This window comes from Carcharodon carcharias, chromosome 6 (genome assembly GCF_017639515.1).
Source record: "Carcharodon carcharias isolate sCarCar2 chromosome 6, sCarCar2.pri, whole genome shotgun sequence".
NCBI classification, from domain to species: Eukaryota; Metazoa; Chordata; class Chondrichthyes; order Lamniformes; family Lamnidae; genus Carcharodon; species Carcharodon carcharias.
Genome location: NC_054472.1, coordinates 30596177 through 30668265, shown reverse-complemented (window position 1 = coordinate 30668265; position 72089 = coordinate 30596177).

The following is a 72089-nucleotide window of genomic DNA, read 5'->3' as shown; positions in this document are numbered from 1 at the left end:
GGTAGGACTTTATTCAAAACTGTTTCACGTTAATGAGTGTTCATGGAATGCAAATGTGTTACAAGTATGAATGTGCCACAGGCCAGCGTAATGCTCATCACATCACAAACGCACCACTGACTTTATCCCTGCATCTCAACCCACCATTGGGAAATTGAAATTTCGCATTCTGCCTAATTAATCACCCTGCATGACACATTTCCCTAAAATGCCCCCTCCAGTGTCAGTAACCCTCAACCTTCCATTTGTCATCTTAGAGCCTCTCCAATCATCCTCTATCTGCCTACTGGCATTCTGGGGCCTCCTTTGATCATCTTTGACCTGCCCTCGGTATCCTCTGACTCTCCCCCAGAGACACGACCTTCTCTCCCTCAAGCTGAAACTGCCCTCTATCAAGCTAGGTCTCCGCTCCTTGACCGTTGATCTGTTAGGCGTGGTACAGCTACCTCATTTGGACACACAGGGTAAGAACCCGGAAACAATGGACCCCATCCGATAGGCCAGAGCCTGGCTCCATTTGGGCACCTCCTCCCACTCTGGTCCCAAACATGCCAGTGCCTTGCAGCACTGTCATGTGAGGCCCCGACCACAATGACCCTCTCAGCAGCCCACTAGCTGCGCAGTTTGAGGCCCCGACCACCAGTACTCATCTCACCTCCCTCCCTCGATGTTACCACTACCGGACCTTCCAGCTTCTCTTGCTCCCCTCCCCTGTGTCATTCAGTTAGAAAAAGACAAAACTTCAGCTCAGATTCTATGACTGAACAACCTCGCCTGGTGCACATCACCTTTAAGCTGTCACAGTCCAGGATGGCACAAGTTTCCTGCATGCCACTGGCTTAATCTTGAAGGTAGCTCTCAATTTGAAAAAGTTTCCCTTTAATAAATATTCATGGCATGCAGAGGCAAGGAAAATAGGTTCCTGCCACTGGAAGACATAATGCCTGCTCTGCCATTGAAACGCCACTGGCTTAATTTCAAAAAATGCAACCCACTGTCGGGAAACCAAAATTAAATCAACCCACCCACCTCCCCCTCCCATAGGCTCCATTAGAGTGATAGAGCACAGAAGGAAGATGTTCAACCCATTGGGTCTGTGTCAACTCTGAAAAAATTAACAATTCCAATTCCCTGCTCTTTCCCCGGAGGCCTTCATATTTTTAACCTTCAAATGTTAATCCAATTTCCTTTTGAAGTTTATTTTGAATGACTTTCGCCAACATTGCAGACAGCGCATTTCAGATCATAACAAGTTACGGTGCTCAAAAAAAAGAAATCACATCTCGCCTTTGGTTATTTTGCTAATCACTTTAAATCTGTGTCCTCTGCTTCCCAATCCTTCTGCTACAGCAGAAAGTTGCTCCACAACACTGTCCACACCATAGATGAAAACAATTAGCATGGCAAATTTCCATTGTTGCACCCATTTGCCACCACTCGAGGAGATTCTAACAATTAAGCTCATTTTCATGCACCTAGGCACCAGTAGACATATTTTAAAAGTTGCTAAACATTAAAAAAATTAACTTACAAATAACTATAAGAGTGCTACAATGAAACCAGAAAAAATGATCAGTTTACTTTTACGTAATTCATTTCAGTGACATGCCCAATAAAGACATGACATGTTCATAACTTTAAACATGAATTGTATTCGGTGTAGAATTTTCTGGAACTGCTTTCTCTTTTTAAAAATAGACATTAAAAGCTGTTTAGATGGCTGCCGAGGGTCGAGTGATGTTTGCAATTTTTGCAATATATCAATGATAATTTTGTAATGCAAAGAAAATAAAAGTTGCTTGCTATTGTAATGCCTGATTGTCCTGGTTCATGGGAGATTTTACATAAGTGCTGATGCAACTTGTTTGGGCAGGAATTTGAACCGTAACTTCAATTTGGAAAATGAAGGTGATCACAAGTGCAATTTCTGAACATATGAACATACAAAACAGGAGCAGAAGTAGGCCATTCAGCCTCTCGAGTCTGCTCCACCATTCATTAAGATCATGGCTGATCTTCTTGTGTTTTGATTTCCACATTCCCATCTACTTCCGATAACCTTTGATTCCTTTGCCTAACTAGAATCTATCTACCTCTGCCCTAAAAACATTCAATGAACCCGCCTCCATGACCTTCTGAGGCAGAGAGTTCCAAAGTTGCACAGCCCTCTGAGAGAAAACAATTCTCCTCATCTCTGTCCTAAAACAGCGAACCTTAATTTTAAAACAGTGCCCTCTAGTTCAGGATTCATCCACAAAAGGAAACATCCTTTCCAATGTTGTTCTTTTTTTAAATTCATTCATGGGATGTGAGTTTTGCTGTCTGGGCCAGCATTTATTGCCCATCCTTAGTTACCCATGACAAGGTTGTGGTGAGTTGCCTTCTTGAACTATTGCAGTTCATGTGGTGTAGGTACACCCACAGTGCTTTTAGGGAGGGAGTTCCAGGACTTTGACCCAGTGACAGCCAAGAAGCTGTGATATATTTCCAAGTCAGGATGGTGAGTGACTTGGAGGGGAACTTCCAGGTGGTGGTGCTCCCATCTATCTGCTACCCTTGCCCTTCTAGATGGTTGTGGGCATGCGTTTGGAAGGCGCTGTCTAAGGAGCCTTGGTGAATTCCTGCAGTGAACCTTGTAGATGGTACATGCTGCTGCTACTGTGCGGTGGTGGTGGAGAGAGTGACTGTTTGTGGATGTGGTGCCAAACAAGTGGGCTGTTTTGTCCTGGATGGTGTCAAGCTTCTTGAGCGTTGTGGGAGCTGCACTCATCCAGGCAAATGGGGAGTATTCCATCACACTCCTTACTTAGGCCTTGTAGATGATGAACAGGCTTTGGAGAGTCAGGAGGTGAGTTATTGCTGCCGGATTCTGAGCCTATGACCAGCCCTTGTAGCCACAGTATTTATGTGGTTAGTCCAGTTCAGTTTCTGTTCAATGGTGTTGATAGTGGGGGATTCAGTGACAGTAATGCCATTGAACATCAGAAGACGATGGTTAGAGGCTCTCTTGTTGGAGATGGTCATTGTCTGGCACTTGTGTTGTGTGCATGTTACTTGCCACTTGTGAGCCCAAGCCTGGATATTGTCCAGGTCTTGCTGCATTTGGACATGGACTGTTTCAGTATCTGAGGAGTCGCGAATGATGCTCAACTTTATGCAAACATCAGTGAACATCCCCACTTCTGACTTTATGATGGAAGGAAAGTCACTGATGAAGCAGCTGAAGGTGGTTGGGCTGAGGACACTTCCCTGAGGAACTCCTGCAGTGATATCCTGGAGCTGAGATGACTGACCCCCAACAGCCACAACCATCTTCCTTTCTCCTAGGTATGACTCCAACCTGTGTAGAACTTTGACTCCCATTGACTCCAGTTTTGCTAGGGTTACTTGATGCCTCACTTGGTCAAATGCGGCTGTGATGTCAAGGGCAGTCACTCTCACCTCACCTTGGGTGTTTAGCTCTTTTGTCCATGTTTGAACCAAGGATGTAATGAGGTCAGGAGCTGAGTGGTTCTGGCAGAACCCAAACTGGGCATCAGCAAGCAAGCTATTGCTAAGCAAGTGCTGCTTGATAGCACCATTGATGACCCCTTCCATTACTTAACTGATGATGGAGCAGAGGCTGATGGGGCGGTAATTGGCTGGGTTGGATTTGTCCTGCTTTTTGTGTACGGGACATACCTGGGCAATTTTTTACATAGCTGGGTAGATGCCAGTGTTGTAGCTGTACTGGAACAGCCTTGCTAGGGGTGCGGCAAGTTCTGGAGCACAAGTCTTCAGTGCTATTGCCGGAATATGTCACGGCCGATAGCCTTCGCAGTATCCAGTGCCTTCAGCCGTTCCTTGATATCATGGGGAATAAATTGCATTGACTGAAGACTTGCGTCTGTAATGCCGGAGGAGGCTGAGATGGATCATCCACTTGGCACTTCTGGCTGAAGATTGTAGCAAATGCTTCAGTCTTATCTTTTGCACTGATGTGCTGGGCTCCCGCACCATTGTAAATGGGGGTATTTGTGGAGCCACTTCCTCCAGTGAGTTGTTTAATTGTCCACCACCATTCATGACTGGATATGGCAGGACTGCAGAGCTTAGATCTGATCCGTTGGTTTTGGGATCACTTGCTCTGTCTATCATTTGCTGCTTATGCTGTTTCGCACTTAAGGTAGTCCTGTGTTATAGCTTCACCAGGTTGACACCTCATTTTTTTAAGTATGCCTGGTGCTGCTCCTGGCCTGTCCTCCTGCCCTGGCTTGATGGTAATGGTAGAGTGGGGGATATGATGGGCCATGAGGATATGCCTCATGGATGCCCAGTCTTGAGTTGCTAGATCTGTTCAAAATCTCTCCTATTTAGCACAGTGGTTGTGCCACACAACACGATGGAGGGTCTCTTCAATGTGAAGGCATGACTTCATCTCCGCAACGATAGTGCATTGATCACTCCTAGTGATACTGTCATGGACAGATGCATCTGCGGCAGGCAGGTTGGTGAAGATGAGGTTAAGTATGTTTTTCCCTCTTGTTGATTCCCTCACCACCTGCCACAAACCCAGTCTAGCAGTTATGTCCTTTAGGACTCAGCAAGCTCGGTCAGTAGTGGTGCTACCAAGACACTCTTGGTGATGAACATTGAAGTCCCCCACCATTCTGTGCCCTTGCCACCCTCATTGCTTCCTCCAAGTGGCATTCAACATTGAGGAGCACTGATTCATGAGATGAGGGAGGGCAGTAGATATCAAGTCACCCCTCACTCTTCTAAACACCAGTGGAAACAAGCCCCGTCTGTCTAATATTCCTTCCTAAGACAACCCACTCATTCCAGTTATCAATCTAGTAATCTTCCTCTGAACCCCCTCCAAAGCATTTACACCCTTCCTTAAAGAAGACCAAAACTACACACAATATTTTAGATGTATTCTCAACAATGGCCTGAATAACTGAAGCATAACATCTTTACTTATATGTTCATTTCCTCTCATGATAAAGGATAGCAGCCCATTAGCATTCTTAATTACTTGCTGTACCTGCATACTACCTTTTTGTAACTCATACTAAAACACCTATGTCCCTCTGCACCTCAGAATTCTGCAGCCATTCTCCATTTAAGTAATACTCTGCTTTTTTATTCTTCCTGCCATAATGAACAACTACACATTTTCCCACATTATGCTCCATCTTCTATGTTTTCCCGCTCACTCAACCTCTCTATTTCCATCTGCAAATTCCTTATGCCCTCCTCAGTACATACTTTCCTGCCTATCTTTGTGTCATCAGCAAATTTAGCTATCCTGCCTTCACTACCCTCATCTAAGTCATTGATATAAATTGTAAAAAGTTGAGGACCCAGCACAGACTCCTTTGGGACTCTACTCATCACATCCTGCCAATCAGAAAAATACCCATTCATGCATACTCTCTTTTCTGCTAGCCACGCTAAAATGTGACCCCCTACACCACGGGCTTTTATATTGTGCAATAATCTTCGATGTGGTAACTAGTCAAATGCCTTCTGAAAATACAAGTACAGTACGTCTACAGGCTCCCCTTTACCCACAGCACATGTTACTACTTCAAAGAACTCCAATAAATTGATTAAACATGATTTCCCTTTCATACAACCATGCTGACTCTACCTGATTACCTTGATTTCTCTCAGTGCCCAGCTATATTAATGATCAATTCTAATACCTTCCCCACAACAGATATCAAGCTAACTGCCTCCCTTCTTGAATAGAGGGATTATATTTGCTACTCTCCAGTCTGATGGAACCTTTCCAGAATTTAGAGAATTTTGGAAAATAAACACCAACACACCTACTACCTCATTAGTCACCTCTTTTAAGACCCAAGAGTGAAATCCATTAAGATCCAGAGACTTACCAACCCGCAGCTCCATCAGTTTGCCCAGTACCGCTTCCCTAGTGATTATAATTTCACCAAGTTCCCCTCTCCCTTCCACCTCCTGATTTACAGCTATTATTAACTCTCCATTGTCATTCTCTAGAGGACCAACACTCACTTAACTTATTTATTCCTTTTGAAACAACACTTGCTATCCATTTTTACATTTCTAGCTAGCTTCCTCTCATACTCTAATTTCTTTCTCCCAGTTAACCTTTTAGCCATTTTCTGCCATTCTTTATACTCTGACCAATCATCTGACCTGCCACTTATCTTTGCGCATTTATATGCTTTTTCCTTAAGCTTGTTGCTTTCCCTAACTTCTTTAGTTAATCGTGGATGTTGGGTCCTCCCATTAGAAATTTTCTTTATCGTAGAAATATACTTATTCTGAGTATTCTGAAATATTCCCTTAAATGCCTCCCACTGCTACTCTACTGATCTATCATCTAGCCTAGTATCCCAGTTCATTTCAGCTAGCTCAGCTCTCATGCCCACATAGATCCCCTTATTTAAGTTAAAAATGCTCATCTTAGACCCACTCTGCTCCCTTTCAAACTGGGTGTAAAATTCAATCATATTGTGGCCACTGTTACCTGGGGTGCCTTCACTCTGAGGTCATTAATTAATACCGTCACATTACACAATATCAAGCCTAATATAACCTGCTCTCTGGTTGGTTCCAAAATGTGCTGCTCTAAGAAACTATCTCAAAAATATTCTATGAAATCCTCGTCCAGGTTATTACTGCCAATCTGATTTTTCCAGTTTATATGCCGATTAAAATCACCCATAATTATTGCTGTCCTTTTATCACAAGCACTCAATTTTTCTTCTTGTATACTTTGCCCTAAATTGTGGTTATTGTTATGGGACCTGTAGTGATTTCCCACTAGTGATTTCTTTCTCTGACTATTTCTTATCTCGACACAAGCAGATTTTATATCCTGATCTCCTGAACCAAGGTCATCTCTAACTATTGCACAAATGGCATCCTTGATCAACAGTGCTACCCCTCCACCTTTATCTAGCTTCCTATTCTTCTTGATGGTCATATACCCCTCAACAGTTAGGACTCAATCTTTGTCATCCTGCAGCCATGTCTCCGTAATGGCTTTCAGATCATATTTATTGACTTCAATTTGCGCTATCAATTCATTTACTTTGTTATGAATGCCACACACATTCAGATACAGAGCCTTTAGTTTTATCTTTTTGTTAACTTTTTAACATCTAGTCTTGATTACTGGTGCAATCTTAGGTTTTATCTCTCTGCCCCTTCCTGCCATTCTATGACCCTCAATTCCCATACTACTATTATGGTTTCCTGCCTTGAATCTACCTCTTGATTTGCCACATCCTCCCAAGTTTGATTGCTCAACTCCGTTTTTTAGTTTAAAGCCCTCTTGATTTCCCTAGTTATGTGATTCACAAGAACATTCAACCCAGCATGTTTCAGGTATAGACTGTCCCAATGGTATAGCCCCCACTTTCCCCAGTTCTGGTGCTTGTGCCCACAAACTAAAACCCACTTCTCCTACACCAGCCTTTGAGCCACGCATTCATCTCTCTAATCTTATTTGTCTTATGCCAATTTGCCTGTGGCTCAGGTAATAATCCAAAGATAATTATCATTGAGGTTCTACTCCTTAATTTGGCACGTAGCCTCTCACACTGACTATGGAGAACCTCCTTCCTTGGTCCTGCCTTTGTCATTGGCACCTACAGGGACCACAACAACTGAAAGCTACTCCTCCCACTGCAAGTTCCTCTCCAGCCCTGGGCAGAATTCTCAAACCCAGGCACGCAGCAGGCAATACAGTGTTCTGGACTCTTGCTCTTTGCTGCAGAGAACAGTGTCAATCTCCCTCAATCTCCCCTACTACCACTACATTCCTGTTTGTTCCCCCTGCTTGAACGGCTTTCTGTTTACACTTTTTGGAAATATTTGTCCTTGATTGCCTTGGTATCCAAAAGCTCCCACATTCCACAGCTGCAACAGAACAGCTGTCCTGCCATTGTTACTTATGTTATTTAGTTAACCTGGGGTAGAATTGTCCTAGATTTGCACTAAGTGCGGTAACGGGAGAAAAAAAGGACATTCTACCTGCCAGCCGCAATGGAGGCTTTTCACGCTATATCATCCCAATCCCACCTCATTAATTATGCATTCCCAGGAAACACGCTGTTTCAATAGTGGGCGAGTGTTCATTTACCCACCATGCCTTCATCTCGCTGCTTCATCACACCGGACGTTGTACGTAAAGTGCAACCGCGCACACAAACTCTCAGTTCTTCCAGCCCACAACTGATACGTGGAAGACATGGCCCTGAAAGACAAGAAGACTGCAGCCTCCTATTCAATGACATGTCCTTCGAGTGCATTTTGGATGCAGTGGAGGCCTGCCGTGATATCTTCTACTCCTGCTCTGGGTGAAGATCAACAAGCAAGGTCACCAATCCAGCATGGGAGGTGGTGGCAGTTGTGGTCAGCGCCAATGTCCTTCAAAAGAGGACAGCCACCCAGTGCTACAAAAGGATGAATGACCTCATCCATTCTGACGGGGTGAGTCACTCTTCTCATCACTCTCAACTCACACACTCACAAACCCATCACATCCACAGGGATTTCACACCTCAAAAGACAACACCACTAACTCTCACAAACACACTCTCACATCTCCATCAGGCTCATATTCTCTGGTGCTGGCTTCCTCATCACGTCCATGTCTCCGCCCACCACACAAACATTCTATGCAGTGCCATGTGTCCTGCTCATAGTCTTTCCATCTGTTTTCATGCAGGAGAAACCTGCTCACAAGGGTAGGGAGAGGCTCCAGACTGGAGTGAGGCCCCTCACTCACTTTGAGGACTGTGCCATCGCGCTGACTGATGAGGACATGAACTGTGCCTGTGGCGGTGGTGAAGACTGTCATGAGGATCCTGCACTGCATCATCCCTCTCTCAATGCAAATGTGAGTGCTCTCTCTCCTGCCTTTGACTATACTGCCATGCACTAATTATCTCTACTTTGGTTCACAGGAAGCTCTGCCAAGCAAGCGACACACTCAGTGAGTCAGTCGCTCAGCTCCATCCACATCCCCACCTCCATCCAAGAGGACTCCTCCTCCATTGAAGAGCTGGAAATAGGCAGCCTGGAAGACCTGTCACAGCAAATACCTATACCCTCTACCAGTGCAGAGATGCAAACCTCATTGGGACCTAGATCTAGAGCAGGCTCGGTTCACAACATAGTGTTCACCTCATGGATATGTGTCTGCCGGAGGAGGAGGCAGGTTCAACCGAGCTCCCCGGCACTCAGAGGACTGCTGGGGAAGAGGCATCTGTGGGGTCTAAGTCAGAAGATGAGACTCTGGATTCAGCCTTCCAACTCATCCTGGAGAGTCAGCAGAACATAAGAACTTAAGAACATAAGGACTAGGAACAGGAGTAGGCAATTCAGCCCTTCGAGCCTGCCCCGTCATTCATTACGATCATGGTTAATCTCATTTCTATCTCAACTCCAATTTCCCAACCTCTCCCCATAACCTTTCAACCCATTACTAATTACAAATCTATCTCCTCCTTAAATTTATTCAGCGTCCCAGCATCCACTGCACTCTGAGGTAGTGAATTCCACAGATTTACGACCCTTTGAGAAAACTAATTCCTGCTTCCTGCTGCAGTAAATAACACAATTTGAACCAACTGCTTTCAGGTGATTGACAGATAGTTGCCCCTTCAGGCAGTTCTCCACTTAATAAACTAACCTAACTTACCTGAAGGTTAGTGCTATGTTAGATCTTGATTCTTAATCTATAGTTAAAACTTGAAAAGGAATTACCAGAACATACCATGTGAGACTAATTCACTATTCAATCAGTCTCTGTCTCACTCCAGCATAGTCACCTGTCTCCTCATGCACCCAAATTTTTGATTGCAGCCAAAGTGAAAACTTTACCCCACATATCTTTAGTTTTCAAAATGTGCACTTGATTTCCCCCTCATGGAAATCTGTGCACCGTCTTTGATTCAATTTCCCCTGTGCCAAACTCCCTTTTAAATTGCTGAAATGAGGCCTACTCCCGTTGTGTAATTTCTAATTAAATTGTTCCTGTCCTTTTCCATTACTGCTATAAACCTATTGATATTATGATCAGTTTCTCAAAGGCTCCTCCATGTGCTTCACTTTCCCCACTTCATTCCTGAGAATCAGACCCAGCACTGCTTCCTTCCTTATTGAACTGAAAACATACTAAACAAAGAAATTCTAATGTAAGTATTTAAGTAATTTCTCACCCAAAAACACTACTATTTTCCAAGTGTATATTAGGATATTTGAAGTCCCCTATTATTACTTTATTATTTTATTACTTCAACAACAGCCCTTGTGTACTTCGTAGCTGAGTACTGTGCATTGGTATGGGCCAGAAGTAGCCACACTAGGCTGATCGATGCTCAACTGAACGCTACACTGAGATGCATCACTGGAACCCCAACACCCTGTCTGCCTTGCTAGCACATATCGCCACCTCCCTCCACCACCCATCTGCCATGATGCAGTGACCTCCGTGAAGCTCAGCCAATCAAGGAAAACAAATGCAATCCCTTCCATCGGGACCTCACCAACATCCCTCACCTCCGCTTGAAGTCATGTAAGCCCTTTTGGACCCATCAACACAACCTCAGGCAATGCGATTTCAATCCTGAGGGAGCTTAGGAAAATGAATGCTCCTCACAAGAAGTTGCGAACAAACATCTCGTGAAAGACCCAACACAGAGGGTCCCTGGTTTTGACATCCCACGAAGCTCATGAGCTAAACCGCATCTGTACAAATGATGTCAGATGCGGAAACCTGATGCGCAAATGGTAAATGAAAGATTCTCCGGGTCACCCAGAACAGACCATGGAACGCATAATGACTCAATGCCCGACTCATAAATACAAGGAAGTACTACAGTGAATACATACTGCCACTGCTGACATAATATCCTAGCTTGACCACCTTGATGTAAAATTATAGTTGTACAAAAGTAGAAGACTCCCTTATAATCCTTTCTTTTCTTGAAATTTGAGTCCAAATTTTCTCCTCTATCTCATTCCCTCTATTTGGGGGCCTTTGATGTGCATCCAGCATCTTAATCGGCTTTGCCTATTCCTTAATTCTAACCAAATGGATGACGTCTTTGAACTCTTAAATATATGACCCCTTTCCAGGGCTGTCATTTTTCTCCTCCGTTCTTTCCTTCCCTATCTTTCCTGAACACTTTCTAGCAAGGACTATTAGTTTTCAATTCCCCCTTGTTTGAGCCAGTTCTACATTACTGCGGGTCTATCATAATCTGAAATAGCAATTTGTGCCTGCAGCGTACAAATCTTATTGAACACACTCCATGCATTTATGTACATGCATTCTATATCCAGCCTAATCTTGTTTACATTTCCCCACTGTCTGATCCCTCATATTTCTGAAACACTCCTTAATTCTCATATTGTTTTCTCCCTTACTCCCTTGTCTGCTTTATTTCTCCTCTTTAACGCCTCATTGTTGCCTCTTGCCCCTGCCAAATTAGTTTAATCCCAGCTCCCTCAGGGCTGTAGTTGATGTGCAAACTGTTCATTTTGGATATGTCCCAGCTGCCCCAGAACTGCACCCCGCCCCCCACCCCAAGGACACTGAAGTGCTCTTTCTTTCACCATCTCTCCAGCTATACATTAACCTGTTTTGTCTTACTGCTCCATTGTTCACTAGCATGTGGCACTGGGAATGGTCCAATGAGGCCCTGATCTTTTCTTTCCCCTTAACTCCCAAAACTCTGACTGCTGGACTTCAAACTTTTCCTTTTCTATGTTGTTGATTTCAACAGAGACCACAAATCCTGGCCATACCCTTTACTTCAAAGAATGTTCTTCCCCTGTTCCATGATGCTCCTTACGTTGGCACCAGAGAGGAAACACACAATGTGAAATTCACGTCAGTGGTTGCAGGAATGCCTGTTGATCCACCTGAATATCGAATCCCCTGTGACCTTTGCATTTCCACAATTTTCAGTGACTGCCTGCGCAGTTCTTAATTCCACGGTGCTCTGGACATGCACCAGTCCTTTGAGGTCTTTTCAACTTCATTGGAATTCAACACTAAAATCAAATGTCTTGTGTGTGTCACAACTGGAGAAATTCTGCTCTGCCTGCTTCTTCTTTCTACCCTGCCGGATGGCTACTCACTTATTATGCTCCTTAACTCATTAGGCCGAGAGGGTGACCACTTCCTGGAATGTGTGCACCAGGAAATTCTTAGCCTCTGGCTTGCCCTGCAGTCACTCCAGCTGCTACGCTGATCTTAAGCTGGACCAGCCATAGGCACTTCCTACGTGCTTTTCTTTTTATTTGTTCATGGGGTATGAGTGTCGCTGGCAAGGCCAGTATTTAGTGCTCATCTCCAACTGGCCTTGGGAAAAGATAGTAATGAACTGAACTGCTGCAGTCCATGTGGTGTAGGTACCCCTACAGTGCTGTTATGGACCCCATAACAGTGAAGGAATAGTTGAGGAACAGTACTCATCCAGGACAAGGAACAGTATTCTAAGCAGGCAGCTGGGTAGTCAGCATGATTGAATTTGACTACTCCAAATGAGCTCCAAAACAACTTTAAGTGAGGTTGCCCCCGCACTAAATTGCCTTCGCCAACCCCCGTACTGCGACATGCAGCCAATCAGCAGCACACTCAGCACTGGGCTACACATCACAATCATGCAAATCAGCACACAGCATGAACTTTCCTTGCTGCCTCAATCACATTGAACAAGCACGGGGGTAATCCACTTAGCCAACCATTGAAAAATATCAATATTAATTAGTGTGAATTAATGTGTGAATATTGACTATATAGAGCTCAATATGTGATTATTGATTATATACAACTCAGTGTATTCACAGATCACTGTGTAAGTATTGATTATGTGCAGTTCAATGTGTGAATGTTGACTGTTCACAACTCACTACAAAATGTTGCTGCTGACTACATGCAACTCAATGTACTCAATGTATGAATGTTGATTACCTACAGCTCAATGGAAGATTGTTGACCATATGCAGTTTAATATATGAATGTTATGTGCTCCATCTGATATCGGGCAAGCGTATAACAAACATATAACATGTACTTTTGCCCAAGACAAATTTCTATCCCTCGAAATGTCATTGTACTGGTGAAAAATCATTCATCTTCTGTACCACAGTTGTATTTCATTTTCACTGAACCCTCCCTATACATCATTCAATCTTTAGTGCCAAGTTAATTTCCCAGGTTATTGCCACTGTGCTTAAGGGACTGTAAAAATTCATTATCTTCCTTTCAACACTTTAGCAACAGCAAGAGTTATAGTGAGAAACAGGAACTCCAAAATCTGTATTTTGATGATATTATGACAATCAGATACATGGCCTAAGATCATAAGACAAAGGAGCAGGAGTAGGCCATTCAGCCTACTCCTCAATAAGATCATGGCTGATCAGATTGTGGCCTAAACTCCACTTTCCCTGCTTGCCCTGACCACCCCAACCCATAATGCTTGTATTAGGTTTTTTTCTGTCGGGTCGCTTTGCTCGTGAACACGGTTGTACGTCTATCTACTGGTGGATGAGTTGGCAAACAATGTACTGCAGATGCAGAGACCAGTATAAGATGGAGCACATGCTGTTTATTAATAACAGAGCATTAACGCAATGTGTGCTTCTCAAACCAGACCCTATTCTAAACTACTGATTAACATTGTAGCCTGTGCTACACAACAATTGGATAATAGTCACGTGGTCAATCTGCTCACATTCTCTTAAAGGTGTATTGCACCTCAGATTACCCCAGCTTGACTCCTTTGTAGATCAAAAATCCATCCAGCTCACCTCTGTTAGAATCATCCCTCAATACTGAATTTTTATTTAACAAAATGGAAGGACGTGGCATGATCTGGACATTTGGATGTTAACCTGTTTTTTTTTAAAGAAGGTCATAAGTTCATCTTGGAACTGTCAGCAAGCAGGCCTCTTCCAAAAAAATCACCTGACTATATGGTACTTGAGAAGGAGTTGTTTTGTTTGTATTGAGCTGCAAAGACCTTTTATTAATAAAGCTGGGAGACAAAAAAGTCAATCACATGGGAGAGAGAAAAAAAATTAAACCGTGAACCTGCTTTTTTTGAGGAGTCTTGTTGGAGAACAAGCTGAGAAAGGAAGGCTCCCTCTCTCCACCTTGTCTAAAATTATGTGTGGCTATCAGCCTGTAGCCAGAAAACCCTCATCTGATGTAACCAGAATGCACCTGGACCTGCAAAAATAGACTCGTTGGTGAGAACTTCCAGGCATTTACCAGGTCTGCACACGCGAGAACTCCAGTCGACAGCGTCGAGACCCTGCGGAGTTTATGTTTTATTTTATAACATCATTCTCCAAAGCCCATCTCTGCAGAGATTCTATCTGTTTGTCTTTTGTTTGTCTGTGTGTGAGCTGGGGGAATTATTTAGGAAGAGGGAGGTAGTTATACTTACCGATTACAATTGTGTGTTTCAACACTAGCAACTTGTTAAAAGAAGTTTTGTTTTAAAAATAAATTATTCATTCTGTGTTTTTGAAAGAAGCCTTGTCAGAGTCTCTTTTTTTCTGAATACTAGAAGTATAGGTACCCAACTGGCCATTTTGGTGAGAAAATTAAATATTTAAAAAATGGTATGGCCTGTGGAGTAGTGGGGCTTGATAATTTGTGCACTCCTCCCATCCTGGTCGAAGCATCTTGAATATATTCAATGACCCAGTCTCCACTGCCCTCTGGGGAAGAGAATTCCAAAGACTAATGACCTCTAAGAGAAGAAATTCCTCCTCATCTCTGTCTTAAATGGGAGAAATCTTTTTCTGAAACTGTACTCCCTAGTTCTAGAGTGCCCCACAAGGGGCAGCATCCTCTCCACCCTGTCAAGTCCCCTCAGGATTGTATATGTTTCAGTAGACTACCTCTCATTCTTCTAAGCGCCAATGAGTATAGGTCCAACCTGCTCAAACTTTCTTCATAATACAACCCTTCATCTCAGGAATCAGTCGAGCTAACCTTCTCTGAACTGCTTCCAATGCAAATATATCCTTCCTTAAGTAAGAAGAGCAAAATTGTACACAATACCGTGGGTGAGGTCTCAGCAATGCCGAATACAGTTGAAGCAAGATTTCTTTACTTTTATACCTCAGCTCCCTTACAACAAAAACATTCCATTTGCCATTCTATAACTTGCTATACCTGCTTGCTAACGTTTTGCGATTCAAGTTCATCTGCGCCATGGCATCCTGCAGTCTCGCGCCATTTAAATAATATTCTGCATTCCCATTCTTCCTGCCAAAGGACAAACTTGCGTTTTACCACATTATACACCATCTGCCAAATTTTTTCCCACTTACTTAACCTATCAATATTTGCAAAATCTTTTGGCAGAATATTGTGGAGGCAACAGGGGTATCAGCCTCTGGCTGGGGAGCTGGCAAGAGCCTCACATTGCCTTTTTTTTAAGGAAAACCTGCTAGATCTTGTGCCACAAAGAAACTTGGCAGGCCAGTAGCAGGCCTTACCCCGAAATCAAGGACCCCGGGCACAGAAGTCCCATCCACTGAAAGTTGCTGAGCAATCAGAGGCCAGCAGCTCCATTGAATGCCCACACCTCCGTAGAGGCAATGATTGCTGCCACAGAACACCCACCCAAGGCCCAGTATCTTTGCTGGATCCCAGGCCATAGGTGAGATGGCAGGAGGCAGATGTGAGGTGGCAGTCGCTGGGGAGGGTGGGGGAGGGATTTTTTGGTAGCAAGCCAGGGGTTGGCTCTCAGCTCTTCTCACCCCTTCTTATTGCTGGGGCCCTCAACCAGGCGCTGAGTGCCTTTGAACGAGGGCGCACCTCGGGAGGTCACGAGCAACGCACGGGTTTTATTGCCGTGGTCTCTAGGTGACAAACTCTCCACCCGCTGCTAGGTAAATGCCAGCTGCCATGGTCTTCATGGGGGTGGAGGCAGGTGGGTGCCAGTGTCCACCCCCACCACTTTCCTATCTGATTAAATGTCCCCATGTCATCAAAATCACCACAGGGGATGGAACAAGATTCGGTCCTTTGTATCCTCTCAACAATTTGTTCCTGTATATTTTTGTGATGTCGGCAAATTTGGTTGCAATAGTGTCAGTCCCATCTTCCAAATCATTAATATAGATCATAAATTGTTGAAGCTTCAGCACTGATCCCTGTGGCATTCCAATAGCCACAGCTTGCCAGCCCAATAATGATCCATTTACCCTGACTCTCGGTTTCCTGATAGTTATCCAATCCTCTCCCAGACTATCATATCAACTCCAACACCATGATCTCTCATCTTGTATATTAACTTTTTGTGTGGCACCTTATAAATGCCTTTTGGAAATCCATTGGTTCCCCTTTATCTACCCTGCTTGTTACATCCTCAAAAAACTCTAATGAATTTGTCAAACAAAATTTCCCTTTCACAAAACCATTTTGACTCTACCCAATTGTGTTATGATTTTCTGAATGTCCTGTTACTCCTTCCTTAATCATGGATTCTAGCTTTTTCCCAGGGCAGAATTTTTCTCTCATCAGGCGGGCGCATGCCCGACCTGAATGAGAGTAAAATAGTGCGCGATGACATTGGGCGAGCGTCCCAACGTCATCGCGCATTCTCGCAATATTTCACTTGGCAGGCATGCGGGAGAGGTGGCAGTGCGCCCACCAATAATTAGGAGATCTATTAAGGCCCTTAATCGATTAATTAAATCAGACTTTTCATTGCCCTGTCCAACTGTTCGGTTGGCATTCGGGCGAAAAGGCCAAGCGGCCTTTGGATATTTTATGAAACCTCATCCAAGGGTGGGATGAAGTTTCCAACAGGAATTAAAAATAAAATAAAAACATTGAAATCTCACGTTTAATGTGTCCCTGCTCATAAGGCAGAGTCACATGAGGGGACATATTTTTACCATTTTTAAATTCTTTATTTATGTTTTTAAAAATCTTCAGCTCCCTGAGGCAGCTCTGTGCCTTCAGGGAGCATTCAATGTGCACACCCACGCTCGCCCTGCTCCTACGCCCACCCTGGCAGCGCTCAGCGTTGCAGCACGCAATTCACACTGACTGGCCGTTAATCGCGGGCGGCAGTCAGTTTTGTGACCACTCCGGGGCCAAACGGTCGTGCCTGCCTGACATGGTAAAAATCCTGACCCCAATGACAGATGTTAGGCTAACTGACCAATAGTTTCCTGTTTTCTGTCCCCCTCCTTTGCTGAGTAGCACTTGGACATCCAATTAATGAATTACAAAAGTACAATATAAATTTACATTTACCTCTCTGCTTAGATATTCTATTCTTCTAGAAATTACCCCAATATATTTTTGCACTCTTTATGGTCTTACCAGATTGTATAGCTGCTCTTAACAATTTACGTATCTGTATTCCCAGAACTCTTTGCTCTGCTACTCCATTTAATTTCTTACTCTACAATAAATGAGTGGCCTCTTTATTCTTACTCCCAAAAGGAAGCACCTCACTATCATCTCACTTCACCTTTAGCATATTGAATTTAATTTCTCATTTACCACTCACAACCAACAAGCCTGTATATGTCTTCCTGTATTTTGGTGTGGTCCTCCACATTTTTAACTAAACTCCTCACTTTGATGTCATCTGCCAAGTTGGACACCAGGGACATGATTTTTCAAGGAATAGCCAATTGATGGCCAGAGGGCATGCTCAAAATCCAATTAAGGATGGTGGGCAGGCTCCCAGTGCTGCAGGGCAAAGAGAAGGCCCTCCAGCATGAAGATAATGGCAGCCTGCCGATGCAAGGAAGAGAAAGATGGAGCTGCTTCTTGGCGCTATCAAAGGTTTAGGAAATAAAAATGGCCACGCCAGACCACCATGGTGGAGGGAAGTTGTAACCAATCTTCCTTCCCAGGCAGGCATGGTGGGGAGCATGGAGCGGGGACTTTAAATCTTTAAATTACTCTGGAGCACTGCCCCATTCCCCCAGTCTGCTGCCTTTCAATTGTGGTGCTTTGACCATCACGGTGGGTCCGCTTGCTGACTGGAAAATTCCGGTTCTGGTATGTGAGAGGGACCTTAACAGGCTGAAATAGGCCCCATAATTGCTTCAATTAGCTAACCATTACTTTTGGGCAGGGAGCCATTGTGCTTCGACCTGGCCTCATTGAAAAAAGCCAGGAGGCAGAAGATGCTGGCAAAATAATGCAATGCCCCCCCCCCCCCCCCCCCGGAGGGATTTTTCTATTTGGACACTTCTGGTTCCACTTCTGCAGCAATTGGAAAACATGGACCTGCATGTTCAATTTCGAGCTCAAATTATTCATATGTATGGCGACCAACAATGGTCCCGGCAGAGATCTCTGCAGGACACCACTTCCTACTTTCTGCAAAACCTCCCCTAATTCTTTCCCTTTGTTTTCAGTGTTTTTTTAGCTATCTTTCAATCCATTTTGTTTCTTGACACCTGACTGCACAGGCAACAAACTTTGCCTATGAAGCCCTTACTTGACACCTTCTAGGAGGTCTACTCTTTTGGTTACTTGTACAAATAATTTGAAAACACAAGTGAAACATAGGGAGGAATTTTATGGCCCCATCACAGTAGGGGCAGGGTCATAAAATGTGGCAAGATGTTCAAAAGCCCATTGATTTTGGCGGGACTGTAAAATCCTGCTGGCGTAAATCTCATCCAGGACCTTTCCTCCAGAAATTCATCACCAGTCTTCAGATAATTTGTTACCTTTGATTATAATGAAGTTTCCCATGCATTTCCTAACACTAATATTAAGCTGATTGGTCTTTACTTTCCTGAATTTCTTCTAGCTCCCTTTTAGAAGAGAGGGATTACATGTGCTGTTTGCCAGTATTTTGGCACTGTTCCTTTTCTGTTAATTGCTATACGAACACCTCAGCTTTCTTCTTGCTAGTTTCTTTAAATATCTGCAGGTGCAATACATCTGAATCCAGGGTATTATCATCCTTAAGTATAGGTGGTTAGCCTATTAGTTCCTTCCTAACCATTTTAACTGCTGTAGTATCCCTTCGGAATTCTTGAAGTAATCTACTGATAATTATGTCATTAGCGCTTCTAATTATCAAATTAAATTACAAATGTAGCATTAACAAGTGGGAATAATTGCATGCAAATGTGGTAAATAACAAGGATACAAAGAGGGAAGGCCAATATAGTAAAAGGATTACATGCTTGTGCTAGATCATAACGTACCAGTGATATCACTGAGAAAATACAATCTCAGTGTGCTTGGCCTAAATAGCCAAGTGGTCATGGTACTGGGCTTATAACTCCAAGATCAAGAATTCAAATCTCACAATGGCAAACTATGAAACAATGTAACTTCATCTGAAACAGATGGAAATGTGTTTGTACTTGAAAGAGTTACAAACTCAGTGAACTTTGCATTAATCTGCACAAAGAAAATTTAATGAAGAAATTTATTTTTTTGTAAGATACTTTTTAAAGACCCCGGACTGTGTAAAAATGTAGCGAAAGCAGCTTCAAAAAAGCTGACACAGCTCTTCAAAAACTTTGAGGTCAAATTTTTTTCTGACTTAAATCTATGACACATGAAGATAAGTACCTATTATATAAGCTCATTAGAGGGATTATTCCAATATAGATTAGAGTGCAATGAATATAGAACCATGGCTGGGATTTACAGCTCCGGACCTATGACCTATAGCGGGGGCAGGAATTCAGAGGGACTTCCGCCGCAGAGCCTAGTGGGAAAATGTGCCAAATCGCATGATGTTGGGCTGATTAATCATGCAGCTGGTGGTTTCTCAGGGAACCATGCGGTGGATCGGGCAGGAAGTTGACAGCCCCATCGTCATATCCGGGCGCCATATTTAAAAGGCATTCAGGCAGCTACTCACATTGCGCAATGGAGTTCGGAGCTGGAAGTGGCAGGCAGGTGTGCACAGACATCGGCCCCAAGATTCGGCCATGCTGGACACACTTCCTCAAGCATTGGAGGACAGGAGCGAGGTCCTTTATCCAAGGCATGGGAGGAGGAGGCTCAACCGTCTCACCACGCCTGCAACTCACCAACCAAGATGGCGAGGGCCATTTCAACTCATAGGAGTGCTGCCCTACAGTGCAGGAAAAGAATAAGTGACCTCATCTGCACTGCCAGGGTAAGTGACCCCTCCACACTCCAGACTCACCTCGCTAATTGGGAACTTGGACCTGGACCTCAATGGCAAGGCCACCATCTGTGCTGCCCATGCATAGAAGCCCTTTGCAAGGTGCTGGGGCGCTGCCTCATAATCCCACGGCAGTCCATGTGGTCTGCTGGTAGGGAGGCAACTGCGGGTCACTGACCCAGCAACACTGAAGGCACAAATTTGGAGCAGGAGGTTGCTGGTTAGCATAGAGGGCAGACACTGCTACTGCTGCCACGTCTCTGTTGTCCTGTCCTACTAGCTGCTGGGGCTTGTGGGTCTGGAGGGTGCTGCTGAAGTACCGATGCAACAGCACATCTTTCATATGGCACACAATTGCCAATGGGTTGGTGGTGGAGACTGGCAGCATGCCTACCCCATAACCCTGCAGCCCATCACTGTGATTGTTCACATGCTCTCCCTCCCCAATGAGCCCACCTCAGTCACAGTCCTCTTGCCCAGCCTTATCGTCCCCACCGCTAGGATTCATGTCCACCTCTGAGTCCCCTCCAAAAACCTTACCTGACCCTTCACCCGCCCAAAACAGACACTCATCCTCCCACCCTACCTCATCTCACAGACCTCTTTAGCTGTAACTGTTCCCTCCCACCTCTAGTACCTTTGGTTTGCTCTCAGGATTCAGCAATTGACACCACCAACCCCTCTCTCTTCCCCTGGATCTTTTTGCCCCTCAGGGTCCCCTGCTGTTTCTCCCCAAATCATGATCCCCTGCTGTCCAGTGGCCTTTACAATGCTCCCCGGTTCCTTCCCACCGCCCCTAACCAACCCCTTCCGCAAGACAGCTCGCTTACACCCCACCCCCCATTCTGACATCTTTCCCTGCCCTCTCCTCCCCTCCCCATGCTCCATCAAACCCACTGCTCATCCTGGTTGCCGCACACCTTCCACCTGCCCCAGCCATCCACCTGTCCCAGCCATCCTCTGCTCCAACCGTCCAACTACTCCAGCTATTCGCTTGCTCCAGCCTGCAATCCTGGTAAGTCTCGACACGTGCATGTTGGTCCAGTTGTGTTTCGGACTGGCATGCACTCTGCTGGTGGGGTGGATGATCGGGCGGTTCGGGGTGGTGGGGGGAAAATTCTGGTTGGTAATTTGAATCCCGCTAATGATATGTTAAACGGCTTCCCGATGGCCTTTGTTGGGATTAGCGACTAACCATTATCCTGCCACGACTGTCAGGCCCGCAAGTCCAACCCTGCCTGACAAGAATCCTACTGCTGGCTGCAGGGGTCAATTCCAGCCCATTATTCAAAAAAGGAGAGAAGTTAAAACTGGGCAGTTATAACTTAGGCTGAGGAGGGTGAAGAGAGATCATGCACTATCATCTCAGTCACAGGTATGGTCATTTGCAACTTTCATTAGGGCTGTTTCAGTGCCTGAGTGAAATTCAGATGAGGTAGTTTCAAACATGAAGCTGTGGGAAAGATGGACAATGGTTTTGCAGACAACAACTGTAGTTTTAAAGGGACAGATTGATCATGTGTGTGTTTTTTTTTCCCAGAGGTGGGTGCAGGCAACAGTTTTGAATAACAGGGGACAGTATCTGGGAACAGGGGACAATATCTGGGAACAGGGGACAGTATCTGGGGAACAGGGGACAGTATCTTGGAACAGGGGACAGTATCTGGGAACAGGGGACAGTATCTGGGAACAGGGCACTGTATCTGGGAACAGGGCACTGTATCTGGGAACAGGGGACTGTATCTGGGAACAGGGCACTGTATCTGGGAACAGGGCACTGTATCTGGGAACAGGGCAGTGTTTGCAGTTTCAGCTAGCATAGGAGCCAAGAAAAATGAAGTTGGAAGGTCAGAATTTTAATGGGAATAGGGTTGAGAGTGCAGGAGGTGAGTCTCATGGGCTGGAGCTCAGAAAGAGCATGAGGTGAGATAGGAGATAAAGTGTGAGGGGGGTTCAGAGCTCGGGCATGGGGAAACCTCAGGTGAAGCTTGACTTGGTGGTCTCGGGGAAGGGGAATGTGGCAGACACAGATGAATGGTTGTTCTCAATCTTAATGTCGAAGAAGTTTATGAGTTTACTTAAAAGCAAAATACTGCAGTTGCTGGAATCTGAAATAAAATAGAAAATGCTGGAAAAACTCAGCCGGTCTGGCAGCATCTTTGAAGAGAAAAGCAGGATTGATGCTTTGAGTCCAATATGAAGCTTCTATATATGAGTTTTTGCACTTGTTATTGGAGGTGAAGGTAGGAGGACAGGGCTGAGAAGTGTAAGGGAATGATTGGCAGTAGAGAAAATAAACCCAGGATTAGCCATTTAGGTGTCTGTCCATCCAACAATCTGGCCAGAGTTTGCAGGCTCCCCCAGACCATTCCTACACTCTTGTTAATAATAGATGGAATTTAATGCAGAAAGTGTGAGGTGGTGCATTTTGGTAGAAAGAATGAGAAAAGTCAATGAAAACTAAGTGGTATATTTTTAATGAGAGTACACAGAGACCTGGGGAAAAATTTTACCCCCGTTTGGGGGGTTGTGCGGGGGTGGGCGCGAACCCGATCGGCGCCTTCGATCGGGGACGTGCAGCCATTTTATGCAGGTGGGCCAATTAAGGCCCGCCCATTGTGATGTGCACCCAGAAGTGCTGTGCGCTCCCTGTGCGGTTGGCGGGGGTTGGTGGTGGGGGGGGGGCGATTCCCTGAGTGGTTCCCTGCGCTCTTTTGCGCATACGCGCGAATGAGTGCAGAGACCTCCCCGAGGCACGGAGATCAGGATGGCAGCTCATTTAATTGAGTTAATGGCTATTTAAATGGCCTTAATAGGCCTTTGACAGTCCGACGAGACAATCTAACTGACACGCGGTGACATTGGGATGCATGCCTGACATCACCATGCGTCATTTTCCACGTCGGTCCCCGCTCACCGACAGGAGAATTCTGCCCCTGGTGTTGTATGCACACAAATTTTGAAGGTGCAAGGACAAGTGAGAAGGCTATTAAAAAGGAATACAGGATCCTTGGCTTTATAAATCGAGGTTGAAATTGCCAAAGCCAGAGAGTTATGCAAAATGTATATAAAACACTGGTTAGGACCCAGCTGGAGCACCACACTTTAGGAAGGATCTCAAGGGCTTGGAGAGAGAAGAATTGTCACTGCGAAGAATTCCTAGAATGGTCATATTTATGCAGGCCTTCAGTTTTGTAGAGAAACTAGAAAAGTTAGGATTGTTTGGAAGGCTAAGGGAACATCTGAAAGAAGTCTTGAAAATCTAAAACATTTTAATAGAGTAAATAAGAAGAAACTATTTTCAGCGACAAGAGGGTCAGCAACCAAGGAATATGGATGCACTGCAGGAACTCACCACTTAGACAGCACCTTCCAAACTCATGGTCACTACCATTTAGAAGGACAAGGGCAGCAAATACATGGGGGTGCCACCACCTGGATGTTCCCCTCCAAGCCACTCACCATCTTGACTTGGAAATATATTCTTCACTGTCTCCGGGTCAAAATCCTGGAACTTCCTCCCTAACAACACTGTGGGTGTATCTAGACCACATAGACTGCAGCGGTTCAAGGAGGCAGCTCACTACCTCCTTTTCAAGAGCCACTAGGGATGGGAAATAAATAATGGCCTAGCCAGTGATGTTCACAGCCCTTAATTAAAAAAAAACTAAAGTAATTGGCAAAAGAACCAGAGGCAAAATGAAGAACAAAATATTTATGTATCAAATTGTGATCTGGAATACAACCTGAAAGGTTCAATAGTAACATTCAAAAGGAAATTGGATAAGCACTTGAAGGGGTAAAATATTACAAAGCTATGTGGAAATAGAAGGCGAGGGACATGAACTGGATAGTCCTTTCAAAGAACTTGTACAGGGACAATGGGCTGAATGGCCTCCTTTTTTGTTGTATCATTCTATGATTCTAAGAAGTGGGAATTTGTAAAAGTGGGTTCCATGTTAAACCTTAACCAATTAGCTTTTCCCTTCACATACAATGCTGTTCTGTATTTTCAGTTTTTCCTCATTTTTATTTCAGGTTTCCTATTTGTGATGATGTTTATTTGCTTATTAAAGGAGCTGTAAAGTGACCTCTACAATACTAATGTGCATTTCACCTCAGGGAGCAATGGAACTTCTAAATACAAGCTACTGAGTTCAGTAATGTTTGACAAGTCAATGTTAACTTAATACTGGGACTTGCTTGGCGAGCACCCCAATCTCAGTATTTCATGATGTAATTGGTACAAGATGAAAGAGGACATTGCTGCGACCTTTGAAATTCTTCAGTAAAAGTGGTAATAGAGTAAATCCAATTTATTTCCCTGCAAGTGCTCTGTGAATGTGTGCTCAGTGTTTTTACCTGGTGATTTGTATTGGTAACAGTGTGTGTCGCGTGTGCTGTACATCCTAATATTGAACTTCACCCAGCTACTTCTTCAGGAGTGAGATGGCTGGCTGTTGGGTGTTTTGTGGAAGTACTCATGATTGTAGTGACCCTCTGCCTCTTTGTTCATCAACCATCCCTACAACTGCTTGCACCAAGCCCAATGCCGTGGAAAGGGTTTGGATAGGAATTGTGTGACAGGGTCTTGAGAGATTATAGCATCTTCAATGCCATCTCCGGCCATTCTAATGGAGCTTAATGGCACCTAAGGAGGCCTCTTGCCTCCGTGGTTGCTCTTTGTCAGCATAATTCAAAACAAATTTCAATGCCACATTCTCTCAGCATTGCCTTATATCTTCTTTTGTTCAAATATTTAATCAATTTTCTGCTAAAAGGTGCCTCAATCATTCTCTGTGCCAAAGTCTCCCTGATTCCAAAAACAAGGATAAAACAAAACTTGCCTTTATATGGTGCCTTTCAGGATACCCCAAAGTGCTTCACAGCCAAAGTATGTTTGTTGTTGTATAGGAAGTAAATTGGGTAACTAATTTGCACATAAGGACCCTACAATAGCAATAAGGTAAATGATAAATTAAGAATTCATTTTTGGAGTGTTGGTTGAAAGATAATTGCTGGTCATGGCAGCTCTTCTCCCTACAGTGTAATGCCAATCCCTGAACAGGCAGATGGGGCCTCAGTTTAATAACTCATCCAAAAATTTCACCTCTGATAACACAATACTCCATCAGTGTTGCCCTGAAATGCCAACTTAGATTAACTGTTCAAGTCCTACATAGCAAAATTTCTTTTAACCTCACTCCACACCCTCCTCGTGACAATTTGTAATTGTATTTCCTAATTCCCTCACCCAAGCAAATAATCTTTTTGTATTCTCTTTGTTAGAGTCCTTCATAATTTTAAAAAGCCTCTGTTAAATTTCCACTAAGTCTTCCTTGTAGTATGGGAAATATTCCCAGTACCTCTAGCCATTTCTCATAACTGGAGTTTTCCAGCTGGCATCATCATGTCGTCATTGCTTTAGGGTTTCTTTAGGGTTTCTAAAAATGTATACAGCATTCAAATTGTGGCCTGAGCAATGTTTTGTCCAAAGTGACCATTACTATTGTAATTTTTACCATTGTGCTGAAGTTAACAAGTGACTTGATAATTTGCAATTATTGCTTGTTGCCTTTAAATAGCATTGATAAAGGGTCCCACCAACCAAGTAGCAGTAAGAGTTGCTAGGTGAGTTTAGGACATGGAAAGTCTTGCACTGGAGGCTGCCAAAATTGGAGAAGGCCCCTCCATGAAGAGCTGGAACCTAACTTGAATAGGTTTGCATTATTCTAAATAGTTCAGGCAGAAAGTCCACATTAGTGTGGGGAAAAGGCTGAGCCAATTTGGCAGGTGGCACACTTCTGAATCAAAATAAGTGTCAGATTCCTTCCAGCTATAATGTAGACTTAGATGCCAATTTATGGGCAAAAAGCAGGCATAGCATACCAAATTTCTGGACCCATTTGCCTTATTACTGCCCAGTTAACCTCAATGAGACTTGTTGAATATGGTAACAAATCTCTTGAAAGGAGTGTGACAATTAACCTATCAAAACTAGAATGAAGAGCGGAATGCTGGGCCTTAGTCCCTGCCAGAATAGCGAGATTATTTCCACATCTGGAACTGTATTTCCTAATGGATGGACTTTGGTGAAGTTCTTTTCCAGAGACATGGCATTTACATTCTACTTCAGGGCTCCCTGATTAATAAGGGAGGGTAGGTGGGATGATGCATTCATCTTGGCAAAGGAAGGATTTCTAATTAAAACGACCACAGCATGGATTATAAGAGCTCATCAGCTTTTGACTTTTGAGGCTGCAGCAACCACAGGAATGCAAAGGAGACCTAGGAAGGTTGTTCCCCAGGCCTCTCTCTCTTCCCTGGAGGTGCTGTTGCAGGATCTGATGGATTGCAGTGAAGTGATCTCCCCCAAAGAAGGCAGGAATAGGAAAACCTGTCCAAGTGGATGGACATAGCCAAGGAAGTGAACAGCAGGAGTATGTGATCCCTCTAAACTGGAGACAGTGCACCAAGGTGATCCAGGACCTCAGGAGGTCATGACAAGTGAGTGGTATGACACTTTCAGGTGCCAAGCCCCACACTCTGACTTGCCCAGCATTCTCCTACACAGCACCCCTCAGGACCACACACTTTGCAGCTCCACTCATTCTTCTCTCTCCCCTGGTAGCCCACATCCCCATCTCAACAGCTAACACTCACACTCACAACCTCAGACTAATGTCTTCCCGCAGCCATACCTCATAGTGAACCTTCCACAAAGGATGTCCTTTAGCCTTTGCACACAAGCTATAATTAAACACTCACAACTCTCTGCTTTCTCTCCTTGCAGGAGGAGAAAGCACACAACTTGGCCACAAGCAGAAAACCACAAGGGGAGGGGGGTGTGGAGGAGGGGTGGCGAAGGGTGCTCGTAGCCCTCCAGCGACTTTGTCAGCAATGCATGCCAGCCTGGTCCAGAGAGTAGACCCTGTGCTGGGAATCTCACCATCTTCCACCTCGATCTTCATCCCCCCGAGCTATGGAGGGCCATATGGCTGAGCAAAGGCGTAGCTGATGCTGCTGCTGGTGTTGCTCCTCCTGCTGCTGCTAGAGCAGGTGGCAAGGATGTGGCATCTCTCTTGCCCCTCAGCAGAGGTGAAAGGTAGAAATACCCAAAGAAGAGTCATATTCGACTTTAAATGTTAACCCTGCTCTCTCCATAGATGCTGACAGGCCTGCTGAGTATTTCCAGCACTTTCTGTTTTTATTGCAAACACTTTGGTTCATCCCCAGAAAGTTGCCAGAGAGAGAGAGAGAGAGAGAGAGAGGTGTGGAGTTAGTAGCTAGGGAATGGAGCCTGTGACAGGGATAAAGATAGCTTTAGTCTTCCCAATATTTAACTGGAGTTTTTTTTTTCTTCTCCAGTGCTGGATGTCAGACAAGCAGTCTGGAAATTTAGAGAAAGTGGAGGGGTCTGGAGAGGTGATGGTGAGGTAGAGCGGTGGAAACTGACACTGTCTTTTTGGATGTTGTTTGCAGAGGGGCAGCATGTAGATGATAATAGACGGGTATCCTCAGTAAAGCCAGTAATTTCTTAGTGAACAGAATGACGCACTGCTGAGAGCTGCTGGCTGTTCCTTTGAACAATGGTGTTCAGGGTCATGATGGTGGTAGTCTGAGCTTTCGTTGCAGGACTCAGACCTTTGATGGAAACTATTCATGCTGCAATGGGAGCTGTGACATCAGCCACCAAATGTTGCAGTTGGCAGGTTCTGGAGATGTGCTGATGGAAATGATGGCCCATCTCATGTTAGAAAGGATGGGCTCCAGGTTCTGCACAAAGCTCTGTGCCAAATTGGTGCTGAACTCTTCCAGGCTTCTTGACATTGAACACAAACTTACTGGTAGGTTTTCCAATGCACCAAGCATTACATCCATCAGCTTTTGACTACAGTGTGGTCCATCAAAGCTCTCTTCTGAGCTTGCTGCGACAGAAGATTTTGGACCCTCCAGCCCCCACCCCCTCCCCACCCTCACACTCAATGAGCTAGAACCTGTACTATGCTTCCCCCTACAGTTGTGTCTGGTGTTTCACCATGCATGGATCCCCCCTCTATCTTAACCTCTAAAATACATTCATGTCGGATTTGAGCCAGTGGCTGTGAGTAAAGTGCACATGATGGTATCTTCATCTTCCCGGCTTTCTTCCCTTTCCTCAACTGACAGTGGAGGCTCCTGTTTTTGGGTACCAGAAATTAAAAAGGACATTGAGTTGTAGTGACAGGAGAAGAGAAAGTGCTTATACCATCTGCAGCTTCCAATCGGAAGAGATTGAGGGAAGAAGGAGAAGCCGGATTAGGCATGCTGATGTCCTCCCTACCAATTGCTTCAGCCATGGCTTCAGTGATTCCCTTTCTGTGTTGCCAGCTCTGCCTCCTCCATTGAGGTTAACACACACAGGTGTGCTCATCCTCCTACTGTTCTTTGCTGTTGCCTGCTGTTAAACGCCACCAGAAAGATGGAAATGTGTCAGTGAATATCATGGAATCATTTTGGGTGCTGTGGCCATCATTGATGAATAGCTGCCAGTTTGTGGGAGATGTGAGTTGTGGGTGTGAGGTTTTCAGCAGAGCTGAGTATATGAGGGAGAAGTAAAGCATATGGATTTTTGGGTTGTTTACTGATTGGTAGAGATTGTTGACAGATGGGTGATGAGGTTGTAGTGAATTAAACAGTAAGCGACACTAGTCATACATCTGCTAGGGTGGCTTTTTACTTAAATACACATAGTATTTGGAACAAAATAAATAAATTAATGGCACAATTATAGGTTAATGGATATGATCTTATAGCCATTACAGAGACATGGGGCTGAATTTTGCCATCAGCAAGCAGGGGGTGGGGCCTGCTCGATGATGCACAAATGACACCCTATTTAAATCTTTAGGAAGCGAGGGCACAGCGAAATCAACTGTGACAGGATAATTAAAATAATTAAAGGACCTGCCCGTCCAACCTTAAGGCTGGCGGGCAGGCCAGGAACCTCGGTGGGCTTCTAAAAAAACACAAAATCTCATCCGCCGGCAGGATGAGATTTCATGTTGGGTTTAAAAAACTTTAATAAGGCTTTAGTGAAATTTATTAACATGTCCCATCTCGTGTGACATTGTCACATGAGGGGGACATGTAAAGGATATTTTTATTTTTCTACTTTTAATCTTTGTACAACTTTCAGCGATCTCCCTGAGGCAGCACTTAGCCTCAGGGAGATGTGTGCTCTTTTGTGTGCATGTGCGAAAGAGTGCAGTCTCGCATTTGGGGAATACCCCTGCCCGCACAGGAAGCGCACAGCGCTTCCCACTGGATGTCACGCTGGGTGGGCCTTAATTGGTCCGCCCACTTAAAATGGCGGCGGGGCCCACTTCTCCAGTGAGGATCGGCTCCTCACCTGCCAGAGATTGGGTCAGGCCTGCCCGCCCGCCCGGTAGGCATAAAATTCTGCCCATGGTTACAAGGAGATCAAAGCTGGGAACTAAATATTCAGAGGTATGTGACTTTTCAAAAGGACAGACAGGAAGGAAAGGGTGGGGAGGTAGCTTTATTGTACGAGATGCAATAAGTATGATAGCAATAATGATCTTGGATCGGAAGATGTGAAATCCATATGGGTGGAGGTAAGAAGTAACTAGGGGAGGAAGACACTGGCAGGAGTATTCTATAGGCCCCCTAACAGCAGCTATACTGTTGGACAGAGGATAAATCAGGAAATAATGAGAGCATGTAAAAAAGGCAGTATATTAATCATGCGCAACTTTAATCTTCATGTAGATTGGGAAATTCAAATTGGCAGAGGTAACCAATAGCAAGAATTCATAGACTGTATTTGGGACAGTCTCTTAGAACAATAAGTTGTGGAACCAACCAGGGATCAGGCTATATTGGATCTGGTAATGTGTAAGGAGGCACGTTTAATAAATGATCCCAAAGTAAAATATCCACTAGGAAACAGCGACCATAGTTTGGTGGAATTTAGCATTCAATTTGAGAGTGAGAAACTTAGTTTGGAAACAACTGTGCTAAACTTAAATAAGGGTAATTACAAAGGAATGAGGGCAGAGTTGGCTGGAGTGGACTGGGAAGCAGTTTAGCAGAAAAGATGGTCGATGAACAATGGTAGACATTTAAGAAAATAGTTCATGACTCACAACAAAGATATATCCCAGTGAGGAAGTAAGATGTAGGAAGGTGATAAATCAACCATGGCTAATCAAGGAAGTTAAGGATAGTATCAAAGTGAAAGAAAAAACATACAATGTGGCAAAGATTAGTGATAAGCCAGCGGATTGAAAAAATTTAAAAACCAACAGAAGATGACCAAAAAATAATAAGGGAGAAAATAAACTTTGAGGGTAAATTAGGAAGTAATATAAAAAGAGTAAGAGCTTCTTTAAATATATAAAAAGGAAGTGAGAGCCAAAGTCAAGATAGGCCCCTTAAATAATGAGACTGGGGAAATAATAAAGGGGAGCTAAGAAATGATAGATGAGTTGAATAAATACTTTGCATCAGTCTTCACGGCAGACGATACTAATAGCATACCAAAAATACTAAATAATCATGGAGCAAAATGGGGTTGGGGGGGCGGGGGTGGGAGGAGGAAACAAATACAATAAATATCACTATTGAAAAAGTACTAGGGAAACTAATGGGGCTAATGGCTGATAAGTCTCCTGGGCCTGATGGGTTACATCCTAGGATATTAAAGGAAGTAGCAACACAAATAGTGGATGCACTTGCAGTAATCTTCCAAGAATCCTTAGAGCCTGGAAAAGTCCCAGAGGATTGAGAAACTGCCAATGTAACACCCTTATTCAAAAAGGGAAGGAGACAAAAAAGCAGGTAACTATAAGCCAGTTAGCTTAACATCTGTCATTGGGAAAGTGTTGGAATCTATTATAAAGGATGTAATAGCGAGCATTTAGAAATGCATAATATAATTAAGCAGAGTCAGCATGGCTTCATGAAGGGGAAATCATGCCTGACAAATATATTAGAATTCTTTGAGGAGGTGACAAGCATGATTGATAAAGGGGAACAGGTAGATGTAATATATTTGCATTTCCAAAAGGCGCTTCATAAGGTACTACACATAATCTTACTTAATAGGACAAGAGCTCATGGTGTTGGGGACAGTATATCAGCATGGATAGAGGATTGGCTAACTATTAGAAGACAGAGTTGGGATACAGTGGCATTAATGACTTGGATGAGGGAAATGAATGTACCATCACCAAGTTTGCAGATGACACAAAAATAGGTGGGAAGGCAAGTGCTGGGGATGAAGCAAGGAGTTTACAGCAGGATTATAGACAGATTAAGTGAATGAGCAAAAACGGGGCAGATGGAATATAATGTGGGAAAATGCGAGGTTAGGCATTTTGGCAGGAAGAATAAAGGAGCTGAATATTATTTAAATGCAGAAAGACTGAAGAAAGCTACAGCACAGAGGGATTTGGGCATCCTCATGCAACAATTCCAAAAAGCTAACATACAAGTTCAGCAGGTAATAGGGAAGGCGAATGGAATGCTGGCCTTTATTTCAAAGGGAATGGACTATAAAAAATAGGCAAGTCTTGCTAAAACTATAAAGGCACCAGTTGGACCACATCTAGAATACTGTGAACAGTTTTAGTCCCCTTATCTAAGGAAAGACATACTGTCATTGGAGGCAGTCCAAAGAAGGTTCACTGGTTTGATCTCTGGGATGAAGGGATTTTCTTATGAGGAGAGGCTGAGTAGGTTGGGCCTGTACTCATTGGAGTTTAGAAGAATGAGAGGTGACCTTATTGAAACATATAAGACTCTTAAAGGACTTAAAAGGGTAGATGCTGAGAGGCTGTTTCTCCTTGTGGGTGAGTCTAGGATGAGGGACCATAATCTCAGAGTGAGGGGTCACCTATTTAAGGCAGAGATGAGGAGGAATTTCTTCTCTCAGAGGGTTGTTAATCTGTGGAATTCTTTACCACAGATGATTGTAAAGGCTGGGTTGTTAAGTATATTCATGGCTGAGACAGACAGGTTTATAATCAGTAAGGGAATCAAGGATTATGGGGTAAAGGCAGGAGAGTGGAGTTGAGGATTATCAGATCAGCCATTATCTCATTGAATGGCGGAGCAGACTTGGTGGTCTGAATGGACTGCTTCTGCTCCTACCTCTTATGGTCTTGTGGTCTTACCTTGCTGCAAGCTCTCTCCCATGTTCAGGCATTGTTCAGTGTATCAGCGCACATTCAGTTTTCAAATGATTCACACCACATCTTGCAACCAAAATGCACCTCCCAATTATGAGGTGCGGGCTGCACTAACCACACATGATTCCAGGCCCCCTGCTGATGCATGCAGCCAATGAATACAGTGGGTAGTGCTGGCTGCACATAATAATCATATAAAAGAGCAGGCAGCAGCAATTGCCATGCTGCCTGCAGCATGATGAGCAGGTGTATTTTCATCATTGACTCCAATCCCCATCAACCAGAATGATACCAGGGAGGAGAGACTTCAGTTATGTGGAGGGACTGGAGAAGCTGGGTTTGCTTTCATGAGAACAGAAGATGTTAAAAGGAGATTTAATTGAGATGTTCAAAATGATGAAGGGTTTTGATTGAGTAGATAGGGAGAAATTGTTTCCAATGGCAGGAGAGTCAGCAGCCAAAGGTAACAGATTTAAGATATTTGATGAACAACAATGAGGTGATGATGATGTATTTTAAACTTTCACAGTGAATGGTTATTATCTAGAAGGCACTGCTTGAAATGATGGTGGAGGCTGAATCATTTGTAACTTGTGAAAGGGAATTATATACTTGAAAAGGACAAAGTGCAGAATCATAGGGAGAAAAAAGGGGAGTGAGACTAATTGGAAAACACTTTCAAAGAGACAGCACAGATGATGGGCCGAAAGGCTCCTGTCTTTCCAGCTTTGCTGCATTCTATGATATCATTAGCCAAAATCTTTCGACGAGCAGCAATCAACATCAGATTGCCACTCCCCTCCTACTTTTCTCTGCCAGGCTGGAGCTCTGTGTTTCTGGCTGGGACTTCCAATCCAGACGTCTCCAGGAATGCAGAGTGCACAGTCCCTCGAAGAGTTTCATCATAGCTGGTGCATCAAGGTAAGACAACTCTTGCTCGATTTTATGGCACTAGCTGCTGTATCCTGGTAAGTAAGTTTAAATGTTCCAAAGCTTCTTTGAAAATCCACATAGAGAATGTAGGTGGGCAAGGGGGTATTATGCGTAAGGTAAGTGGCTAAAGGTGGATAAGGTAAGGGGCAGAGTGGGTAAGTGGATAGGGTGGGTAAGGTAGGTGGGTAAGGAGTTAGGGCGAGTGGGGTAAGTGGGTAGGGTCTCAAGTGGGGAGATGGCAGGTGGGTAGGGTGGCAGGTGGGCAAAGTGGCAACTGGTGTAGGGTGGTAGATGGGTATGATAGCAGGGTGGCAGGTGGGTGAGGTGTTAGAGTGGCAGCTGGATAGGGTTACAGGGTGGCAGGTGGGTAGGGTCATAGTTGGGTGAGGTAGGTAGGTGATTGAGTTGGGTAGGGTGACACATGAATAATTGAGTAGGTGGGTTGAGGGTAGTCCGGATGGGCTGGGAGTGCTTGTCAAGTCTAGGGCTAGACAGGTCAAGCCAGGAGGCAGTTGGATGTTGGGGGATAGTCAGGTCGAAATGCATCTTTTTTGTTGATTTGTTCAAAGAGGGACATAGAGTGGAATCTTACGGAAGTGACAGGGGTCTCGGCCACCAGCTGGAGGCATTTAACAGGACAGTGTTGGACCTTCCCCAGGGATCAAGGGCCACACGGATGGAAGCCCCACCCACCAAGACCTGCTGGCCATTCAGATGTTGGCAGCTGTTCTGTACTCAGCAGTGCCACCAGGGAGTTGGTGGCTGCTGCCAGAACTATGCCCACCGAGGCCTTGGATCATGGAAGGACCCAGGCACAGGGGAAAGGTGGAAGGGAGGTGGGTTGGGGTGAGGTCTCGGGTGATGGGGTCCAGTCATGTCAGGTCAGTGGGTTGTCAGGTGTGTTGAAGTTTAGTTGGGTAGTGGGGACTAGTCAGGTCAGGTTGGGAGAGAGTCAACGGTGTCAGTGCGAGTGATTGAAGCTGGAGAGGTCAGTTGTACAGTTACCCAACAATTCTACTAGGAATTTTCTAACATTTCCTGGGTAACTATCCAGGTAACTAAGTTGAAACTGCCCGAAGTTTCTGGTTCTAACCCAGAATTGGAGACTTTTTCAGAGGATCCCGAGGAGCAGAGGAATTTCCCATTGAAAATTCAAACATCCTGGGCAATTCCCATGGGATCAGTGTGTAGGATTTCCGAAGGGCCTTGCGGCACATCTTCTGGGATTCATCTGGTCTCTCACTATCTGGAGACCAGAAGATCTGGACCATTACCTTTTTGCTTATGGGCAACAGAAGGAATATTGTTGCTGAGACAGAAGGGAGCAGTGTTGGCAGAAATTCCAGTCCTGCAAATAAAGCTCAGATGGTAAAACCAGCAAATGCATTACAAAGTATAGATTAATAATGTTATAAGTATCAGTGTATGCCATCTGGAAATTACCTTCAATATACTGCAAAAAAGCTGCCAGTCTGCTACCGAGCGATTCCTTCTAAATGCCTTGGCAGCCTTTGTCATTTCAAAAGCAAGTTATTGTTAATTTAACCCCATTTTGGCCATTACTATGCCCTGTTTTATTTGATGATAGCAATGCATTAAGAAAGAACAAACTAATAACCTAAGCAGCTGAAAAACTGCCTAAGAAACAAACCAAAATACAACACTGTCACACAAGTCCAGTCACAAGATTTGCTAGAGTATCACAGAACCAATTTGACGACGCAAGCGGAATGCTTGAAGTTTTGTCAAAATGCAAACTGGGTGTAATCTTTTAATTTTTTTTTTATATGTTAAAAAGTTTGCATGGTTGCAAGGTGTTGGAAAATCGAAGTCAATGTTTACCCCTCAACTTTCATTCACATGAATTTCTTTACAACACATTTTGCAAAGTACAATCTCAGGCAAATTTTTAATACTGAACACATATTGGAGGGGAGTACTAACAAAGGGTTCTCTGTGTTCTCATTATTCACAGAGGAGAGTCAGATAAAACTATAATCTTGTTATATTTTACTGCTGTAAAATATTGTGGCCTGAATCCTCAAAGGGATAAAAATCAGTGTGTGAAGAAGTGCAACTGTCAGATGCAAAGATGATTGTAAAAATAAACCAGGTTTTTCATATCTTTCTTCAATCCAGCCTTCTTGTCTTGGGAATAATGGATTTTTGAACAATAGTTTTTTTTTAACTAAGGAAGCTCTGAAGTGAGTGAAATTGTCATTCTTGGTTTTATAATTGTAATTTTTCTAAAATGTATTTTACTTTCAAGTTATTTTGTTTTATATTTAAATTTCATAGCTTTTGGGTTAGGAATCCTAGTTTTCTTTTGTCAGTATACAGTCAGTGTAATTCCAGGTTTCTCCATTCCATTTTCTGACCCCACTCTCAAATTCTATCAATAGATAAGGATGAGCTACACAGTTAATTGAATCAGGCCAATTTGAGTCAATTTGGATTTTTCAAAATTTGCTCAGCCAAGATCACTTTGGACTTCAGTTATCTCTATTGCTTCTTCAATAAGGTCATATGACTTAGTAATGTGACTTATATCACATGTGGGATGAAGTATTATAGACCTAATTGTCAGGTTGCAGAGGAAACACCCCTCTCTCCTGGACTCAGTAGATCATGAAGCCACAAAGATTACTAGAACAGATAAAATTAACCTCGTATATGAGGAAGAGGAAGATCATATAACCTGGAACACAAGGTCCAATTTGAATCCCCGACATCTTCCACACCAACCTAAATTTTCTGATGCAATGTGGCATTGCACCCAATTAGTGCAAAGCTAAACCTACATTTAATTCAGCTTTCAGCTAATTAACATGTCTGGTTTTCCCTTGAAAGAAACTGGCAGAAGCCTTTGACAATAGATGATTTTGTTAGACGCTACGCAGGGAACAGACTGAATCAGGTACCATTTTTGGTGTTCCCTCAATTTAGTCTACTGCATCCATTGCTCCCAATGTGGTTTCCTCTACATTGGAGACACCAAACGCAGACTGGGTGACCGCTTTGCAGAACACCTTCGGTCTGTCCGCAAGCATTACCCACACCTCCCTGTCGTTTGCCATTTCAACACTCCACCCTGCTCTCATGCCCACATGACCGTCCTTGGCTTACTGCATTATTCCAGTGAAGCTCAACGCAAACTGGACGAACAGCATCTCATCTTCCGACTAGGCACTTTACAGCCTTCCGGACTGAATATTGAGTTCAACAATTTTAGATCATGAGCTCTCTCCTCCATCCCCACCCCCTTTCCGATCCCCCCCCTGCTTTTCCAATAATTTATATAGATTTTTCTTTTCCCACCTACTTCCATTATTTTTAAATGTATTTCCATCCATTGTTTTATCTCTACCTTTTAGCCTTTTTTGATTCCTTCACCCCACTCTTGCTTGTCCTGCTTTCTACCCTTAATTAGCACATTCCTCAGATACTATCACCACCTTCAACAGCTCTTTGTCCTTTTGTCTGTGACATCTTTTGGTTATCTCCACCTATCACTGGCCCTCTATCCAGCTCTTCTTGTCCCACCCCCCCCCCCCACTTAAACAAGCTTATATTTCATCTCTCTTCTATTTTTACTTAGTTCTGTTGAAGGGTCATTCGGACTCGAAACGTTAACTGTGTTCCTCTCTGCAAATGCTGCCAGACCTGCTGAGTTTTTCCAGGTATTTTTGTTTTTGTTTTGGATTTCCAGCATCCGCAGATTTTTGCTTTTACCATTTTTGGTGTGTCATTCTTTATTCACTGAGACCACCAAGCTCTCATTAGAACAGAGAATGTTGAGGTGATTTAATTGCAGTGCTCAGAATGGCTTTGTGTGAATTACTTTTACACCTAAAATTTGCTCCCACCCCAAACAATGTCAGTAAAACCAATTGCCCAGATATCTTAAGAATTCTCAATTCAATATTTCAATTCAGAGATCCAATAACTTTGGAGTTTTAAATGTAAATTTAAAAATCTGCAGTGAGGCCAGCCTCTGACTTATGATTTACTGGGTCTAATAGTGGGGATATTATTACGGTTGTAACTAACATGCTGTGTTGCAACTTGATACCAAATAGGGCATCTGTGATTTTTTTGTTGATTATTCCCTTGTAGGCAATCTATGATAGAATCACTGCAATAATTTTTCTCTGATATTTCCTGGGAAGCCAATGTAAATCTTAAGTACTCAACTTTTAATCTGATTCTTGGAATGATATGCTCCCACGTTGATCACAAATCTCATTGTAGATGTCACCATCTGTTTATGTAGCAAGAATGACTAAAGATTCGGAACACAAATATTGCATCTTCATTTTTTTCATCTGTTTAAAGAGAGACGTAGCATGGAATCTTGTGGAAGTGACAGGGGTCTCGGCCACTGCCTGGAGGCATTTAACAGGCCAGCGTTAGCCCTTCCCATGGGATCTCGGAGACGGAAGCCCCACCAACCAAGAGCTGCTAGCCAATCAGAGGACAGCAGCTCTTGTGCACTCAGCAGTGCCACAAGGGAGATGGTGGTTGCTGCCAGTGCTATGCCCATCTGAGGCCATGGATCATGGAAGGACCCAGGCAAAGGTGAATGATAGAGGGAAGGGGGTCATGGGGGTTGGCATGAGAGGGGGGATAGGGTCAGCAGTAAGGGCAAAGGGGTAGCTATTAGTGGGCCACCACTACCCTCAATCAGACACTGAGTGCCTTTGAAGGAGGGACTCCCAGAAGCCGCAAGCAAACATGCCAAGTTTTACTTGTTGTGATTCTTGCAATTGTGGGTTAATACCAGCAGTGGTAGGATGAGGCTCTTAAGTGAGCATTAATTGCCTCCATAAGGGCTGCAATTGGTGGCAGGGTGGAAGGCTACCACAAACTTAAACAGGGTGGAGGCAGCAAGGTAGCAAGGTCATCACCCACTGCCCTGTCACCTGATTAAATGCACCAGCAAACTCACCAAGGGGAAGGGTTTCCACCCATTTTTTGTGCTCCGAGTGCAAAGCTTTGCTTGTGAGGGCATGCCAAGAATTCAGTTTGTCTGTGACTAACAGGTACATGTTTTTCTGTCTGTTAAAATAAATTGAAATGGACCCTGAATTTCGAAAGCCATTCTGACAGATCCCTGTTGGTAGAATAGCGGGAATTATGTTTGGTGCTTGATATGTCATGGAAGTTTCCAGTGGTCTGTTTGTTGGGGCGAGACTCTGCCCGGCACACACCAGGCCCCTGATACAGAGTGAGTTGAGCCAAGGATGAGGGCTGCCACATTTCTCCATGGAATATAGGCTTATTTTTGCCTAGTTACAATGAATATACCTACCTGCCATGATGAGCACATTTAGGGGAGCTGCACGTATCTCACACTACTGTGTCACAAACTAGGAATATTAGAAACGTGGAATAAATATTTTGATTGCAATCTGCAAGTAACTGGCAAGTTCCCAGCTTGTGGAATTCCATACATGGGCATGACATATTTTTTTTTGCAAAAGTCAATCCCTGTTAACAAATCAGGTACAAAATTGTGGGAAAATACATCTTTCCAGCTGTGAGTTTTGAGAATGCAGTTCTGCTAACAGCAAAAAAAGCTATTAGCAACCTATCACAACACATTTGCAATAATCCTGCTTTAATGCTTCTCGACCACTGAATAAGTCACTTAAAATCAGTATGAATGGCACCTCTCCCACTGAAGTAGACACAAGCAGATTCAGTAAAGCACTGTTGCTGAGGGAGGACAGGGTGAGGCACCAAGAATTAGTAAGGAAGAGCAGCAGTGGTTAATAAAGAGCCAGCTAGCAAAGGGCAGAAGTCCAACATGCTGAGTGCCCATGCTGAGTTGTATAGAAATACAGACCTTTGTGGGGTTACTTTGAAACACAGACTGGAGGTGGGTGAATTATTAAGGAAAATTATAGAAATATTACTTCAAAGTAACAGTAAAGGACATAGAGAAGAAACAGCAGGAGAAGCATTCCCTTATCTCATTTATAAAAGTATTTTTTTCTTTCTTGCATTCTTAGCACAGGAAGTTGGAGCATAGTGAAATATGAAACAATCCAACATCCTGGTAACTTCTGCTATATTCCAATAGCTAACGTAATTGGAACAGCAGTTGTTTACATGACTGACTGCCATTGAAGTAACATCACATGACAATGCCAGCAGCATTTGCTACTGAGTTCTCAATTGCACAGGTCACAGGTAATCTGATGAAAGAAAGAATAAATTTGCATTTATGAAGGGCCGTTCGCAACCTCCAGATATTCCAAATGACCTTACAGGCAGTGAAGTACTTTTGAAGTGTAGTTACTGTTGTAATGTAAGAAACAGCAGCTAATTTGCACACAGGAAGCTCTGACAAATAGTAATGAGATAATGACCTCTTCTAATGATATGATTTGAGATTTAAAAATAAATCCGAATTCCCTGGATTCCAGATAGATCCCACTGGGTTAGAAAATAGTGAATCTGACTCCTCTATATAAGAAAGGAGGGAGACAGAAAGCAGAGACCTACAGGCCAATTAGCTTAACATTAGTCATAATAAAATTCTGGAATCTATTATTAAGGAAGGCATAGAAAATCTCATCGCAATCAGTCAGAGTCAACCTGGTTTTATGAAAGGAAATTCATGTTTGACTAATCTATTGGAGTTCTTTGAGGAAGTAACAAGCAATGTGGAAATAGGGGAACCTGTGGATATGATGTACCTAGATTTCCAGAAGGAAATTGACAAGGTGCCACATCAAAGGATGCTACTCAAAATAAGAGTTCATGGGCCAGGATTTCCCGGCTGGCGAGTTGTGGTGGGGGGGGGGGGGGGGGGGGGGGGGTGTGAGGCCCACTCACCGACACGTAAAATGACACGGGATGTCGTTGGGTCAAACTCCTGACGTCACCCTGCCTCATTTCAATTTTTAGGTCGGCTAGGGCTCAGCCGAATCAGCTGTGTGCCCACCGACCTGTCAATGGCCTATTGAGGCCATTGACAAAGTAATTAAAGTAATTAGTGGACCTGCCTGTCCAATCTTAATGTTGGCGGGCAGGCTGGGAGCCCTGGCGGGCATTGGAAAAATTTTGAAAACTCATCCACGGCCAGGGTGAGATTTCAAGTGGGTTTTTAAAAATTTAATAAAAGTGTAACTCAAAGTGATGGACATGTCCCAACTGAGGGACATGTCAGGGAAATTTTTTTCTTCTGTTTTTAGCATTTTTTAATGTGGATCTGACCTCCCTGAGGCAGCACTTAGCCTCAGGGAGATGAGTGCTCTCTTCTGTGCACATGCGCAAAAGAGAGCACTGTTGACTCAGGGAATCTCACCACCACCACCCCCCCTCCCCACCTGCACAGGGAGGCACTTCCCTGTGGACGTCATGCTGGACAGGCCTTAATTGGCCCGCCCAAGTAAAATGGCGGTACGCCCCCGATTGGGACGCCGATCGGAGGCACGCCCATTCCTGAACATCCCCCCCACCGACAGGGGGAAAATTCTGCCCATGGTTTAGGGGTGAAATATTAACATGGGTAGAGGATTGGTTAGCTAACAGGAAATTGAGAGTCGACATAAATGGGTCATTTTCCAGTTGGCAAGATGTGACAAGTGGAGTGCCACAGGGATCAGTGTTGGGCCTCAACTATTTATAATATATATCAATGACTCGGATGAAGGGACCAAATGCATGGTTGTTAAATTTTCTGAGAGGTAAGAAAGTAAGTTGTGGAGAGGATGTAAGGAATCTGTAAAGGGTTAGGTGAGTTGGCAAAAATTTGACAGATGAAGTATAATGTGGGAAAATGTAAAATTATCTGCTTTGGTGGGAAGAATAGAAAAACAGCATATTATTTAGGTGGAGGGAGATTATAGAATCCTGAAGTGTAGAGGGATTTGGGTGTCCTGGTACATGAAACACAAAAAGTTAGTATGTGGGTACAGCAAAGTGATTAGGAAGGCAAATGGAATGTTGTTTTCTGCAAGTGGAATGGAATATAGAAGTAGGGGTAATTCACTACAGTTGTATGGGCCGTTGGTGAGACCACATCTGGAGTACCGTGTATAGTTTTGGTCTACTTATTTAAGAAACAATATAAATGTGTTCGATGCAGCTCAGAGAAATTTCACTCAATTGATAACTAGGATGGGGGTTTATCTTCTGAGGAAAGGTTGGACAGGTTGGGCTTTTACCCATTGGCGTTTACAAGAATGAGAGGTGATCTTATTGAAATGTATAAGATACTGAGGGGACTTAACTGGGTGGATGCTGAAAGGATATTCCCCTTGTGGGGAAGACTTTAACTATGGGATACAGTTTAAAAATAAGGGGTCCCCCATTTAAGGCGGAGATGAGGAATTTTTTTTTTCTCTCAGAGGGTCGTGAACCTTTGGAACTTTCTTCCCCAGAAAGTGGGGGAGGCGGGGCCGTTGGATATTTTTAAGACAGAGGTATATAGATTCTTAACTAATAAGGGAGTCAAGGGTTATTGGGGGTAGGCAGAAATGTGGATTTAATGCCACAATCAAATCGGCCATGATCTTGTGGAATGGAGGAGCAGGCTCAAGGGGCCAAGTAGCCTATTCCTGATCCTAATTCGTATCTTTGTAACATTGGCTAAGACATCAAGCAGAACTTCAGTATTGTTCTTCAGAATAATCTCATGGGATCTTTTATTTCCTATTGAGGGGCGGTCAGGAATTGTTGCACATTTGCACTTTGTGCAGTAGCAGGCAGGGAAAACAATGTTTTACCTGTCGGCCGCAATAGCAGCTTCTCATGCCGCATCATCCCAATACCGCCTCATTAATTATTCATTCCTGGGAAACACTCTGCTTCTCTCATTCGCCCGCCACGCCATCACCTCGCCGCTTCATCACGCCGAGTGCCACATTTAAAGTGCAGCCACACACACACCTCTCAGTGCTTCCAGACCATGGCTGCTGCAAAGAAGACATGGCCCTTAAAGGCAAAAAGACTGCAGACCCCTGGTTTAGTGACACGTCCCTCAAGCGCCTTTTGGATGCAGTGGACACCAGCCATGATGTCCTCTAACTCTGCTCTGGCTGCAGGATGAACAGCAGCATCACCAATCCAGCATGGGAGGTGGGGGCAGCAGTGGTCAGTGGCAATGCCCTACAAAAGAGAACAGCCACCCAGTGCTGTAACAGGGTGAACGGCCTTGTCTTTTCCACCAGGGCAAGTCATTCTTCTGATAAAAGCAAAACACTGTGGATGCTGGAAATCTGAAACAAAAACAAAAACAAAAACAAAACTTGCTGGAAAAACTCAGCAGATCCAACACCATCCGCAGAGAGGAAGACAGAGTCAACGTTTCGAGTCCGAAAGACTCTTCATCAGAACAGTTCAAGGGACAACACCACTAACTCTCACACACACCCTCACATCTTCCTCAAGCTCATATACTCTGGAGCTCACAGCCTCTTCCCATCCATGTTTCCGCTCACTACACAAACATTCCACACAGTGCCGTGAGTCCTGGTCACACTCTCCATCTGTTTTCACGCATGAGAAGCCTGCTGACAACAGCAGGCAGGAGTCCCAGACCAGAGATGGAATGGCCCACATTAGACCCCTCACTCACTTTGAGGAATGTGCCGTCACACTGACTGGTGAGAACGTGGACCCTGCCTGCGGCGACAGTGAGGTCGGCGGTGAACACCCTGGACAGGATCCTGCAGCACATCATCCCTTTCTCAGCGCAAATGTTTATGTTCTCTGTCCTGCTTTTGATTGTGCTACCATACACTAATTATCTCTACTTTGGTTCACAAGGAGTTCTGCCAAGTGACCGACCCTCTCAGTGAGTCAATCCCTCATCTCCATCCATGTCCTTAACTCAAGCCAAGAGGACACCTCCTCCATTGAAGAGCTGTAAATAAGCAGCCTGGAAGACCCATCACAGTGTCTACTCATACCCTGCACCAGCGCAGACACACATCTCAGTGGGATCCAGGTGTAGAGCAGGCTTGGTTTCACAATTGCTCCCTGGCACTCTCAGGACTGCTGGGGAAGAAACATCTGTGAGGTCTGAGTCAGATGACGAACCTCTGGATTTGGCCTTCCAACTCAACCTAGAGAGTCAGCAGGAGACAGGGGAACATCATGCAGAGCTGTTGGAAGCCCTCAACAGAATGACACGCAAGTTACAGCAGTGCGTCCACCTGCTCTCTGATGAAGTGGTGACTATATGTGCTCATATGGAAGTCTCCATGGGGAGGATGGCGGATGCCATGGAGACCCTCATCCATCAGAATGTGGAGATGCGCACAGAACCGCACTCCATTGTGGTAGCCATGGGTGAATTCCTGCAGTGGTGACGTGAGAGGGAAACGGGGCATCTCAATGCCCCTTCAGGTGCTTCTACCCCTCAAGGGGTTAGGTGAAGCCCCTGGGCAATCGAAGGGTGGAGGAGTGGCAGCTGGATGCCCTTGCGTCATCCACTCAAGAATCTAAGAGGCTGTCCATTCCGTCCAAGTTCCCTTTGCCTGTGACCCCACCTCCACTTCATCCTCTGTTACCGCAGAAGGAGCAGCCGGCCCACAAGAGAACAACCAAAGCAAGTTAAACCAACCCCAAGGCCTCAGTTCTCCAGAGGACCAATGCAGGAGGCACCAGAGGCAATAGGGCCAACCATTCCACAGACTGTCTCCATGCCTGCTATGGATGTCAGGGCAGCAACTAGAAGTTCAAAAGTTAAGAAATTCTGATTACAGTTGGTTACGCAGGTGAACATGTTTTGTCACTTAACAATCTGGAAGTATATTTACTTTCATTGAATAATATGAAATGCTGTCTTTCAGCTTCTTTGACAGGCTTTGTGAGTCCTTCCACTGCATTTTTCCCCAACCGCCCCCCTCTCCCCGCCGAAACTAGCAGTTTAAATGCACGCAGCTAGCCCATGAGTGATTCTGGAGGGAGAAGTGTGTGTGTGGCAAGGCCTTTCGGAGCCTCGTGCAAGCACTCTCCTACACACGCGGATCCTTCCCGTATCACACTCATCTCAATGTCCTCAGCATTTTCAATGCAGCTTGCTGGAGTTCGCTTTCAGTTGTCCAACTGAGCTGACCTTCATCTTCTCTGCCCACCCACTGACCACATTCCCATGCAGCACCTGATCTTACGCACCACGACCCTCATTTCACTAGCATGATCACGTACTGGTTTTCTTTGCCTCCCCCTCGACTTTTCCCTGCCCCAGTGACCCATTTCCTTTCCCCCAGCACTGTCAACCCCCCTGACATCACCTTCCACCTCCCATCCATGACCTACCAGCCACAACCCTTTTCCTTCAGCGATGTCCAAGTGAATGAGCATGTTCCATTCCTTCCTGAAAATCCCACCTCTATTCACATTAACTTCCTTGACCCCTTCCTTCCTACCCCCATGTGTCCACCTCCGAGCCCCCACCAACCACTCTCGCTGTCCCTTCTACCAATACACGAGCCCTATCCCTCCCACCCTACTGCCTCACTCTGCCCTCTGTCATTTTCACCATACCCCTATACTACTCCCACCCTCAGTTCATTCCCCAGGAGACAGTCATGGGCTTGCATGTTCACCTGGACATCATTCACTCTGGACTCCTGACATAGGTCTGCAGCCATGTATTCACATGTGCCTAGAATTAATAAACAAACCCACGATGTGTTCATCTAATGCTTATGAGTGATTGGTGTTTTTATGTCATTATAAAAATACAAAACTATGATCAGTAGGTATTCTGAGCAGGTTTTTTGGTTAATATTGTGCTTGGTGTAGGATAAGAGGCTAACTAAAACCAGTCAAGTGCTGCTAAAGGGAAGAGCAGTCAAATTGGACTCAGTAGTATTATGAGGCCCATTAAGGCTCCAGAAGGTGTCTGTGGCAAGTGTGCACACTTCTAGTGCAAAGTACAACAGACACCAAATTGGTAAAGGGGAGAGAATGCATAGACCTAATTTCCACTGGAAGTAAGCAGGGCAGGCAGATCATAATGTCAATCAGTGCTAAATGCTGATTTGATGCTAGTGCAGCTATTTTGGAACTCAAAGCATTTCATGTTGGATAGGCTGGGTTCCAGATTCTGCTAAATGCCCTATACGAAGTTGGCTCTGAACACGTCCATGCTTTATGATGTAAAGCACAGGCTTTCTATCAGTGTTTCCATTGCACTAAGCATTTGAGTGTGCACACCCATCAGCATTCTTCACTAGGCTACTGTATCAAAATCATCACCTGGGTCATCTCTAGCAGGATTAGTATATGACCTTACCCTCCGTGAGCTGGCATCTGTGCTATCCTTTCCCCTGCACTTGTGGCAGTGTACTTATGCCCGATGTCTCACCACATGCAGATCTCACCTCTATCCTATCCTCTAAATTACATATGGTGTCATAACCTGAGCTGGTGGCTGTGAGTGCCAAATCGAGCAGCGGTGGTCTCTTTACTTAAGGGGGGATATACTTGCATTGGCAGCAGTTCGGAGAAGATTCACTATGTTGATTCCAGGGGTGGATGAGATGTCTTATGAGGAAAGGTTGAACAGGTTGGGTCGATATTCATTGGAGTTTCTAAAAATATGGGGAGATATTGAAACATATAGGGCAGAATTTTGCTCTTGGCGGGCAGGCTCGGGGGGCAGTGGGAAAGCTTCCTTCTACGTGTAGATTGTCTTGGCTCTACCACTTCAGATGCTTTGTCAGGAACCTCCTTTTCTGTTTCTTCAACTCTTGCAGGTACAACAGACACATCTGACACATCTGTACTATGTTGAATTCTCTCAACAGGAAATGTTGACTCAGTCGTGAACACTGGTGGCATAATTTCTTGGGGATTTGTTTCTTTCTTCCTTAGATGATACACATGTCTTCATATGACTTGGCCTTCCACCTTCACATGGTAAGATAGAGGTCCAGCCGCTTTACTTATTTCACCCGGTAACCACTTTGATCCTTCGCCAAAGTTCTTCACATATACCATCTCTCCTATGGTAAACTTCCTGTCATGACTATGCCAGTCGTGTGTAGTTTTTTAACTTCCCTGACTCCTTTCCATTTTCCCCCATAAATTCGGCATTATTAAGATCGATCTCGTCTTGAGACAGCGTTTCACCAATAATTCCACAGGTGTGACACCTGTTGTTATGAGAGGGTTGATCTTATAATGGGAAAGAAAGCATGCTAGCTTGTTTGCTATGGAGTCTCCAGTTAATTTCTTCATGCCAGCCTTGAATGTTTGGCCCACCCTTTCAGCTAGTCCATTTGAGGAAAGGTGGTAGGGTGAAGTTGTTACATGAATGAAGCCGTTGAGGCTAATAAACTGCTGAAACTCAGCACTCGTAAATGCCATGCCATTATCAAATATAACCACTTCTGGTTGTCTGTGAATGGCAAAACTTTGACATAGTTCTCAATTGTAGCAGAAGACGTTGGTGACTTCACCTCATATATGTCCATTCATTTTGAGTGGGCATCAACAATAGCAGAAACATTGTTCCCAAGAAAGGTCCCACATAGTCAATATGTAATCATGCCCATGGCCTTCCTGGCCACTCTCACGGGTGTAATGCCCATCGTTGTATTCTTGCTGAGGGTATGGGTGGTATAGCCTTGTACTCGCTGAACAATCCTAGTAATGGTTTATGGTCTGAAATGATAGTAAAATTGCGGCCATGTATGTGTTGGTGAAATAACTTGACACCAAAGAAGATCAACAAGCTGCCTATTTCTATCTGTGAGTATCCCTTTTCCACAGTGGTGAGCGTTCTTGAGACACATCCTATAGGCCATTCCGTGCCATCATCCATTCAATGGGAGAGCACAGCTCTCACTACACCACTCCATCGGGAGATGCATCAATGTGAACACCAGTTCTTTCCTCTGGTCATAATGTTGGACGAGTGCAACAATATTTTTTCTCCTTTATGAAAACTTCTTTCTGTAGTGCCTCCCAAGATCAATATTGGTTCTTCTTGAGTATATAATACAGGGGTGCCAGTTCTGTAGACAAATTGGGTAAGAAACGCCCATAATAAGTGATCATCCATAAGAATGATTTGAGCTCGGAGGTGTTCTTTGGTGCAGGTGCCTCTCTTATGGCTCTCACTTTTTCATCAACTAGGTGGAGGCCCTGTGAATTTACCCAGTGACCCAAATAGATTACCTCCTTTGCTTGGAATGTGTACTTGAGAGTGGCCAGGAAGGCCATGGGTATGATTATATATTGACTATGTAGGACCTTTCTTGGGAACAATGTTTCTGCTCATTGTTGATGCCCACTCAAAATGAATGGACATATATGAGGTGAATTCACCAACGTCTTCTGCTACAATTGAGAACTATGTCAAAGTTTTGCCGTTCAGCCTGCAAGAAATGTTTTAAGACTTCTTCTAAGCTTGTCAAATGCTCCTTTTCAGTGAGTCCTGTCAGAAGAACGTCATCTAAATAAATTACAACATGGGGCAGCCCCTGCAATAAACTTTCATTGTTCTCTGGAATATGGCGCAAGCTGAGGAGACTCCAAAAGGCAACAGGTATATTGGTACAACCCTTGGTGTGCATTCATTGTGACAAATTTCTGGGAGACCTTCTCTAACTCTAATTGTTGATAAGCATGACTCATATCAAACTTCATGTAGGTGGTTCCACCTGCCAGCTTAGCATACAGGTTGTCAATTTTTGGTATGTGGTGTCTGTCCAGCTAAGCCACTTTATGAACTGTCAATTTGTGGTCTCCACAAATTTGAATGCTTTGATCGGGTTTAAGGACTATTGGTGCTGCCTATTCTGAGAACTGCACAGGTTGTATAATGCCCTGTTTCTCTAATATGTCCAGTTTGGCATCGACCTTTTCATGCATTGTATACGGAACTGGTCTTACCTTCATGAATCAGGGGGTTGCCTCTGGTTCCACATGAATTTTTGCTTGCAGCCCCTGGATCTTCCCAAGTTCGCCCTTGAAGACTAAGGCAAATTTTTGTAGTACCTCTGGTAACCCACTTGCTCTCAGCTGGAAAATTTCAGCCCATTCTAACCTAATCCCCTTTAGCCAGTTTTGCCCAAGGAGGCTTGGCCCCTCACCTGCTGCCACCATCGAAGGTAGTTCTACCGATTGGCTGCCGTAATGGACAGCAACTCTGCTTATGTCTTTGACTTGGATGTCTTCACCCGTGTAAGTTTTTAATTTGGCATCAGTTTCTTCCAAATTTAATTTATGTTCACCGCAATTCAGATATTTGAAGGTGTGTTCACTAATGACTGTAGTGGAAGCTCCTGTGTCCACTTCCATTCTAATAGGCCTGCCATTTACCTTCACTGTTACATGTATTAATTCTGTTTTTCCAACCTTCAAATTAAATAATGAATAAATATCTTAATTTGTTGCTTTAGGCTCTTCTACAATTAAGATCTCATGGATTTTTTCCTTTTATTTGAAAGTCTACCTGATTCTTTCCTTGCACTGTCTCATTAGGTTTTCCTTTCAATGGCAATAAAAACATTCGATTTTTTTTTAAACTGCCAATCGTTATAAGGTTGTCTGTTTCCACCTCTGTTCCAATTATTCCTTGTTTTCGCTGCTAAACCATTTATTTTTATTTTTCTGCTAGTGGTGGCTGTTTCCTGTTTTCCGATAGAATCTTGCAATTTCGCACCCTTTTCGGCTGGGGCTTCCCGCTCAGTGTGGAGGATGGCGCCATTTTGCACTTCCTGTATGGCTTTTGAATCCCTTACTGTGCTTCCCATGGCCAGTGTTATCTCTAGCACCTTCTTAAAATGCAGATTTGTTTCAGACAGTAATCTGTTCTGAATCATGTCATCATTCACACCGCACACTAACTGATCTCTGAATATGTCGTTTAAAGATGTGACAAACTCGCAATGTCCTGTTAACTGTTTCAAACTTGCCACTTAGCAAGCAAGTGTCTTCTCCGGGACTCTACTTCTTGAGTTAAATTTTAAGCATTGCATCATTACTGAGGGCTTTGGCTGGTAATGAACCTTTACGAGGGCCACCAAGTCATCAAAACATTTCGAACCTGGTGCACTGCGTGCCGTCAAACCTTGAACAAAGCCATAGGCTTTACTCCCTCATGTGAATAAGAGGACTGCTTGCTTCTTCTCTTACCCCGCAATGTGGCTCGCTTGAAAAAATATTGTGAGGCATTCAATGTAATGAGACCAGCCGTCCATGGCTGGATCAAAAGGATCAATTCTTCTGAATTGCGGCATCCTGTGAGGGGATTGCTTTGACAATTAGGATGGCAATTCTACTTACAGTTACCATGCGAGGTACAGCCCGATTTCATTTCTCTTGATTTCTTTCGTTAACTTGTTTTAGTCTCGAAGCCAGTCTATTATATCTTTGGTTTTTTATCCCACTTTTTTCTTGGTTTTTTTCCTCATTGCCAGTCTGTTGGATCCCAGTCACAGTTTGTTGGGACTTATGAATCCGGGTTGCACGCTTGTTGTGGGCTGGCCAAGTTGGTACAATGGACAGAGTTGATTAGCAGACAGTTCTTGGGTGAAACACATTCTGTTTATTTACAAAGGTACCCAGCAGCTACACTTGTGTGCTTTCAATTCAAACCCTGTCTCCATACTTCTGCCTACTAACTCAGACTACTGACTACAGAGGTAGCCTGTGCTACTCCTCTATAGGTTACATAGGATCATGTGATCTTCCTTTTTTACATCCTTCTTGAAGGTATACTACACATTACATAAAGCCATAATTACCACAGCAGCACAGAAGGAGGAACACGGAAGGAGGCCATTCAATCCATCAAATCTGAACTAGTTCTTTCAAAAATAGATCAATCAGTCCTACAGGATCCCTCGGTAATGCTGTAGGTTCATGAGCAGCACTCCGGCTCCTCCTGGTTTCAGACCAAAAGTTTTTTTTTTAAATTAGTGTTTATTGGCTTATCTTCTAATGGCCACTTGCTAGGTCACATTGATGCCAATACAACCTGAGTGGAGCAAGTTCAATGTCTCCCTCTGGAAAGCATATTTCCTGATGGATCCAAAAAGAGTTGTGCAGTAAATAATTAGCACGCGAAAGTGTCTTAACTCCACTTTAAATGTGCTTGTCCCAAATGCCTGAATTCTGGCCAGACTCAAGGTTGGCCTTACATCTTTCAGGCATCTTTCAGGCATGGGATCCTGGTTCTCAACATTGGTAAAATGTACGCCCATTTCCAACCAAGGTCAGAATGAGATCCAATTTTGTGGCTATGTGTTTAAAGACTTATTTTTGATCCTTAGACTTTCTTGGTTATGCTGCTGACTTGTGCTTGTACTCAGTAATTGACTAAACATCCCAGGCTCCATGAGATAGAGCACACTTTGTAAGAAATGAAAGAGAAAAACCATTCTTCAGTTATGTAGGAAATTAACAGGCAGAAATTGTCACTGTGCCCCCTTGATATGTTGGTGTGAAGTCTTGATGTCAGAAAGTATTGAATACATGAAAAACAAACAAAAATGTGCACTCCAAGCACAAGGGGTAGCTTGGAGACTTTAAACTTTGAAATACCGAGGGAGCTATAACAATTATGGCTTGGTACAATTATTAAAAAATTCAGGTTTCCCACTAGATCATAGAAACATTGAGATCAATGAACCATCAGCCTGAGAACTATGAGTGCAATCAAACTCCAGGGATGATTTTTTTTTCTTCTTTCTTATCATTTAAATGAAAATAGCCAAAAAATTAGCTGCAGCAATGATTATTTGCTACTTGGACTAAAACACCAATTAGTTCACCTCAATTTGAAATACTAAAATTGCTGACAGCCTGGAGAGCATCTCAACAGACCACAAAACCTGGGAGGTGTCATGTGTTCCAAGCAAAATGGTGCTGTATATTTTTAACCCTACCATACGATGATACATTATGACTTTTTTTGTTTTTGTCTATCAAGTTTGCCCTTAGAATACTGGAGGGCAGCTTTGACATTATGGCCTCAAACTTCAATTGCACTCTGCTTGCTTTACTAGCACTAAGGTCACAACCTAAATATTAACTCTGAACTCTCTCCACAGGTGCTGCCAGATCTGTTGACTATTTTCAGCAGTTTCTGTGTACATTTCAGATTTCCACCATCTGTGGTATTTTGTTTTTGTCTTGGTATCTTCCCTTGACTTGTGCTGCAATTTATTTCTGTGTTACTCCTCCACCCACTTCACCACTCTCACTTGCTCCCTCCAGAGCAGGTGGTGAAAGACTATCCCCCTTCCGCTCACTGATAACCTGTTTCCCTCTATCGCTTCCCGACATCAAAATCCTGGAACTCCCTCCCTAACAGCACTTCAGGTGTACCTACACCACATGGACTGCAGTGGTTCAAGAAGGCAGCTCACCACCACCTTTCCAAGGGCAACTAGGGCGGATAAATGCTGACCCAGTCAGTGATGTCTGCACCCCATGAATGAATTAAAAAAAATATATGCTTCTACCTTCTTTATCTTTTCTTTCAAAGGCCATTGTTACCTCTCAAAATTCAACTTGTTTTAAAAAATAAATGAGGAAAGAAACTGTTTGAAATTAGGTTTTGTGCTTTATTTGTCACCGTGCAAGCAGAAACTTCGATTAACATTTTAAAGTGAGGGATCCATGACCTTTCCCTGGCTGCACACCTCAAGTGGGACTCCATGTGCCCTTCCAGAGGCTGGTGTCATGTTTGATTCATGAACCAAGTTCCGGTTTAATACTGGTCCTTTATGGGTCAAGGAAATAAAAGATTTCAGTGTAGTGGGACCTGGTGGGTACCCTGATCGCCATCTATCCACATTCCTCCACCCTCCCCACCCAACCTGCCTCTGATCCAGCTGCCCTTGTAAGGGGATGTTACAGAGTTGATCTTCAGACAACTTTTCTTAATGGAACATTTAACTCTTTGTACAAGCAGTTACAACTACCCGTGTGCAATAAACTCCATAACTAAAAAAAAAACTCTCTCTGTAGAGATTCCCCGCACTGCTAACACATTGGTTTACACAGGTCATGTCATCTTACAGCACAGGATTATTCTCAAAGCTACAGCCTATCATGTCCCAGACTATAATTACTACATTCCTGCCCCTTTTAACTCTTCTGTACATTTTGCATTTACAAGGGTATTTACTTCATGACATTATAATATTTACAAAGGTCCTGAAATTACAATTCAGTCTTTCAGTTCATTTCCTGATCCGTGTGGAACGTTACAACTCCACGACTTCAGATTCTTTTGTAGGAAACACACTCTTTGGAACCACATTAACGTCAGGTACCTCATTAGGCACATGCAGTTCAGTGTCTTCCACTCCGATAGAGACATCAGGCATGTCTGCCCTTGGCTGAGACTCTTCAACAGGAACCATTGGTTCAGTAATGGTTGCAGGTAGAATGGTATCTTGTTGTGGTATCTCTCTTTTTCTTAAATGATCCACATGCTTATGGATGATCTGGCCCTCCACTTCCACATGGTATGACAACGGTCACTGTCACTGAGTGGTCACTGAGCTTGGTCCTCCACCAAAATTCTTTACATATACTGCTTCTCCAACAGTAAATTGTCACACATGACTACGCAAACCATGAGTCACTTTTTGGTTCCCCTGACTTTTCTCCACCTTCCCCTCCAAATTGGGAAGTATTAGGCTCAGTCTTGTCCAAAGACTGCACCTCATTAATAATTCTGCAACTTCTTTCTGCATTTTATATCTTTTTAACCACATAATTTAATCTCGGCCATCTTTTTGACTTCACTGTCAGCCAGATTTCTCTCAGATGCAATCTCAGCTTGTTTTAGTTTAGTAGCTAAGTCACCCAAGGCTTCATTATCTGTTTATATCTTGGAAAGTTCTATGACTTTTGCTTTCAAAGCCTCTTTAGCTTAATTTAGCTGATTCTTCAGCTCTTCGTCTCTTCCTTGTATCTGTTGGCTTCCTCCCGGAAACTTGAACATTGCTGCATCTTCTCTGCCAACTGGTTCTTCAGTTTGTTCAGAGAGATGTCAGCTTCTTCCTGTTTTTCTTTGTACTTTTCCAGGCACACAAATTTTGACCTGAGGGAATCTTGTAGTGTGTGAAGGTCTTTCAACAGGTTTTCCTTTTCTTTGTGAAGGCTACTCACTTTGTCTTGAACTCTGTCATTCAGCAAAGTCTCCTTGAGTTTCTTCTGCTGTTATTCCATGTTGTTGTTTAAGAAAGTCTTCATTTCTTCAGGTTGTTGAATCCTTACACACACCTTTTTCATCCTGTGGTGGTCTTTGGCTTGCCTTGCCTTGTTCCTTTTTCAAGACAGGAACTCTTCCAGCTTCCTTTTGAAATATCACTGGCCAATCAAGGTTGATTTCCCTTAACCAATTTTGACCTAGCAGGCTTGGTCCTCTGCCTTTCAATAATATCACTGGTAGATATACTGATTCGGTTCTATAATGGACATTTGCTCTGATGATGCTTTTACTTGGATTTCTTCGCCTGTGTACATTTTCAAATTGGCAGATGTTTGTTCCAAATTTAATTGTTGATCACCTTTATTTAAATATCTGAAAGCGTGTTCTCCTATTATAGTAGTGCAAGCACCCATGTCTACCTCCAATTTTAATGGTTTACAGTTCAGTTACACTGTAACAAATATTGGCTCTGTCTTCCCAACTTTCATGTTGAATATTGAATAAATGTTAGAATTTGTTGTTTCAGACTCATCAACACTATAGACTTCATTGGACTTTGTTGTTTGGAGGCCTGTTTAAATCTCTCTTTGTACTGTCTCATTATGTGTCCACTTCTGTGACAAAAATAGCAGACTACTTTTTTATATGCCAATCGCTAGAATTGGCATGTTGCTGAAAGTTATTTTTCAATTTTGTTGCTAAGCTGTTTCCCCTTGTTTTTCAGTTAGCTGGGGCTGTTTCCCACTTCACGGTGGAGTCCCAGCTTTTTGTGCCACTTTCAGCTGATTTTCCCACCTTATTTGGAGCACAGCACCATTTTGCACCCCTTGAATTATTTGTGAATCCCTTACAGTGCTTTCCATTGCCAGCACTATTTCTAATGCTTTCTTAAAATTGAGATTCACTTTAGCCAGCAATCTTCACTGAATAGTGTCTTCCTGCACACCACATACTAAACAATCTCTGAACATGTCATTCAGGGTTTCACCAAAATCACAATATTTCATTAGTTGCTTTAATTTCGCCATGTTGGTAGCAATGGTCTATCATTGGGCTTGATTCCATGTATTGAATCTGAACCTCTGCATTGTGACTGAGGGCTTGGGTTGAAAATGTCCCTTAACGAGGTCTACTAATTCAGTGAAAGTTTTCAAATCTGGGGCATTGGAGGCCATCAAGCTTCAAATTAAACGATAGGTCTTGCTTCCAAAAGTACTCTGGAAAATTGGTCTCCTCTTTTCCTCCCCCATTATTTTGTTTACTTGAAAGAAGAACGCAACATGTTTTATATATTGAGGCCAATCATCTGTGGCTGGCTCAAAGAGATCAATTCTGCGGAATTGTGGCATTTTGGATGAGTACATCTTTTATTTTTAACAAACTTAGATACTCACAATCTCTGATCAAGGCACCAAATGTGATTTATCTTCATCGCCAGTTTGTTAGAGTTGATCTTTAGACAACTTTTCTTAGTGGGGACATTTCACCAAACTTCATAACTAAAGAAATGCTCTCTCTGTCAAGATTCCCCGCACTGCTAACACATTGATTTACACAGGTCATGTAACCTTACAGCATGGGATTATTCTTAAAGCTGCAGTCCAACATTTCCCAAAACTATAATTATGGTAGGGGACATGGAGGCTCTGTGCCTCATAAGCCTGAGCAGGACTCAGTATACTTAGGTGCTAGCCTTTTTCAAGTTGTTTCACCACAGTTCAACTGAAGCTATAGCAGGAATGTAAGGGAACCCTGAGGAAATTTCATCCATATATTGAAACTTCAGCATCACTACATTTAAATTTATTACATATATATCTATCAAAAATGTAGAAAACTAAAACATCACTGTTTCCTGTTTTAATCAAAATTACTATTCTTGCCATTAGTATAATTTATCTTAACTTAAAGAAAAAAATCCTAATTCATAAATACAACAGTAAATGATTAATTGTATACACCAAAGCACCTCAAAATGCTTAACTCAATATCAGAGTACTGGGCTTTTTGTGTAATAAATACTGCAAAGCAGTCTATCAGCCTTATTTAGTGCAGAACATCAGAGAGAATATATTAATGATATAATATCAAAGCTGATGGACCTTAAAGGGACCAGAGATGCAAATGGTTTGTCTCAATCTTTCATCAGTGCTTTCATTAGTCATGTGAGAAATTGGGAATCCGGATACATGGCAAAAGGCATATTTGACTAGTAAATGACATATTAGTCAATGGCAAATAACACATTTGACGAGTAGGCAGCACTGTTGGGCATATGGTCTCAACACTCATATTTACATGGGCCAGGATTTTTCTTATGGCGGGTGGGCATGGAGCCGATCACCGCTCGCGATTGGCCCCACGCCGCCATTTTACGCGGGCGGGCCAATTAAGGCCCACCCGGCATAATAGGCGACCAGTAGTGCTCAGCGTGACCTGTGCGAGCAGGGGGAAAGAGTACAGCAATTTCCCTGAGATACAGAGTTGCCTCAGGGAGATTGAATGGATATTAAAACAATTAAATAAATGGTTTAAAAAATTTATTTAAGCACATCCCCTCATGTGACTGTGTCACATGAGTTGGGACATGTTTTTAAATTTATGAAGGATTATTTATATACTTGATAAAAGCTTCAGGAAACCTCATCCCCCTCATGGATCAGGTTTCCTGAAAAACGTGATGGTTGCTTGGGCTTTTTGCAGCCCACCAATCTTAAGGTTGGGATGGGCAGCGTTCGCAGGTGCCTCAATTAATTTCTTAACAGCCTTAATCTGCTGTTTATATTTCGGCGAGCATGCAACCGACTCCGGTGCGTGCCTGCCAAACGAAACATTGCGATGGTGTCAGGACGCATGCCTGACGTCATAGCGCATCATTTTACGTGTTAGCTTGTCGGGCCTGCCCCCGCAGGCCGATGGAAAAGTCCTGCCCATGGTATAGGCATGCGAATTTTAACTGTTTTGTGCATTTACTGGCAACTTGGTAAAGCAAAAAGCAGAGCATGCAAGTGTTTTTTGATTGTTGCAGATACTTTAGCTCCTTGGTTACTGAATGCTTTTTAAGTAAGTATACACATATGGAACAGGATTTTGCCCTTGGCGAGGGTGCTCAGCGGGGGTGGGAGGGGGCAGTCGGGAAGCCGATCTGCACTGCACCACAATTTTACGTGGGTGGGCGAATTAAGGCGCTCCCAGCTTGGAACGTGAGCGGCAGCGCTCAGTGCTGCCTAAGCGGGTGGGGGAGGAGGATGGTGAGCAGGCCTAGCGTGTACTTCACACATGCACGCGAAAGAGCATTTCGATCACCCTGAGGCACAGAGTGTTTTAATTCAAGTATGAAATTTTTATTTTATATTTATTTGCTTCAGGAGACCTCATCTCACCCGTGATGAGGGTTCCTAAAAAGTGCATAAGCTGCTTGGCATTTTTGCCTGCCTGCCAACTGTTAGGTTGGACGGGCAGCTTAAATTTGACATTAATTACCTCTTTAATGGCCATAATAGGCCTTTTAATTGTCGGCGGGCATGCTACCGACTCTGGCACGCACCCACGAAATAAAATATCGTGGGACTACGTAATGATGTCGGGACGCTCACCCTATGTCATCGCACATCATTTTACATTCGGCTGGGCCGGGCATGCTTCCACCTGCCGAGCTCAATATTCTGCCCATGAAGTATATTTACTTGTGTTTGCATTTAAGGTATTTCCTATCGAACTGAGGGCTTATTACTAAAACCATGCCACCTAAACCATGCCCGCGGCTGGTCAGCAATTTCTACTTGATAACACTGCTTTAAAGGCCAAATTCAAATAAATTGTTACTTACAGATTATTTTTTGTTATGATTGCATATAAAATATTTATAAGTAACAGTAAATGTACAAAAATAAAACATGCAAATAGTTTATGTTGTGCTAAATCATACTGATTATTTTTTACTTCCCATTAATTCTATTCACTGGTTATGATTTTTCTTGCAAAGGGGTATCCCAGATTTGAAGTACAACACTGAAATATTAATTTTCTATGCTCTTACAGATCTTTTACATCTCTAAGTAGATTCAGTCTGAAACTCCTAGACTTGCAAGGGTGCCCCAGAGATGCGGGCTGGGTGAAAGGGGAAGGGCCACAAGAAACCAGCTCCACCAGGCCTTTGGACAATTTTTCGACACATGAGGAATTCCAATGTGAGCATGGGTGCTTCTTCTGTCTGCTCTAATCTACCCGCTGACACACATATTGATGCCAGAGGACAACATGGAAATGGCAGGATGAAATTCAACCAGTTCCAACTCCGTGGTATTGAGCGCAAAGAACAGCTGCATGATGCATTCTGCTGGTGGAAATGCAGTGGTGAAACTAGGTCTGGCTGAAAGTTGGAGGTAGTGTGTGTTTGTGGGATGGGGGTATTCTAACTTACCATTTGATAGACTTGGCAGGGCGTGGATCAAGCTGTGAAGTGGGGAATGCCAATGTACCTATTCTGAAGGCTGAGCCAGGAACTGCACAAGCTTTCAGGCCATCCCTGGAGGTTGAAGATGGGAACAGAAGTCCCTGAAAGCGAAATATATGTGAGCCTCCAAACCCATGTTAGCAGCCCTCAAAATGATTGTGCTTGGGAGCCATAACCAACGTCCCCTCTAAATTCTGTTTGCTGTGAACAGCTGGCTGTTTGTACTGCATTGTCTTTCAAAGCTGAAAATGTATTGAACTTTGAAGGAACATTGGTCATAACCCTGTCCCTGTCCCCACCCTGCAAAGATCCCACACTGGCTCTGCCACTGGAGTACAATGCAAGTTTTGTTGCTCTCCCTTTGGACACATGACCTGAAGCCCATGATTTGGAATGTGGTCTGCTGTGGATCAGGCCTCCAAGAAATTCAAACTCATTATCTAAAACCTTGGAATAATGTTTAACTTTGTCATGAATGGAAAATTGGCACCAGTGGATCAGCCAACTATCATATAGCCTTCCAACTAGCCTTTCCATCGAGGTGTTTCTTCACTAGAGCAGGATACTGGTGCTGATGTATATTGTTCATATGACCAACAATAGAAAAAGTCAAGAAGGTAGTCAGAAATTTTTACTGTAATAATTTGATGGTCATATTGTTCATCCTTTGATGGCAAAGAAAACAGTGAGAATACCATCTCATTTTTTGCAGTGATATCTTTGATGACAATTGGCAATTACCAGCTGCTGATAGAGCAGTAGATCCTCAAAATGCCAGGTTGTAAATCATGATTTTTCAAGTAAGCCTTCCTCAGCTGTTATTTACAATCAGCAGCATAATAGCAATTGCCATCATTGATGTTTTTTTTTTGCTATGCTTTCTTATCGTGAGCAAGATGTTCCCAATTATTGACGTCAGTTTGGCTCTGCTTCATAGTAGCTTTTAAGCAGTCCTTTGTTGACCACCGCAAAATCACTTTTCTATTGCCAATGTGCTGGTAGTGACAGACAAATGATAAATTATCATCTTCAACACTTCAGGATTACATTATTCAGAAATCAGCTACGTGTCTGTGACATGAGCCAATACATATTTATGGTTATGACCCAAGGTGGAGTTTGTTCTTATACATACCTTGGTACCCATTAGTATTCTGTTATAAATAAATCTTTGAACGTTGAATCCTTTCTGCAAAATCAATGCTCTTCTCATGGGAACATTTAGTACATCAAGCTATTTTGATCATTTCAGCAGCCATAGCTATCATTTTCTTTTTAATCCCAATTCTCTGTCATGCTTCCCTATCCCTTAAATACCTTTATTTCAAAAATATATATGCAGCTGGTCATGTTGTTACCTTAATATAAAGGCACCAGTCACTCATAAGGGATTGTGTAAACACCTTGTGGGTTCATTTATTTAAGTTAGGTACGTGAGAACATGTATACATGGATAGAAAATTTGGAGAATGTTGTGTTATGTGTTTGTTTGATATCTCAATGATGAAACCTTGAGAGTTGTATGTTAAAAGATGAACCATTTATTGTTAATCTTTAACTGTGTACAGCTCTCAGTTAATGCCATGCCTGATGCTGCAGCTATGCAGGTAAGCTGCTTCTAGAGTATTCTGTCAGTCTATTACCATATGACTCCATACATCGTGCCGTGGGCTGTGCAATTCACCAATACCATGTTAAGCCTTGCTCTGCTAAGCTCCTTTACATTACAATGGCATGCAGGCACATACAACATCATACAGCATCCCCCTTTCTTCTCCAAAAAGAAACTCTTTTTCTCCAAAAGAAAACTTTCCTCCTTTTGTTACAATATAATTGTTACTTGCTATCCCTTCTCCCCTAGTTCAAATCTCTGACTTTATAAATTCAGACTGTGTTGAAGCTTAACAACTCTTCCACATCTCGGCCTGTCTTGTTTGGTAGCAGGAATGGGGATATTAATCTATGTTCCTGGTACTTGGCTATTTCAATTTGATTCACTTTTTGCGCTCCTTCAAGTTGCATTTCCCTTTAGTAAGAACTCATCTGCTTTTTTCAGTCACTGTGAGTTTGCCCCATTCCTTCCTGGACTCATTTTTTTTTTCCCTGAGATGTTCGCCATGTCCTTGATAGACTTATATGTTTCGCAAATTTCCACTTGTTTCACAATTCCAGCCAAACACTATTTATTTTTCCAAACGCTCACCAACTCTGGCCTCAAGGACAGATTTTTCCCAAAGCAGACAATAAAGTCGCTGACTCGTAGGTAACTTGCTTTATACTTAGATTCCCTTTTTGCATAATGAAATAATATGGGTTACCTTTCAATCTTTTCCAATTCCAAAACCAACACACTTTGGAAGATTATAACAAGTGCCCACATTTTCCTTACATATGTTTTTTCACATACATCGCATAAAAAGCGCAGGGGCATTTAGGATACACACGCAGCTATGGATAATAATGCACATTGCCATTTAGTTAGCTGTGGCTTTCCATTCTGGTATTCTGGACATATTGGAGGTTAGGTTCCAGGCAGGGAATGAGAAAAGTGGGGTGGGAAATGAATGGTTTATTATAGTTAAAAAAAAATTAATGGAACAGGTATGAATATTTAAGATGTTAGTTTGTGTGGAACACAGGCCTGTTTGAAAAAGGGTTCTGTGTCTAAAATAATAAAGAAATGTTGTAATAAATTTCCTTAAAACGACATTACTTTTTGTCTATAACTGATCTTCTTGTTAATATGTTAACAATGAAAGAGGAACAAAAGTACTTTGAGGGCTTTCTAATTACTGTTTCTTTTTCAATTGAAATGGAGGCTTCCTAAATAATTAAAAGTAGATTATAATATTATTTGGCGTGGTGGTAATGTTACTGTGCTAGTAACTCCAAAGCCCAGACTAATGCCCCAGAGACACGTGTTTAAATCCCACCATGGCAGCTGGGGGGAAATGAAATTTAAGTAATACATCTGGAATAAAAAGCTAAATTCAGCAATAATGACCATGAAGTTATATTATTATTGTTAAAAACCCATTTGGTTGGCTATTGTCCTTTAGGGAAGGAAATTTGCCATCCTTAACGAGTCTGGCCTACGAGTAACATGGAAATTCAGCAATGTGGATGGCTCCTACTCTGAAATGGCCTAACAAACTATGCAGTGGCACCAAACTTCTACAGAAAAGTCAAAAAAGAATAAGACTGGATGGACCATCTGCTATTAACCTAGGTACTGGAAGCGACAAAGGCACACCTTGCCCAGTCAACCATGCTAACTCCTCCTTACTAATTGTGGGGACTTGTTTCAACATTGGGACAGTTGCCCCACAGACTAGTCAGGCAACAGCTAAGTATAGACATACTCACCAAATCATACATTACAGTCAGTGTCCCAGACTTCACCATCCACATCCATGGCATGTCCTGTCCCACAGGCAGGACAGACCTACCAGAGGTGGTGGTCAGGAGGATGTTGCCCCAGGAGTGCTCATCATTGACTCTGGATCCCATGGAAGTCTAAGTTCAATAGATTAAAAATGGATAAGGAAATCACTTGCTGATCACTGCCTATCACCCTCCCTCAGCTGATGAATCAGTACTCCTCCATGTTGAACACCACTTGGTAGAAGCATGGAGGTACAGAGTGTACTCTGGGTGGGGGACTTCAATGTCCATCTCAAGAGTGGTTTGGTGGCACCACAACTGACCAAGCTGGCAGAGTCCTGAAGGGTATTGCATATGGGTATTGCTACCAAACTGAGTCTACGGCAGATAGTGAGAGAACTAACAAAAGGGAAGACCTACTAGGTCTTGCCCTCACAAACCTACCTGCCACAGATGCATCTGTCCATAATAATATTGGTAGGAGTGACCACTGTACAGTTCTTGTAGAGACAAAGTCCCATCATCACGCTGAGGATGCCTTCCATCATTTTAGGTGGCATTGCCACCATAAAGGGATATTTCAGCACATCAGTGCAAAAGACAAGGCTAAAGCATTTGCAATCATCTTCAAACAAAAATGCCAAGTGGGTGATCCAACTCAGCCTTCTGCTGATGTCCCCAGCATCATAAATGCCAATCTTTAGACAGTTCCATTCACTTGACATGATATCAAGAAACAGCTGAAGGCACAGAATACAGCAAAGGCTATGGACCCTAACAACATCCAGGCTATATTAATGAAGTCTTATGCTCCAGAATACCATGCCCCTTGACAAACTATTTCAGTACAGCTACAGCATTGGCATCCACCCGACAATCTGGAAAATGACCTGTACACAAAATGTAGAACAAATCCAGTCTAGCCAACTACCCCTCCATTTGTTGGCAGTTATTCATCAACAAGCTGATGGAAGGTGTTGGCGGCAGTCTATCAAGTGGCATTTACTCATCATAACCTGCTCACTGATGCTCAGTTTGCTTTCTGCCAGGATACTTGGCTCCAGACTTCATTATAGTCTTCATTCAAATAGGGACAAAAGGGTTGAATTGCAGAGATTAGGTGAGAGTGACTACCCTTGACATCAAGGCAGCATTTGACTGAATGTGGCAACATGGATCCCTAACAAAATTGAAGTCAATGAGAATCAGGGGAAAACTCTCCAATTCTTGGAATAAAGGAAGATGGTTGTGATTGTTAGAGGTCAATCATCTCACCTGCAGTAGATGACCATTCTTTTATTGTTGCTGAGTCAATAAGCTTCCTAACAGGACTGTGGATGTACGTGGACTGCAGCTGCTCAAGACGGTAGCTCACCACCACCGTCTTAAAGGCATTTAGAGATGAGCAACAAATACTGGTCTTGCCAGTGGCACTCACAACCCCTACATGAATTTAAAAAAGACTCACTCTTCATTTATGAAGGAAAGTCAAACTTTCTGAGTCTTACTTTCTTCTGTCACTTCGAACTTAAAACTGTCAACTATGAGTGAGAATACTGTACTGAAGTTGACAGAAGCCTTTGAATAACTGTCAGTATTATTCACTGCAACACTTTGAGACATCGCTCACAATCTTCATTTAACTTCCAATACTTGTTTTCACTTGACCTCTGCAAGTAGTCTTAGTCTGGACTCTGCTGTTGTTATATTGTTCCCCAATGCCAGTCAAGCCCTTTGCTCTCCGGTGATGGTCCTCAATCCTTCATGGCAGTCCTCTGCTATTCCACAATAAAAATAGAAAGTGCTGGAAAAACTCAATGTGTATGAGCATGTGTGGAGAGAGAAACAGAATGAATGTTTTGAGTTAAATATGACAAGTCAAATATTGGCAAATGGAATTTGGGCATTCATTACTGGGTAATTGACGATAAATGGAGGGAAGTTGTACTACAGATATACAAGGCCTTGGTGAGATCACATCTGGAATATTACATACAGTTTTGATCTTCTTATTTGAAAAAAAATATATAAATGCGTTAGAAGCAGTACAGAGAAGGTTCACTTGATTCATTCCTGAGATGAAGGGCCTGTCCTATGAAGAAAGGTTGAACAGGTTGGGCCTATATCCATTGGAGTTTAGAAGAATGGGAGGTGATCTTACTGGAACATATAAGATCCTGAGGGGACTTGTTAGGGTAGATACTGAGAAGATGTTTCCATATTTGAGGGAAACTAGAACAAGAGGACGCAGTTTAAGAATAAGAGGTCTCCTTTTTAAGATGAAGATGACAAAAAAAAAATTGTTTCAGAAGGCTGTTAGTCTGTAGAATTCTCTTCCCAGAAAACAGAGGAGGCTGGGTCAATGAATTTATTCAAGGGTGAGTTTGGCAGATTTTTGATGGATAAAGGAGTCAAGAGTTATGGGAGGTGGTGGGGTAAGGTGGCGTATGGGAAAGTGGAGTTGAGACCACAACCAGATCAGCCATGATCTTACTAAATGGCGAAGCAGGCTCAAAGGGCTGAATGGCCTACTCCTGCTCCTAAGTCATATGTTCCTATCACTCTACTTCAAAGAAGTCATATTCCACTCAAAACATTCTCTGTTTCTTTCTCCACAGCTGCTGCCAGACATGCTGAATTTTTTCCAGCACTTTGTTTTTATTTCAGATTTCCAACATCTGCAGCATTTTGCTTTTCTCTCAGCTATTCCATGTTGTGGTATCTCTCAGCTATGCCACAGCATCCCTCAGCCATTCCAAGCTATGGCAAATCTCCAGTGCTAGACCACATGCCAAAAGCTATGAAATTACAGCTGACAAGCCAACTGTGGCTTGATTTGTTTTTTGTGCAGAAAAATCATTCATGTCATTCATCAATTGCAGAAGCACTTTACAGAATGTGACTACTCTCCATATTAGGGATTACATCAGAATGAACTGAAAACGGAATAGTTAGTTTTCCTTAAATGAAATGGATATCATCAAGTGTTAACTTCAGAAAAAAGATAAGTCGGATATCACAGACCATCTCCTATCTACTTTATCATGGATTCAACTATTCAATTTACTGAAAGAAAGAGCCTGGTACTGGAAACTAGTTCTTGGCGGGTAAGTTTTAATTTCAATTTAAATTTAACTAAGTCAGGAATTATCCAAATATTCTGGAGGCTGCCCGCCAAGCAAGTAAATCCGCTGGGTTAGCAATCAGGCACCCATATGAGGGTGTTTGAGTTCAATGGTTGGCAAGATTATGAAAGGGAAGGGGTCTGATATCCCTGTGTGGGCCAAAGAAACTCTCCTGCTCCTCCTGAACCCACAACAATAACAGCAACTTATATTTATATAGCGTCGTTAATGTAATGAAATATCCTAAGGCAATTCACAGGAGCATTATAAAATCAAGTATGACATTGAGTTACATAAGGAGTTATTGGCTCAGATGACCAAAGGCTTGGTCAAAGAGTCAAGTTTCAAGGAGTGCCTTAAAGGAGGAAAGTGAGGGAAAGAGGAAGAGAGGTGTAGGGAGGGAATTCCAGACTTAGGGTTGAGGCAACTGAAGGAATTGCCACCATTGGTGATGCGATTATAATTGGGCACACACAGAGGGGAGACAATGCCTAAGTGCTATGTAGACTGACTGCAAAGCAGGGAATTTGGTTCATGTGGGAATTTGGTGTAGGAGGGGAAAGAAATGCTCCTTTATCTATATTTTTCTTGGCTCCAGTAGCTGGTGAATCTTCTCCCTTTGTCTCTAAGCTAGAAGAGTAGAACTTTTTATTACTTTAGTTATGTAAATTAATAACTAATTGACTAATTAAATAAATAAAGTTAGACAAGGCAGGGATGGTCGTGTGCCATGTCTGCAGCATATAGGAATCTATGGAATGCATTTCAGTCCTGGACAACCAGATCTGCAGTAAGTGTCTGCAAGTTGCGCAACTTTGGCTCAGAGTTGCTGAACTGGAGTCTGAGTTGCAGATATTGTGGGGCATCACAGTGAGTTACCTGGACTCTTTGTTCTGGGAGGCAGTCACACCCCTTCAATTAGCCAGAACTTTAGAGTTGGTAAATGGTCAGAGGCAGGAGGATGTGACTGTGAGTCAGGCAGGTATGGGGACCAGCATGTAGTGATGGAGGAGCCTCAGCCCTCCAACAGGTACAAAGTGCTTGCTACCTGTGTGGATGAGGAGAAGGACTGCAGGGTGGATGAACAGATTAACCATGGCACCACAGTACAGGATGCCATTCTAGTGGGGGGAGCAAAAAAGGAATGCAGTAGTGATAAAAGGTAGTATAGATAGGGGGATAGACACTGCTCCCTGCAGCTGCCTCCTAGAACACCGAAGGTTGTGTTGTCTGCTCGGTTCCAGGGTTAAGGACATCTCCTCATGGCTGGAGAGGAAATTTAGGTGGGAGGGGGAGGGTCCAGTTGTCGTGGTCCATGTGGGAACCAACTATATAGATAGAACCAGGAATTATGTTATGTTAAATGTACAGTTATGGTTCACGTTAAAATGCAGAATATCAGAGGTAATTATCTCTGGGTTGTTACATGAGAATGCCAATTGGCATGGCGAGAGAATTGAATACATGGCTCAAAGAGTGGCATGGGAGGAAGGGGTTTTGATCCATGGGGCACTGGCATCATTACTCAGGGAAGAGGGAGTTATTCCATTAGGATACACTCCATTTAAGCTAGGTTGGGACCAAAGTCCTGACAAATGGTATAATTGGGGCTGTGGACAGGGCTTTAAACTAATGTGGGGAGAAGATTCAGGTGAAGTGAGATTTATAAATCCAAAGGGAAAGATCACATCAACAGAGCAGCATAACAATGTAGGTAAAGTCAAGCAGAGTGACCTAGGAAGGGACAGACAATCTAAAATAAATTATACATCAGGGAATGAAGTCATTGCAGGAAATAGAAGTAAAAAGAAATTAAATTAAAGGCTGTTTATTTGAATGCACAAAACTTCTGCAATAGGATAGATGCACTAGTGGCAGAAATAGAGGTACAACATTTAGATCTAAGTGTCATTACAGAGGCATGGTTGCAAGATGATCAAAGTTGGGAAATAATTATTCCAGGGTACACAATATTTCAGAAAGACAGAGCAAATGGCAAAGGAGGAGTGCTAACCTTGATAATAAAGGATGGCAAAAGGGTGTCATTGGTGAGGAAGGAATTGGCCTCGGAAGATCATGAATTAGAATTAGTATGGGTGGAAATTATGAATAGCAACAGTCAGAAATCGCTGATGGTAGTAGTTTATAGGTCCCCTGCCACTAGTTATATCATTGGACAGAGCATTATACAAGAAATTATTGGAACTTGTAACAAAGGAATTGTAATAATTCTGGGACAATTAAAGTGGAAAGAGTGATCTAGAAGATCAGTTTAACAGTTTCCTAGAGCAATATTTTGTGGAACTGTTTAGGAATAAAGCTATCTTAGTATTGTGTAATGCGGCATTAATTTGTAATGTCATAGTAAAAGATCTATTGGGAAATAGCGATCATAATATAATTGAATTCCACGTTAAGTTTGAAAGTGACATATTTCAATTACAAACAACAATCCTACCTCTAAAAAAAACAATTACATAGGTATGCGAAGAGAACTGGCTAAGATTGATTGGGTAAATAGTCTAAAAAGTTATTGTAGAAAATGAACAGTGGGAAATATTTAAAGGAACAATTCAAACTGTTCAACAAAACATTCCATTGGAAAACAAAAACTCAGCAAGAAAGACCTATATGTGGCTCACTTGGAAGTTAAGGGTTGTATTAGAGTAAAAGAAGAGGCTTATAATGTTGCAAAGAACAGTAGCAAGTCTGAGGATTGGGAATATTTTAGAAACCAGCAAAGGGTCACCAGAAATAGATAAAAAGGGGAAAAAATAGAATATGAGAGTAAACTAGCAGGAAATATAAAAACAGATCCTAAGAGCTTTTATAAATTAATTGTTATGAAGATGTTCTTATATCAAATTTTAATTCTCTTATCCATTGGCTGGAAACACAGATTTTTTGAGGCAGACTAATGTGATTTCGACCTGCATCAAGGTGGCCAACACTAATTCACACAACCATATTCCAATCTTGTGGAAAGGAGACAGCAAGTCTGTGAAATACCTCACAGACAATGGTATCCCCCAGGGTTTGTGAATGGCTCTTCTTCCTTTCCTATCAACAAGATCAATGGAAGCCAACTACAGTATTCAACAGCTGAAGATGAACTATTCAAAGGTTAATTGCTTGGACAAAAAAAACTAGATTTTTAAGGTAGCTCTCTAGATGAGCTAATCGAGTTTTAATTGGAATATACAATTATGTTTGAACTGCTGAGAGTTAGAGAAATAGATCACATGACAAACCCAAGTCATTTGTGTAGTAAGCACATGTTGTTGTGAACTAGACTAGCATTTGAGCTAAGTGAAGCTCCTGCCTCTCTCTCCACCCACCTAACAAGCTGGGATTCTGTCCCCATTTTGCAGTAGACTGAAATTTTAAAGAAAGAACTCAACTCAACAGCTGTGTCCCTAGGTGGAGGATTTTTACTCATCGGGCGGACTCAGCAGTGGTGGGTGGGAGTAGTCAGGAAGCCAACAGGGCTCACGATCAGGGCCCGACTGTGAATTCATGCTACTGGGCCAATTAAGGCCTGGCCAGCATAAAAGACCAGCGGCAATGCTCAGCACTGCCTGTGTGGGGTGGGGGGGTGGGGGGGTGCGGGGTGTGGAGAGGGAGCCAATTGCGAACTTCATGCATATGCATGGGTGCGCGCATGAAAATCTCCCCAGGGCATAGAGCTGCCTCAGGGAGATGAACAGTTTAAAACACCAAAAATAAAGATTTTAAAAATGTTATATAACATGTCCCTGTCGCATGAGCAAGCACGTTATAAATGAAATTTAAAACATTTTATTTTATTTTTATTTGCTGTTGGAAACCTCATCCTGCCCGTGGGTAGTGAAAAGTTTGTTTCAATTACCTTGTTAATGGCCTTAATAGGCCTTTTAATTGTAGGTGGGCGTGCCGGAGTTGGCAGCGTGCCCGCCAACCGAAATATCGCGTGAGTGCACGATGACATCGAGATGCTCGCCTGATGTCATCGAGTGTCATTTTACGCTCGGTCGGGTTGGGCGTGCACCCACCCGAGGAGCTAAAACTTGTTCCCCAGGAGAACAATCAACTCCGGTGTCTACATGTTTAATTCAGAATCATCAAGACCATCAAATTCAGCCTGAAACCAGCCTAGTCACCAAACTATGAACTGTATACTCCTTTACCTATTTATGGACTCTAACTTGGCAAATCTAAACCCCACTACTCTGCAATCTATATATGTGTGTGTCGATGTCAAGTGCGTGTGCGCATGTGTGCACAGAAGTCAGAGCATATTTTATTATTTTATTCAGGTTGGTTTAAATATAACTAAGCTAGCCTTCTCTTTTGTTAACTCAAGAAAACCTGTTAGTTTGTTTCTTTTTTATGATTGCAGTGTGTAAACAGTTAAATACTCGCTGAATTAGCAAGTGTAACTGTAACCTTGTTTAAACAGAAAAACCTGCTGCAGTCAAATGAGGAGACAGAAAAGAAGGGAGCCATTCTACCAGCCCCCACCCCCCCCACCACCACCCCCCCCCACCCCCAAACCCGCCTCACCTGGTTGTAACACTATAAAAAGGAAGACACTTGCTCAAGTAAACATTCGTTCCTTAGAAGGAGAAATTACCTTGGCGACAGAAGAAAAGGCGGAAGTACTGAACAAATATTTTGTGTCTATCCTCACAGTAGAAGATGCAAGCTGCATGCCAGAAATCCAATGTACCCTGGGGGATTAAAAAGAGTGAGAAAATTAAGGTAATTAATATCAGCAATATCAGCAGAGCAAAATCATTGGAGAAACTTAAGGGAATAAAACCTGACAAGTCCCCAGGAGCTGATGGCCTACATCCTCCTCCCTTCGGGTGTCCGAGAGCCCCAGCCTGACTCCTTGAGGGAAAGGTACCTGGGGAGTGACTGCTCCATGGCCAGCTTTAGCAAGGAGATTGTACAACGTGCCCAGTCGTCCAACTGTTCTGCAATCCGTTAAAACACACATTACTTTGCAGTCTGTGCCTAAGGGGTGAAAATCTCTGGAGCATTTGGTGGCACTTTGATGCCTCTGTGTTGCTTGAGTGGGCAGATAAGCTAGAGGCCCGACTCCATGCATGTCAATGTGGCTGCGCCTGAACTGTTTCAGCTGCAGAGGCCACTTTAAAAAAAGTGTCCCTAATGCGTGGCCGCTTCCCTTGCCCAAACCACCCCCACCTCCAATTTGCACATGATTGTGCACTATTATCAAACGCAGGACAACCTTTGACCCACCTCCTCCAACACACCTCAAGCTTGAAGTCCAACAGGCGAGCACTCCGCAATGTTACTGTGCACTCACCTCTGAGTTCCCCTCAAAGTGTAACCCGCCAAATACACGCCTTTTATATGCTGTTGTGAAACAAGATTTCGTACAATCACACTGACGTGGGCGGATGATCCAGTGGGGGTGGGGGGGGTGCGGGGTTGGGGGGTGGATTCCGACGCGCTGGTATTAAAATGATATGCTGATGTATTACAATGAGATTCCCGATATCTGATGGCAGGAAACGCAACTCGCCATCGAAGGGCTGAGCGGATGATTGCAGACTGGTTTCACAATGTCGTGAAACCGATTTTTGGCATTTTCGCCATATTGACCACTCACGCCACCGAACTCGCCCAACCAGTGGGCACGGGTGGGAGAAGTACTATTCTGATGAAAGGCCATCAAGAGTAAAAGTTAACTATGTTTCTCTCTACAGGTGCTGCCTGACCTGCTGAGCATTTTGTTTTTATGCAATTAATCATATTTGTGTGAGATTGATTGAGGAAGGAGAAAAGGTATGATAAATCACCTGGCAAGTTATTGTACTTGGCCTCCCACCTCGGTATTTCCAACACTTGTTGTGCTGTCTTCCAATTAATTTCAAGACTTCCTCCTCAAGCTGACTGAGGACTTGTTTGAAATCTGGCCCTCTCCCAGTTTAAATCCTCTTTCAATTCCTTTGAGTTAGCGCGTGATTCTCCGAAGGGCTTTGCGGATGTGTGAGGCAACTTTAAATAGTGTACATGCTGAGAGAGAGAAACAGCAAAATGTGAATGAGACAGTGAGGTGGCTCCAGTGCGAAATTTAGAAACCGAATGGTGAATTGTTAGACAGATCTTATCAGGTAGAAGCAGAATGCTGTTTGTGTCAGCAGCAGCAGCTGATTCTGTGATAAACATGAGAAGTAGGGTTGCTGCAATGCCCCATTGTGATCGAATGGGTACCATGGGGAGCTGGGGAAATAAATGTTTGAGTGCTGGTGGTGAGATGTGGAAGTGCTGCAATAGACTGGAGAAGGGAATAGTTTCACACTAGACGGGAGCAGACTAAGACAAAATAGTAAGTTATTAGTTGGGTTCGGAGAATAGGAGAAAGTAATAAAGTCTAAATTGGGTTTGCAATGCATGTATGTGAATGCGCGGAGTGTGATAAATAAGATTAGTGAATTACAGAGGCAGATTGCCATGTGGAAATATGAAGTTGTGGCTATAACAGATACCTGGCTCAAAGAATATTTATTCCTGGATACAACATGTTCAGGAAAGATAGGAAGGAAGGAGAGTGGGGAGGGTGGCAGTATTGATTAAAGATAATATTGTAGGGTTTGAGACACAGAATGTTCCAGCGGGGTTAAGGACAGAATCTATTTGGCTAGAGGTAAGGAACAAAAAAGGTGCAATTATATTGCTCAGTCTAGTCTATAGGTCATCAATCAGTGGGAAAGATATCGAGAAGCAAATTTGGAAAGAGATTAGAAAGGTGCAAGAATTATAGAATAGCTATAATGGAAGACTTTAATTATCTAAATATAGACTGAGATAGTAGTAGTGTAAAAGGTAGAGAAGAACAAGAGTTCCTAGAGTGTGCTCAGGAGAATTTTCTACAGCAGCATGTTTCCAGTCCTATGAGAAAGGAGGCACTACTCAGACTTGGTTCTTGGGGCCAAGCAAATCAAGCGTCAACTGGGGAATATTTAGGAACAATATTCATTGTATTATAAAGTTTAGGCTGGTTATTAGAAAGGAAACAATCCAGAGTAAGAATAATTAATTGGGGGAAAGCTGACTTCAATGGGGTGAGAATGGTTCTGGCACAGATCAATTGGAATCAAAGGTTGGCAGGCATAGTGATATCTGAGCAATGAACTGCCTTTAGAGAAGACATAGTTCAGATGCAGACAAGGTATATTTCTATAGAGTGGAAAGGCAGGGTAAACAAATCCAGAAATGAAGATGAAGGAGAAAAAGTGTGCTCATGACAGATGTCAGGTGTACAATACAACCAAAAGCCACGTTGAACATAGAAGATTCAGGGATGAAGTGAAAAAGCAATTATGAGAAGCAAAGATAGAGGATGGAATTTTCTGTGCCCACTGGCATTGGGTGAGTTCAGCGGTGTGAGTGGGCAATATGACAAGAAGGCAAAAAATTGGTTTCATGACGCTGTGAAATTGTCCGCTCTGCCCATCAACAGCAGGTCACGTTTCCCACCGTCAGATGTCAGGAATCTCATTGTAAGATATCAGTATATCACTATAAGGCCAGCATGCTGGAATCATCCTCCTACACTGAATCATCCATCCACATCTACTCACAACAGATGGTCATCGAGGGGGTGGAGAGGAAGGTCCAGCTGTGTTTGGGACAGAAAGATGTACTGGGAGGTGGGGGAGGCAGGTCTAGGATTGACTGGGAGAAGAGGAGGTG